This window comes from Olea europaea, chromosome 10 (assembly GCF_002742605.1).
Source record: "Olea europaea var. sylvestris chromosome 10, O_europaea_v1, whole genome shotgun sequence".
Taxonomy (NCBI): domain Eukaryota; kingdom Viridiplantae; phylum Streptophyta; class Magnoliopsida; order Lamiales; family Oleaceae; genus Olea; species Olea europaea.
The window spans coordinates 19,455,793-19,527,881 of record NC_036246.1 but is presented as its reverse complement, the minus strand read 5'-3'; the positions used below and the strand labels follow the sequence as shown (position 1 = coordinate 19,527,881).

Below are 72,089 nucleotides of genomic sequence, written 5' to 3'. Positions count from 1 at the left end.
TATCAAATAATAGGCAATTAATAAAATTAAGATGTGAAAAATTAAAACTTGAGAGCAGATATTTTACTATAGTAAAAAAGAATTAGTAGATCCAGATACAGTTGAGAGAATATTTGGAAAAATAATAGATAAAAAGGAAGATAGAATATGCAAATTAACCTATGAGTTAGAAATAAGAAAAAAAATTAAGATGTTGATAAGTGAATATATGGAAGAATTAAAGTTATTAATAAAAATGTTAATAAATGATGTACAAGATTTAAGAAATGAAGTAAAAGAAACAAGAAACGATATAAATATATTAAAAATTGAAATTAAAGAATTAAAAGAAAATAATAAAAATAAAGATAAAAAAAACTTATAGAAAAAGAAATGACTTGAATAGGAAAGAAACATATAGAAAAAAAGAATATAGTAATAGAAATAGGAAGTATGGATGATGATTTTAGAAATAATATATTACCAAAAATCTTAGAAGAGAAAAAATAATCTAGAAAAAATAATTAGGAAAATTAAAAATAGAAAAAAAAGAAGAAGATAAAAATGAATGAAGAATTAGATTTGCTAATAGAAAATTTTGATCAATTAAACTTAAAAGATATAAGTGAATACCAAGTTTTAATGAATACTGAAGGAGGGCCTAATCCAGCAGGAACCTCTAAATAGGAATTACATGATACAGATGAAAGTTATGCACCTATAATAATAAATCATATAGACAATTCTATGATAAAGTAAGAGATAGACAACCACCTAAAGGAAATAAATATAAAGATATGTTTGAATTAAATGATAATTATGATAAACCAACTAATCATGGAGGAACAAAACTAGATTTAGATTTTAAAATAGATACTAAAAAAGCCTTATTAATTTGGGCAGATTCAATGATATTATTCTTTTTATATAATAAAGATGACACATGGAAAATATTGAAAGAAGAATAAATTTCTTAATAGCATCCTTTGAAGGAGATGTTAGAAATTGGTGGGAAGGAATAAGCAATGATACAAAAACATTAATAAAAAGAAATGCAAAAACAGAATTAATCAAGTCAGATAGACAACGTATAGAAAAATTAGTAAAATATATTTCAGATGAATTTTTAGGAGAAAATTGGATAAGAAATGCTGAAGGGGAATCAATAAGAGAAAAAGATGATTCTAGAATAAAATTAATAAATTTAACAATATGTGATATGTGTAAAATTAAAGAATATACTTGTAAATTTAAAAATTACTATTATGTTCAATTTTATAGTAGTGAAAATCAAGAAGTATATCAAGACATGTACTATAATAAGTTACCAGGTTCATGGAGAATATATTTTAAAATAGAATTTGAAAAATATGTTAGAGATAATATTTGAATTCCTAGAACTTTAGATTCAAGAATAAATTTTTTATTCGAAAGACTTACATATATATGTCAACAAAGACAATTAATGAAAAAATCAGGAAAATTAACTAAAATATGTTGTGAAGATATGGAAATCCCTGTACAATGAGGATATAATCATCAAAGAAGAATTAATAAAAGAAAGTATAAAAATAAAAAGTTTAAGAATTTTAGGAATTTTAATAAAAAAAACATATAAAACTTAGAAAAAGATATTACAAAAGAAAAAATAATCCATATAATCAACAGAAGAATAAAAAGAAAAATAGAAGCGAATGTAAATGTTGGAATTGTGGAGAAATGGATCATATAAGCCCAAGCCCTGATTGTAATAAAAAGAAAGTTAGAATATTACAAAAAAAACTATTTAGAAATAAAAGATGAATTAAGTAAAATACCAGATACTGAAGAATACTATAACCAAGAAGTTTATATAAGTGAAATAGAGGATAAATCAGGATTTGAATAGAGAAATTGAAGAAATAGAAAGTAATAACATAAATATACAAGAATATGAAGGAATAGAAGGATATGGATGAAGAGTCACTTTTGATAACAACAAATTTAGAAAACTGCAAAAATTATCTTTAGACTTAAAAATAGGAAAATGGGAAGTCTTTGATATAATTTGGAAACGAGAAAGAACAGCAATAAATGAATATCACAAAATAGAAAAAAATCGTAGATATAAGAACAACTTATGGGCAATATAAATTAAATCTTTTAACAAAAAATACAGTTGAAGAACTATTAACAAATATTAGTAAAAAACAAAGTGAAAAAAATCCAATATGTTTATTTAGTATAAATACAAATAATGTTTAAATCACTATTTAGAGAAGGAATGGATTCACCCTTAACTATAACTTTATATGATGGAAGAATAATAAATTTAAAAGATAGTCATTTAGGAACAATAGAAGGAAATTTAGCATATGAAAAAATTATGTTTAAGTGTTATCCAAAATATTGTGTATCATTAAAAGATGGAGATTTTAATGAAATTTTAGGACTACATTTTAAACTTCATAGACATGATATCATGCAACCAGGTGATCAAATTATGACTATAGGATATAGAGCTTTATATACATTTACTAATTCTAATTATAGGAATATTTATTCCAATAAACCATATATTGAAGTTCATAAAGAATGTAAGAATATTAGTAAAATAATAGAATCAAATAAACAAATAAGTTTAATTCCAGAAGAATATGAATTTAGTATAACAAAAAATAAAACTGAAATAACAGAATTAAATGAAGGAGAATGTTCTGATAATATTATATTTAAAGATGGAAAATTAATTAAAAGATCAAAAAGTTTTAAAATACCTAATAAAAACCAGTTAGAAGAAATCAACAAAATAAAAGAACTCAAACTATATAGGAATGCTGGAAATATGAAAATATAAGGAGAATATTATAATGAAAGATAAAATATAAATGAACAAAATATATTAATAGATACCGGAGCTAATGAATGTTATATAGCTTCGATTAGGAATAAAGGTTTAATAACTCATAAAACTGAGTCATATAAATATGTAAATTTTAATGGACAAGTACATATTACAGATTTAGAAGTGAAGGTACCAATAAAAATAGGAGGAATAGATCTTTTAGTATCATGTTACATAGAGAAGAGTATGGATATAAATCCTCATATACTTTTAGGAATGAGTTTTCTAAATAAATTAGAAAATTATAGTATAAAAAGAGAAGGATTATATATTGTTCATAATGGACAAACTACATTATGTAAAAAGAATTAGATGAATAATCAGATAAGTTTTCCATTAGCTATGTATATACAAATTACTATTGTAGAAACAAATATAATAACTTGTGCTTTAATAGATACAGGAAATTATATAACAATATTTAAAAGTTTTTTAATAAAATCATGGAATAATAATAGTAATATAAAAATAACTGAAATTACGGAAGAAAGCACTCAAATAAATAATAGTGCTGATAAAGTTAATAGAATTATTGGAAGTAAACAAGTGACAATAAATAAAATTTATAAATATGATAAATTAGAAGTGATATATTATTAGGAAATGACTTCATACAATAATTTTAATAACATAAATAAAATAATTATATGATAATGCTACAAACGCCTTGTGGATACTTATTAAAAATTCCTAGAAAATTTAAACCTCATAGAGTTCAACCAGCCCAGCTTGGTGATAAATGGGAGAAAAAACCAATTATATATAATGAAATAAAAAATAAAAAAATATTATATAAAAAGATTCTACAAACAGGAATAGAAATAAATATAGAAAAAATTATTGAACAACTAGAAAAGGTTTATGGAAAAAATTCATTATTATTTTGAAAAGCACATCACCCAAAAGCCAAAATAGAATTAACAGAAAATGTTATAATAAAAGTTAGATCAATGATGTATACTATAGAAGATACACTATAATTTAAAAATCAGATAAAAGAATTGTTAGAAGAAAAGTTTATTAGACCTAGTAATGGACCTCATAGCAGTCCAGCTTTTATGGTTATGAAACATTCTGGACAAATTAGAGAAAAATCAAGATGATCATAAATTATAAAGAATTAAACAAATATACTAAATTTGATTGTTACTTTATACCTAATAAAGAAGTATTAATAAATCTTGCAAGAGGAAAATAATATTATTCTAAATTTGATTGTAAATCAGGATTTTAGCAAATAAAAATAGAAGAATATAGTATACAATATACTGCATTTAGCACACCTCAGGAAAAGTATGAATGGTTAGTTATGTCATTTGGTTTAAAAAATGCACCACAAATATATCAAAAAATGGATAATATATTTAAAAAGTTTAATGATTTTTTAATTATTTATATAGATGATATATTAATATGTTCTAATAGTAAAGAAGAACATAGAAATCATTTAATCCAAATTATTAGAGAATATAAAAAAGAAGGAATTATACTATTTAAAAAGAAATATATAATAGAAAAACAAGATATAGACTTTCTTGGATTATCAATAGATAAAAGAGGGATAAAATTACAGACTTATATATCCAAAAATATAGAAAGTTTTCCAGATAAATTAGAATCCAAAAAACAAATACAAAAAAAATTTATAATGTTTAAACTATGCAAAAGGAGTTATTTAAAATCTTTCTAAAAAAAAAAGACATAAAATCCAAGTTTTACTTAGAAAAACAAATACTAAAGAATGGAATGAAGAACATACAGAAATAGTTAAATCATTAAAAGAAGAATGCAAAAATTTACGAAAACTAAGATTACCAGATGAAAAAGATAATTTGATTGTTAATACTGATGCCCCAGATAAATATTGGGCAGCAATATTAATAACAGATATAAATGAAATTTGTAGATATTCAAGTGGAACTTTTAACCAAGCAAAAATAAATTATACTTCTCATGAAAAAAAATTATTAGCAATTATTAGAGGAATAAAAAAAAGTTCTCATTATTTTTATTATCCAAGAAATTTATTATTGAAACTGATAATTTTCAAGTTGCAGGATTTGTCAGGAATAAATTATCATTGGAACCTCAATACAGAAAGCTCCATAGATGGCAAGCTTATTTACCATTTTATAATTTTGATATAATCCATATTAAAGGAGTTAATAATTTTCTTGCAGATTTTCTCTGCAGAAACATAGAATTTGTTGATGGATAAAGTCAAGGTCATGGAATTATACCAATCTATCCTACATATACAAAAAATGACAGATTTTCTTAAAGAAGAATCCGAAGATATAAATTCTGAAGCAACCCAGATCTCAAAAATGTTCAACTCAAATATAAAAATATTGTTGAATATCACTACTAAGCATCATAAATATGCCATAAAACTCAAAAATCAAGTTGATGCTATTGCAGCACAACTAAAATATATATTGTCTGAGATAGATATACCAAAGAGCTCAGAAATGAGTTTTTCAAACCAATACCAAACAGGGACAACTGGAAGCAGCAGTGCACCCAGACGTGACAACATACCAACTAATAATAAAGGAGATATCATTTCAACCAAAAACGTTTTGATACATAGAGATAAAAGAGATACCAAAACAATCAGCATCATAGACCAAGAAGATAAAATCCCTTTAGATCCAAAAGAAGAAAAATACGCCAAAATAGTGAAAATTGCTTATGAAATAAAACTGATTGATTCATATTTCATTTCTCCGGAAAATAATTTTTATCTCAGAATAACAGCCATGGAAGGAGGTGACCCTTTATTTATAAAAATTATGGCAAACTATGGATTCATGGATTTAATATATCCAGGAAAAGATTTGATTGAAATTTCGAAGTTTGATGACATATTCATTAAAGAAGTATCCAGATTCGCCAAAGGAAGGAAAATATATTTGAAATTCTATTCAATAAGTCCAGAATATGATGGAGTTGTTTATTATCCAGTTGCACACATAATCTCAATTGGATATGTTGTAGCCAATTTCTAAATTGATGTTACAAAAAATAATAGAAAAGTTTTGATATTAACAAAATCATGGACCAGACATAGAAAAACACTTCGAATTAAAGTCATTTACAATATTTCCAAAAATTTGTTTGATAAAAAATTTTCATACTTGTGCCAATACAAAAATTGGATGTTGGTATTCAATGGAGGATATAGAAAATCAGAAATTTTAAAAGAGTGTATTACAAGATTCGATATACATTAATTTCCAGGGTGTCCTACCACTATAAAAGAATCCTGCCAGTTAAGGGAGTGCCCCAATTGCATATGAAGAAATGAAGGAAAAGGACAATAATAGAGCACCTTTGACAAAGGTGTATGGAGAACAATAATACAGCTGCATGTGAGGACATTGAAGATAAAAAGTAATAATAGAAAAAGATGCTCTTTGGATAAAAAGTGGAAGCAACATGTGAAGATGTAGGCCCAAGAAGGAAAATAATAGAGAGACAAGTGTGTCTTGCTGATGTACTCAATATGTAATAGAGTCTCATAAACTTGTATAAATAGAGACATTGTCATAGAGAAAGATCATCTTATCTTGAAATCTTGAGTTGTAAGCAATAGTTACTCAAAAAATCAGTTTTTCTGAAAATCTCTTTGTATCAAATAGAAGTCTTGTATAGATTCTGATAAAAATAAAATTCCAATATTTTGATATGAACATGAGTTTTTAAATCTTTATTCCCATAGATTCTTGAAAGATCTAATAAAAAGTTTTATTCTTATTTTGGCAAAAAGAAAGTTTTTCTTTAACGGAAATCTAGAATTTTATTCTTTAGAAGATGATACAGTGAGAGCAAATGGCCGAAATAGTAACAATTCCATGAAGGTAGAAGGTCGTTGAAGGAAGCAGTTTACAGATTCAAAGCTCAAAAGTCACTCGGGTCTAAGAATAAAAGTCCGGATCAAACTTAAAGTAAAACTATTAAACTTTTACTAAAATTAGAATGAATCTTTTTAAGATCTTAAAGAATCATAGGGATTAATTGATGATTATGAATAAATGCCAAGATATACAATTGAAGGATTAGATAATCTATTACAAAAAATGTTAGAAAAGATAAAAAAAATATTATCTATCAATTAGAAAATATAAATTTACCATTTGAAGAATATAGCATTTTAATTAGAAAATATGAAATATACGTTGCAGATTATTCTTATTTATTAGATCATAGAATGGATTTATATTCAATTATTCAAAGTAGAAGATAAAATGTTTAAAAGGTCCGATATATGTTGTAATATAGAAAGAATCATTAAGGGTAATATAAACCTTTCAACAAAAACGAATAGTGATAGGCCAAATAGAAAAATCTCCCATTGTATTCCACATTAAAATATTACAAAAGTTAGTGCTTGTTTATATTATGGAACACCTTTTAAGGTCATTTTAATGAATCCCCGTTTATGAGTGTACCAATATTAAGTATTTTAGTAGTAGTTTTTAAAGCACTCCAATCTATGCTTGAGAATTTTTCACTCATTGGTCCTGAAAGTTTTTTAAAAAAATAAGTATATATCTCGAGCCGAGTCGAGCTAGCTTGAGAGCTGAAACTCGAGGCTCGAGTTTGGCTTGTGTAAAATCATGTAAGCTTTTTTCGAGCCTGAACCGAGCCTAAGTTTTGCTTGGCCAAAAAATCTAGGCTCGACTCGAGCCTTACCAAACCAAGTAGGCTCTTTTTTTTAATTCGTGACAATTCTAACAATTTAAAAAAAAATTATGCAATTTATACGAATTATAAATTAAATAAAAGTTACAATCCTCCTCCTTTTTTCGTGCTTGGGACTTGCTACAATCAACGTAGACGGAGTTAAAATCGAACACGAATAAAATATTTCTTGTACAATTTTTTTGAAGCAAATAAATTTAAATATTACATATATTTTTTAAATTAACCTATTTAAAAAAAACAATATCCTTATGCTTGAATTTGCAACAAATCTTCGGCCATTATACTGCCAACTTGTTCTTGAAAACATAATTCCTACATTTTCAGTCATTCAAGCATATTAAAACCTCCAATATATCTTCTTTTAGTCTTTATCGTTCGTCTGATAAAACTCCACAGCTTAAACTAAATGCAGCCTCCAAAGCCATTGTAGACACCAGAAGTGTTGATAAATCACGTGCAATTTTTGATACAATTGGATATTACCTTTCATTACACTTCCATCATAATAGAAGACTAAATTCTTGTAATTCTTTTGGTTGTTACACACTACGAAAGTCTAGCACATATACATAACTAACTCAGAAGGAATTTCAAGATTTGTACCACTAACATTTATCGCTCTAGATATTGATGAACTAAAACTAAATGAAAAAATACTTATATTGGTGTCCAAATAATTCCATCTATCATCTAAAGTTGTTGAAATATTTCTTGGAAAATAACTTTAGGAAGTAGAGATGTCCTGGCCTCCTTTTTCAGCATAATAGTTATCCATTTTACAAATTGTAGATTCTATATGCACATGTAATAATTTCAAATTCATGAAATTTGAAATCCCCTTTATAATAATTTTTGTGCCAGTTATATTAAATCGAGGATCTATCACCAAAACTAAAAGAAATAAAGAGAGTAACTCTTCCTAATATTTGCAAAATTTTAACTCCATAAAGTAGACTAAATCAACAAAAATTGGTAAATTCCTATATTTATGAAATATTTGAGAAATGTCGAAAAGTTTTGTAAAACAAATGAAGATGTAGAGTAATAAACACCACTAAATTCCTTTGTGGCATTGAAAAAATGTTTTAATAATTTCTTCACACAGAATGCAATAGATCATTCACAATCTTCCAAATAATGTTCGGATCCATATGTATTCCTACCATTATAATATATTGAAATAATTTTCACACAAGTGTAGCATAAGATATGTAGAATTCCATCTGTGTCATCAATGGCAAATGATTTTTCTTGTAAGCCATACTCTGTACATAAACTTTAGATGCTTGTTTTTCTTACTAGTGACGTAGTAATAAAATTTATTGCGAGTCAAATTTTATCTTAAGACAATTTTATATGTTTTAATCCATCTTTTGCAATCAAATTGATAATGTGGCATACATAATGTTGATAAAAATAAATTTCTAAATGCAAGGTTAAGATCATTAATAAATTTATCGATAATACGTTTCTTCACACTAGCATTATTAAAAGTAAAATTTCGAATAATTTCTTGTATACCATATTCTTATATAATATCTTTTAGAATCTTGTATATATTAGTGGCATTATGAGGGTATTCTACACATCTAAATGCAATAATCATTTTATATAAAAGCCATAGGTGATCAATGTAATGAGCCGTAGTAACAAATTAACCTTTTTTATTACCACCAGTCCATAAATTAGAAGTAAACGATATAACACTATTAAAAAAATTCTGTTGTTCAATAGCAACTTGTTTTCTTTGTTATATAATTTTATAGTATTGGAGCGAAGAATATTTCTACAATAAGAAGTATACTTGGGTTGGAGATAATTCTGCACAAGTCGGACAAAGTGTATTGAGTCTATTATTGTAAGTGGCATCTCTGCTACAGCCACGTATGCAGTCATTCTTTCACGAATATTTTCTATGTATATATAAAGGTGGAAAGAGTGGAACCATAACTGCCAAAAACTATTTCAGGTCTAGACTGATTGGTTTAGTTTTGCAACACTTTAATATTTGCTTATTCAAATGCGTTTTGCTTGAATAGGACTTCCAACTAAGTTCTTTACTACAATAATTGCAACATGCTTTCCAAATATCAACTACATTTTGAACACAAACTTTTTTATGTGTCATATGTTGCCAACAATTTGAGAATTGTTTTTTTGACCTTTTAGGCCTCTTGATTACTTCTTCCTCTTCGATATCCTCCAAATCAATTGAAACATTTTGAGATGCATTTAGCCAGTTGGAGTACTCGAACTGCCATAAATTGATTAATCTCATAACTAGTAAAACCCATATATATTCCATGGTTATTATAACATAAGATGTTGAATATTGGAGTAAAAAATTGAATATTAGAGCTAAAGAGTTGGAGATTGAAGTTGAAACTAAGATACTACAAGTTGAAACTGATTGAAAGAAAATTGATATAAAACGTAAAAAATTAACACATATTTATAGGCAAAAAAGTATAACCATTTCAACAAAATTTGAAATTTCATTTGCCTCCGCCATAATTGTTGCTTTAACCTGTTAAGGTAGTTTTAAATTTAATTTTTTTAACGTTGCTTATTGCCATTTACTTTTTAAGGTTTGGGGCAAAATTGCCTGAGACACGGCTCAACTCGGGCTCAAGCTAACATCCTAAAATGGGCTCGACTTGAGCCTCAGCTCTGACCTACAAGCTGAGCCGGTTTAGACTTTTCCTAGATCGAGCCACTATAGCTCTAGGCGGCAAGCTAAATTTACACTCCTATATGTCCCTTACTGATTTTTTCATTTTATAGTTTGTTGTATGAAAGTTTTTTTTACTCATAAGTGATATTTTACTTATATGTAACATATGATTTATTATTTAACTTAAAAGATTAAATAAATTTAAATATTTAATTAAAACTTTAAGTTAGTTTTTTTTTATTTATAAGTCAATTTTACAATTATAATTTAATTTTGTACTTTTAAATAATTTTTAAGTAAAACTTTTTACTTATAAGTAATGTTTATATTTTATAAATGAACTTTTACCTTATAAGTAGTATTTTTATTTTATAAACAAATTCTTTACTTAAAAGTGACTTTTTATCTTATATTACTTATAAGTAATTTTTTCATTATGATGCAATATTTTTGCTTATAAATAATTTTTTTAGCTAATATATTTTTATTTACAAGTTAGTGTTGAACAAAATATGTCGGTTTGAAATAATTATTTTGTAGATGGTAAAATTAGAACAGAATATGAGAAATAATCAAAACTTGCTAATTTGTTTAGTTGAGAGAATTGGTTAAAATTACCTGATAGCTTTTTTTGGTGATTTTTAAGCCGTCCAAAATTAATGTCCAAAAAAAAAACTAACACCGCTATTCCAACTCCTCATAAATGGTATTATCTAGACCCTTAGGGTTAATATTTTAATACTACTAGTTAACATACACCATTTCTAACCTATGGCTCCCCGGGGTTTCGTGGCCTTGACCACGACCCAAGCACATCATAAAGATCGCATTGGAAGTGCTAGAGCCGTACTCTTTGCACATTTGCATCGTCACGAGGAGTTAAGGAGCTTTAAATTTCAATTGAACTACTTTGCCAGAGTTTTTTTGACATAATGGTTGACATCCTCTCACAAAGTAGGGGCCCCCGCGTGAATAAAAATGTCCAAAAAAGAAGTGGGCCCCTCCCAATGTGAGTATCGATTAGTGATTATATCAAAAACATTCGTTCACCATAGTATTATTGATAAAGTTTTGGTAATGACATGGAAGATAGGTGGTTCAATGAGTTTACTTTCGTGTAGCAGCAACAATGTAGAGCCTGACGTCAGCATGGCTAGAGGTGTGATAAGTCTTAAAAGTTTCGGCCGTGCTGGCCATCCAGAGATGCCATATGGTGCCCCTTTATCCTAAAAGTTTCGAAATTGGAACCTTGTTCGATGACATAATGGGTAGGTGACTTGGTGAGTTGGTATTGTAAGTGCTATACCCTAGATCCAATTGACTTTGAACATAAACACCTTTTAATATATAATTAATGCGATTTATGGCAGATCTATTAATTAATTAATTAATATTCAATTGAATTAAATAATGGAATCCGTGGATTCAAATATTAGTAATTTGTTAATTACAAGAAGTTGTGATTGTAAGATACAAATTACATATGATTAAATCTTAAATCATTCATGGTCGTAAGTAATGACGAGATATGGATATCATTATTACGAATAGACCATCACGTGTGGCATTTCTTACTTGTGAAGTAAGTAGCTGATCTCACAAGCTAAAGTGTGGTGACACTTGAATGAATACGTGTATGTTTTGTTATTGAACAAAATATTGGAGACTCGTCGAGAAATTCCACATAGATAACTATTCAAGTGTCAGTAGTTAATCTCTAATGTTCGGTAGTGAATTAGTCCTTTGACTTTAGGTCGTCATAGTGCCTTATATGAGGACAGTCATGCTTTAACGGTGCTGGATATTGCTCCGACAAGGGCCGCTAATACGGCATCATTCAGGTATGTCAATAAATTGTATGAAGGTTGTGAATGACAAATAGATGATTCATCACTCTTAGACAGTAAGAGATTATGATATGCATTTCATTCGATTAAATCGATAGCAAAATCCTTGGGCAAGGTATACTCAAAAGTCGAAAAGGAGTTTCGACTTATATTGACTTAATAGTGGTATGAAAAATATGATCGATAATCGAGATTGACACACTTTCATATCTCTTAATTGTTCGGATCACATTGACGAAGAGATTATAGTTTCACGGTAAACGAACGAGTTTGATTTTGTCATACCACAGGACATTTTCTATCACGTATATTTCCCTGACACATTACTAAATGTTAATTTGAGATGGCGAGTGTGAATTGGTGATAAATTAAAAGAGTGTTTTAATTGATCAATTTTGATTAAATCAAAATAATATTTCACGTCGTTAGGTATCGTGATAGGGAACCTGATAGGTCGCACACAAAAGAAGAACTAGAAGATTGTGATTTGTCAATTAATTAATTTAATAAGCCTCGGATAAATTAATTAATTGGGTTGCTTATTAATAAGCCCAAATTAATTAATTAGATTAATTAATTCACGGATCGGATTTAATTAAATGGATTAATTAAATATTGAATCGAATCAGGCCAAGCCCGTGTGGGCTTATATAAATATGACTAGGGTTTTCAAAATCTATATAGAATTTTATTATTCTTGCTAGTACAAGTGGAGAAAATCATAATCCGACAATATTGTTCTCTGTGTGGATCATCATTGGAGGTTAGACAATTAGACAGCTGCGGATGGCGAATCAAGATTGTTGGAACGAAAGAATAACAAAGGAGTTTGCAGATATCGTAAAATGTACATTTTCTATCACTTTTTCTATCTAAACATAAAAAGATCTTTGGTGAGAATTGAAAATTATTTTATTTTTCGCTGCGTACGATAAGTAGATTCCCAACAGTGGTATGAGAGCCTACTTTGTGTTTGTTATGAATTGATTTGCATGATTGAGTAATCAAATGTTGATTGTACATATTTTTCTTATTTCTAGCAATTGGAAAATTTGATTTTTGAATTAATTTAAAAAAAATAATAAATTAAGATAGATTTGGAAGCAACAGCCAGCACCAACTAGGAAAGGGGGGCGATGCGGGGCGGCGACGGATTTAGCAACGCCTGCCACAGCTTCAGCAGCAACATGCGATGCCACTACAACAACAGCGGCATCACTATTGTTGATGTGGCAGGAGCTGCCCGGTGTGACAGCTCCTGACGTAGGTTGTCTATGCGGCGCCGGAGTCGCCAAGATAAGTGAAGGAAAAAAAGTTTTAATTTTAGGGTTTCAGTTGGTGAATGGATACGGTGATTCGACTGCAATTTAGAAAATTGTATGCCCCTTGGTGCAATTATGAAAAAGGGGTCAAGTTTGCAATTTTACAAAAAGGGCCTATCATGCAATTAAGTTAATTGAAGGACTACCTTTTTAATTTTAAACTTGGTCAAATCTGCAATTTTCAAAATTGTTTTGAATTTATATTTTGAAAGGATTTTAAAATTATATCTTTAATGGGTTTAACCTATAATTTTAGTTTTGACCCAAATTAAAAATGACTACTTTTTATTTTTTTCGTTAAAATTGAATTTTAACTTAAATATTAAACTTTGACGCTAAATTGAATTTTATTTTATTTAGGAGTTTTGTCCTAAAGTAAAATGTTAATTCAATTTACATGAGTATTAGACTCTAATTTACTATTTAATTAAAAATTGATTTTAATTAAATGATTCACCCTAATGTGTTCTTGTAGTTAGAATTGGATTCTAATTGTTCATTTAATTAAAATTTGATTTTAATTGTCTCGCCCTAAAATTTTATTTAAAATTAGAGTTAGACTCTAATTTGGTGTTTAATTAAAATTTAATTTTCATTTAACAGATTCGCACTAAAATCTTGGAATTAGAGTTAGACTCTAATTTTATCATTTAATTAAAATTTGATTTTGATTAAATTCAACCGCCTTGACTTTTGAAATTGGAGTTGGACTCTAATTTGATATTTAATTAAAATTTGATTTTAATTAAATAGTCTCGCCCTATAATTGTGGAATTAGAGTTGGACTCTAATTTGGTATTTAATTAAAATTTGATTTTAATTAAATATGCCTGCTAATTAAATTAATTGATTAATATGATTAATTAATTATTTAATTGTTCCGATCCATTTGTCTAAAACAATTTAGACGATCTTAATTGCTAGAAACATGAACGTGTTTGCATATAATATTAGATATTATATAGGAATACATTTATGGGATGAATGTATTATTAGTGGATGATCATGGACTTGGGATGTATTGAATGGTTGATTTTATTATTGTCGTTTTGTGGGCCAACGAGCTCTTAATTATTTTGGACTTTATCTTTTGTTGAATACACTCAAGGAGATAAATTTTAGAGCCATGCTAAGCTAACACATAAGATATGTGAAGACAATGAGTTGTCAGCTTAATAATCTGGGAATTGTATGGAGATACAATTGATAATAGTATCTATCCAAATGTTTCATTAAGACTTGTTGAGTACAATCAAAATCTTAATATAACAAACGGGTTATTAAACCCATTGGGAGTCAAGTATGGACTCCATAAATTTATATGAGAGAGTTATAAATTTGAGTTAAACAGTGGGAGCATAATTAATTTAATAAAAGTCCATGTTAAATTAATTGATACATTTTATATATTATTTCTTTTCTTTTCGTCATTTATATTTATTGAATCGTGAGTAACCATATGTATTTGGGTGGTATACTGGATGCTAATAGCCAAACCAAATTAAATCTTCCTGACTGGCACCGCAATTTGAAAATTGTTCTCAAGCATGAAAAAAGTTGGTTGTGCTTGAATAGTCCTTTTTAGAGACACATGCTGATGACTCGTTATGGAAAAGGTGGCTGCTATAATAAACACAGTGAATGCAATAGTGCTACAACATATGTGATACTTACAGCTATGTCACCTGAGTTATAAAAGCAACATGAGAGTATAGATGTTAACACATGATTCTTCATTGCAAAGAGTTGTATGATAATAATCATGTGTGGAAGCATATGAGACTTCCAAGAAACTATATCAATGCAAAATGACAGAGTAATCTTCAGTCGATGCTCAGACACTGAAGATGATTAATATTGAGAAATGTCTCAATTGAGTTCAATCATAAATCATGAACTAAGGAGTGACTTGGTTCTGCAATCTCTGTCAGAGAAAGCTATTCACAACTAATTATGAATTTAACGTGAATAAGTTCGAATGCACACTCATTAAGTTGTTTAATATGCTTAAGACTGTTAAGCCCAATATCAAAGTTAGTAGTGGGCAAGCCATTAATTCCTCTAAGGATATTAAGAGGAAGTATAAAGGGGCTTTGGAAAAGCATCTAATAGGGTTAAGACCTTCAAAGCGAAGGACAATACCAGATCTAATGACCCTTACTTTCATTATAGAATAAAAGGTCATTGGAAGAAATATTGCAAGGCTTACGTCTACTTCATGAGTTTCTTAGGTATTTGATACCAGATATGGATTTTATATTTATACAAATATGGAGAAACTAAATAGAAGTAGACCACTGTAAGAGGGAGAAGTTAACCTACAAAGGTTGCTGCATTGCCTGTAGGAGCATACTTCTTATCGTTGGCCTTTGACTTAGTATTGGAATTAGAGAAATGATGCTTTGTATCCACTATAACTAAAACATTAAAATGAATTTCATGTTTAGACATGAACTATTTTAATCTTAAGGACAATTGTTGTTCCTGCTTATCTTGATTAAGATTTTAATGGTTATGGCAAGCTACAAAAATAACATTTATATTCTAAATACTAGGCATTATGTAATGAGTATAGAAGTTAAAAGACATAAAAGTAATAATCTGAATAATACCTAAATCTGGCATTGCAGATTTGGTCATGTAAATGAAATGCAATTCCAAAATTACATAGAGACATATACGTGGAGTCAATTGATTTTGAATCATTTGACAAGTACAATTCATACCTGCATGACACAATGACCAAATCTTCTTTTACTTGAAAAGGAGAAAGGTCTGCATAATTACTGGTCTAATGCATACTAATTCATATGGACTCATGTCAATTAATGTCAGATGGGGTTTCTCTTATTTCATCAATGATCATGTATACTTAATGAAATTCAAGCATGAAACTCTTGAAATGTTCAAGGGATTCAAACTAGAAGTAGAGAAACAAATGGGTAAAGATATCCTCATATCAAGATTCAATCAAGCTGGAATATTTTAAAGATGAAATTTTAGATTATCTAAAAGAGAATGAAATTCTCTAGCAGTGGATTCCTCAACATACGCTGCAACATAATGGTGTATCTGAAAAGAAGAATCGTAAACTATTAGATATAATGCGATTAATAACAAGCCATGCAAACCTCCTAAAATCATTTTGGGATCATGCATTGATTGCAGTGTGCTACACATTAAATCATGTCCCATCTAAATTGGTTAACAGAACTCCATATGAGCTATGGAAAGGTAATAGTCCTAATTTATATCATATGAAAGTTTGGGACTGTGACGCTTATTTGAAGCGCATTAAATCGGATAAGTTTGAAACTAAATCCGATAAATACATATTTGTGGGATATCCAAAACAAAGATTTGGATATAAATTCTATTAACCCCTTGAGAAGAAAATTTTCGTCTCACAACTTATCGTCCTCTTAGAGAAAATGTTTACTCTATGAGAGTACGGTGAGAGCAAAATAGAACTTGAAAGAGCTCAAGAGTCCACAGATATAGTTAACCAAGTAGATGAATCTGAGTTTGATCCAATATCTGATGTGGAATATACTCTTGATCAGGAAGTAAAGACTCCTAAGGACATGTCAGCCCTGTGTGAATCTAGTAGGATCATTCGACCTTCAAGAATGTGCGAATCCATAATTACTAATCAGGCATTGCTGATCCGGGATGATGAACCTACTAATTGCACAAAAACAAAGTCAAGTGTTAACTTAAAAGAGATAGCAAAATGCCATGAAACACGAAATGAACTTGACGTGTGTGAACAAGGCTTGGACTTTGGTTGACCCTCCTAACGAGATAAAACCCATAGGTTGTAAATGGTTTATAAAGAAAAGGTCGACGTGGATGGAAATATTTGTACATACAAAGCAAGGCTAGTAGCAAAAGGTTAAGTGTTGACCTTGACAAAACCTTTCACCTGTAGCCATGCTGAAGTTCATTCGAATTTTGATTGCAATAGTTGCATACCGTGACTATGGGTTAAAACAAGTCTCTTAATGCTAAAATCTTCGATTTGATGGAAAAATCAAAATGTTTGATTTTATCAAATATGAAAACAAATTTTGTGTTTACAAGAAGATAGTGGGAGCATTGTCGAATTCCTAATATTATAGGAAACAACATCTATATATTTCAATCGTTGAAATAAAGGTTATTAAATGATTTATTCATGAACGATATGGGAGAAGCAACTTGATCTATAGAGATAGATCTAGAAGATTGCTTAACTTATTCCAATCTACATAAATGAAATTTTGAGAAGATTTTATATGGAGAAACTGATTTACTCTTAAGCGATGTGTTGGAAAGGTTCCAAACGTGAAACAACCTTTGGTTCAATAGTAGAACCTAATACATGATTGCTTCAGAAGCAACAAGAAGTTGCAATATGGATCAAGATGTTCATTAATGAATGTGGAGTAGTTCCTAACATTGTTGATCACATGTCATTGTATTGAGAAACAATGAAGCCATCGCACAAGCGAAGAAACTAAGGTCTTATAACGATCCAAACATGTATCAATGCAGTATAATCTCATCAGATAGATAATATATAGAATGACATAAAGAGAATGACGACTTTCCATAATTAATAATATTGCAGATCCATTAACAAAGAGTTGTCGCAGTATAAACATGATCGTCATGTAGAATCTTATGATATTAGATATATAAGTGATTGGATCTAGTGCAAGTGGGGGGTTTGTAAGTGTTATGCCCTAGTAGGGGTGGCAAATGGGCCTATCGGCTCGTCAGCTCGCCCGTTCGGCTCACGAAAATGAAACTCGTGGGCAGCTCGGGCTCGTAAAAACACGAGCCCGCTCGGCTCGCACAAAAAATGAACTGCTCACCGCGAGCCGCTCGTTTGGAAATGTGACCGTTTCGGTCACTTTTTTGAACGGTCACTGACTTTTTTTCAGTGACCTTTTCAGTCCCTCGTTTAATTTTTTTCTGTTTTTGGCCGTTAACGGTCACTGAATTTTTTCAGTGACCGTTTTGGTCCTTAAATATTTTTTTTTCCTTTTTTTCTATAAATAGTGGCATTTAGTCACAATTTTTTTTTTACAATTCTCTCAAGTTTCTTGTATTGTGTTGACAACTTTCAATTTTTATATACAATTTATACAATATCCAATTCTCATTTCTCAATTCTCCCTATATTTATTGAAATTTCATCCAATTTTCATTTCTCACTACATTTATACAATTATTCTTCTACTAGTTATTACTTATTACAACTAAACAAATGGATCCACGCTCATTTGTCGAAAACTTGTTCGGTGTGGGAGGAAACGAATCGCCTATGACACTGCAAAGTCAATTTCAAAATCAATTTGAAGGTTTAAATGACGTACCCCTACCTGAAAATATTCCAGATTTGGATCTTCATCATCATGTAAGCGGCAATCCAAATTATCCAATTAATTTGGATGATGTTGACGTTCTCGACAACCAACACTACGTCTCGTATGTGAAAGAATATCTGCAGTCAAGGTACGTTGGGGTAAGTCGAAACACTCTTCGTTCTGATACAATACAGTATTTTACTTCAGCAAAACAACAATTAATTATGGATTTGCAAAAATATGGGGGTGTCATATCTTTAACTTCAGATATATGGGAAGGGATTAATAAATGAGCATATATAGCTGCAACTGCACATTATATAGACCCACTTTGGTGCATGCATAAAAAAATTATTGCTTTTAGACTTATTGAGTTTCCTCACAACGCTAATAATATATTTAATGCTATTATTAGTATTGTTAGAGAATATCATTGCAAAGGTAAAATTCATTCATTTACTTTCGATAATGCTAGTGTTAATAAAGTAGTTGTTGAAAAATTGCATAGGGCACTACAACCTGATTTTGGTGGGTATTTGTTTCATATTTATTGTCTATGTCATATTTTGAATTTAATTGTCCAAGATGGTTTAAAATATATAAAAGATGAACTTCAAAATATTAGGAACGCACTAATATATATCACAATCTCTCCAAATAGAAAACAAGCATTTGAGGATTATTGTGCCGAAATAGGAGTGCAAAATGCTAAAACATTTGTTAGCGATGTAGGTCATAGGTGGAACTCTACTTACTTGTTATTAAAGTAATGTGAAAGTTTTGAACATTTAATAACTGACTTTTATAACAATAGATATGTTAGAAGTGATAGCGAGGGTATGTTGACTGAACGTGATTGGTATTTAGCTTTGAACATTAAAATTTTTTTGACATCTTTTTATGAAACCACTAAAATTTTATCGGGCGTTTACTATCCCACCAACTGTATGGTGCTTGAACGTCTTTATATAATTGCAATAACATTTCATAAATACAGAAATGACGCTGATTTTAGTGAAATTATAATTGCTATGGAATTAAAATTTAGAAAATATTGGGAAGATTTGCCTATGTTATTTCCTTTAGCAGGCGTGATGGACCCTTGATATAATTTATCGGGAACTAAATATATAATTGATCAAATTTCAAATGCCTTAACATTTGATACACCTATTACATATAGAAATTTAGAGCAAACATTATGTGAAATGTATGAATTATATGCGAACCGAATGGGTACCAATATTAGTCGGGTACCATCTGCACCTACTCCTTCCACTGAAATTGAAGAAGAAGATGAGAAAATATTTAATTTATTTCAAGGCATTAATTCGTAGAGATTTGATTCATCTGCAATGTGTTCATCTACTACCACTGCCACGTCATCACCATCTGTATCTCATTCTCATCATACGTCTACGGGCTCAAGCCATAATGTATTGCCTGCTGAATTAATTGATTATTTCAACCAGAATATGCCAACAGATAAAACAATTAAAAAAAGTTTAGATGAAGTAATTGAATTCTAGCGAAGGTATGAACGACATTGGTTAATTATATCCGTGATTGCAAAAGATTTGCTGACACCTCCGGTTAGCACTGTTGCTTCGGAGTCTGCTTTTAGTGCAGGTAAAAGAGTTTTGAGTGAGGTCAGGAGCCAACTGAAAGAAGATATTTTAGAAGCGTTAATGTGCGTTAAGGATTGACAGGACGCTCATTTTCGACTACAAGATAAATATGCCAAAATTGCATGTCATCAAGTAAGTGATATTTGATTTAATTATATTGATGAAACTTTTATTTTCTTATTATTACTTTTAATTTTCTTTAAAAAATTGTGCACGCTACAAAAAATTGTTCGTGTACAATTTTTAACTCCATCTACTAAAAATTTAAGTAGTCGGTCCCAAACTCGGATAAAGGAGGAGGGTTTATATTTTATCTATTTTAAAAATAAAAATAAAAAAATAAAGCTTTCATATTTATTTTTTCTATCTCTTTTAGTTAAAAAAAATTACTTTTTTAATTTTTCAAATTACCTATTTGTTCTCCCAAAAAAAAAAAAAAAAGATGTCTACTCGCGATCCAGGCTCGGCCCACGAGCCCCGAGCTCGCCCTTTTTTCATAATGAGCACGAGCTCGGCTCGGCCCATTGACATCCCTATGCCCTAGGTCCAATTGACTTTGAATATAAACACCTTTTAATAAATAGTTGATGTAATTTATGACAGATCTATTATTTAATTAATTAATATTCAATTGAATTAAATAATGGAATCCGTAGATTCAAATATTATTAATTTGTTAATCACAGTGAGTGGTGATTGTGAGATACAAATTATATAATATTGAATCTTACATCATTCGTGGTCAAAAGTAACGACAAGATACGAATATCCTTATTGCGGATAGACTATCACGTGTGACATTTTCTTACTTGTGAAGTAAGTAACCGATCTCACAAACTAAAGTGTAGTGACACTTGAATGAATACGTGGCGTCGAGAGATTTCACATGGATATCTATCTGAGTGTCAGTGGTTAATATCTAATGTTCGGTAGTGGAATTGGTCCTTTGAGTTGAGGTCGTCATAGTGCCTTATATGAGGATATCATGCTTTGACGGTATTGGATGTTGCTCTGCCAATGGCCACTAATACGACATAGTTCGGGTATGTTAAGAATCATATGAAGGTTGTGAATGACCAATGGAGAATTCGCAACTCTTAGATAGTAAGAGATTATGATCTGCATTTCATTCAATTAAATCAATAGCGAAATCATTGGCCAAGGTGTACTCAAAAGTCGAAAAAGAGCTTTTGACTTATATTGACTTATAGCAGTACGAAAGATATGATGGATAATCGAGATTGACACACTTCCATATCTAGTAATTGATCGGATCATATTGACGAAGGGATTATAGTTTCATGGTAAATGAACGAGTTTGATTTTGTCATACTACGGGACATTTCCCGTCACATATATTTTTCCTGACACATTGCTAGATGTCAATTTGGGACGGCGAGTGTGAATTGGTGATAAATTAAAAGGGTATTTTCATTTATCAATTTTGATTAGATCAAAATAATAGTTTATGTTGTTGGCATCATGATCGGGAACCTGATGGGTCGCAGACAAAAGGAAAACTGGAATATTGTGATTTGTCAATTAATAATTTAACAAGCGTTGGATAAATTTAATTGAGTTGCTTATTTATAGGCCCGAATTTAATTAAATGGGTTAATTAAATATTGGACCGGGTCAGGCCAAGGCCGTTTGAGCTTATATAAATATGACTAGGTTTTTCAAATTCTGTAAAGAATTTTATTATTCTTGCTAGCACAAGAGGAGAAAATCATAATCCTAAAATCTTGTTCTCTGTATGGATCATCATTGGAGATTAGACAATTGGACAGCTGTGGATAGTGAATCAAGATTGTTGGAATGAAAGAATAGCAAAGGAGTTTACAGATCTCGTAAAAGGTACATTTTCTATTATAGTTTCTATCTAAATACAAAGAGATCTTTGGTGAGAATTGAAAATTGCTTTATTTTCCACTATGCACGATAAGTAGATTCCTAACAGGTATTCGTGTGGAAGTATTGGTGTAACACATGGCACCTACATGACTAGAGGTGTGATATATAGTTGGACATATCTATCGCTATGCGACATGGGTGTATGGAGAAGTCACGGACTATCACGAAGGGACACAATTTGGATCGCATGATCTAAAGTGGCGTGATCTAGGCTTAGATTAATCCGGCTAAATGGTGCACCCATTCACTTGAACCACTTGAAAATCTAAAAATAGGGACCACTAATTCCATATTTTCGACACTGAATCAATTGATTTTTAATTCTCCTCTCTTTTAAATCTTTTCCCTTTATTTTGTTAAAATAAAATTCTGTCCATTAGTTTTCCTTCGAGCAAATTCAGATCAAGAACACTATCAACATTTTGGTTCGACCGTCAAGGTCGATATAGTGCAATACTTATTTTGGAAGAAGTATTGCATCTTAGGGGGCAGTCATCTGATAATCCTGTTGGCACTTATACAGGAGACGTAATATGTCTTAAGGATATTTTCTATGGTATACGTTGCTCCATTTTCATTTCTACCTTTTCTTCTGACAAATCATTAATGTTGACAAAAGTGTTTTTACAAAATCCTTTTGGTAGAACACACTGCAAAAGATTTTCAATCTTTAATTCGATCATTCATTCGAATTCTATGTGCTTCCCAGTTGATTGCAGTGGTTTCAAATTCAGACTGGTCGTTTGAGTATAGGGAATTATAAGGGTCTGCTTAGGAATTTTTTCACTCTTTTTTCATCTTTTTCTGGTACTATTGTTTATGAGATGTTGAAAAGATCAGTGTTTGTTAGTTTTCTTGGACATCAATTTTGAATAGGTTTAAAATTATCCAAAAGTGATGTAATGTAATTTTGATCGTTTTTTCAACCCACCAAATTGGTGGGTTCGATCGTTTCTCAAGTTCCGTTCCAATTTTATTCTCTATAAAATAATTATTTTCAACCTACACATGTTCAATAAAAAAAAAAAAAAAAAACTTGTGTAAAATTTTTTTATGGGTAATATTTCTCTTTTTAAATTAAAAATTAACTTATATGTAAAAAGTTACTTAAAAGTAAAATTACACTTATGGGTAAAAAAAAATTCATATAAGAAATTATAAATTGAAAATTTCACAGAGTCGTAAACTTTCAAAACAGCTGAATAATAAACTTTTAAGTATGTGAAGTTTTTTAAAATTGCTATTAAAAGTCACCCAAAATCAATCCCTCATAAATGTCAAAAATCGATATTTTAAAAAATGCTTGTCCCAGAATTCCTAAATAGGCCCTAAGAGTTTCTCAATCAATTTTGATTGGGATGATATTTTCGTTATAATGTTTCTCGATTATTAGAAATGGACTATGCTTGCTGTACACTCTTATGTACAACAAGTTGTACACCCCCTTCATATGAGGGGGCTCTACGATTAACATGGGAACCCCTCATGTGAGAGAGGTGTAAGCTTGTACAATAAAAATTGCGGTACAAGCAGATTTATCCTACCATAAATAACGACAATACGTGATGTCAGTGTCATTCCTTCTTATATTTTCAACAAAAAGTCATATACATACTGTCTTTATATCATAATTTCAACATGAACTTAATGGTTATTTTTTCTACTAGTATTTTTCACCCTCAACAGTAACATTTTGTAACATTCACTTGAATATTAAATTTTTATATATCCTAATAAATTGGTAGTGATTTTTAGCGAATCGGTTACCGCTTTGATGGTATTTTTTCTATTTTAGTAAATCGGCAATGATTTTCACCGTTCCAAACTATTTTGATGGTGCATGTAACTCTAGAATATCTAGGTTAATTATTTTATAGCTAAGTACGAATGATTACTAGGAGGTGAAACTAAAACTTGTCTCGAGCAATGAGTTGATTCCACAATGAATGGCACACGAATTATTTAATTATTGATTAATTTAAATATCCTTTGTAAACAATACTCCCAACATTTGGAATTTCAAAGCTAAAAGTGAAAAATAATACGATAAATATATGCATTGATAATATACCTACCTGCAGCAATTAAGCACGGGAGCACAAACAAGCATGCATGCTTATGAATTTTATGTTAATTACTTTTTATCCTCATTATGTTAATCATTGTTAAATAATCCAGGTCTGCTTTCCAAGGAAAAAAAGAAAACTCAAGATCCGTTTGGTACCCATTTTTTTTCAAAATACATTTTTCTCTCTTTCTTTTCAACCACACATTCTTCATTAAAATAAAATTACACGTAAATTAAAAACTTTTTCTTATTTTTCAACCACACATTTCCCATCAATTTATTATTCCAAAATACATTTTTATATAAAAATGACTACCGAACACCCTCTGAATTTGCTGGCATACTTTACCATGTGTTTTTGTCCATATATTGTACATAATAAGTGCATAATTAAAATATTTCATGCATGCGTGTCCAACTAGTTGTGTACAATGGATAGGGTCCAATTGCTTAACTTGCATACCATCGAGCTCGATTTGATTCACCATGCGAGTTAGCTCGCACTTGTGGGGGCGAATTGAGTGCTTATCGACTCACTTTACTGAAGTGTGGCTCGTCTCGTGAGCCAACGAGTAGCTCACAGGAATATTTTGCTGTTCAGGCCCACAGCTCGATCGAATGCGTTATCAACTTGACTTGTCCCCACTTTCCACCCCATGTCCAAAAAGTTCAAAGTGCATAAAATCGAGTACATTTTTGGTTGTTATAGCGTGCATTGATAGAAGACTAATTAATCAAACTTTATTTGGATATCGTTAACATTTGTATGAATATCTTCCATCACTTGCTTAACACGTTGCTTTGATAAACGATTCTTTTGTGACAAAGTTAACTAATTGTAACTTATCAAAGTTCCATCTTTACCATATTAAAAAACAACATATGTGGAATTCAATATCCCTATAGACATCAAAAGCAATAAAAGTTGATATGGTTTAATAACTCAATTAACTCCAAAATTTTAGAACGTAATTTCCTTAAAAGATGAAAAATCGAAACCCAATTGATCCTAAAACAACTTTTCCATTTATTTGTACATTTAAAAATTAAAATGTAAGAGACATTTTGTAACTTTTATTAGACATGGCTTACGTCATGGTGAAGCATGCCGTGTGGGTTTATCGAGATTCCTCTAAAATAAATGAATGTTCTTTTGATTTCTATATTAAACTCAAATAAACAAAAGTTGTACCCATCACCCATATCAAGGTTTTGAACACACGGTGTAGAATCGAAAACCATGCGTGTCTTCAAATTTATTATAAATTAATTCTCTTTTACATGTTGAGAAGTTCAAACTTTCATCAATATCGTCGAAAAGTAAAAAGTGAATGACATAAAATGCCATTAAAAACATGATTATCGAGTTATAGAAGATTCTCACAATTGAAATGTTAAATCATATTAAAATAAAATTCCCTAAGAATTTTAATAATCTTCGATAACAATGGTAACAATTGTATGGTTATATACTGGAATACATTTTAATCTCACTATAAACTTGTATCTTATTATAGGTAGGTTTCACTTGTGAGAGAAGAAGTAGAAAATGACGACTAGTATAGTAAAATAACGGTAAAAAAATTAATTTTTTGGAATAAAAAATTGCCACCAAACGGGGCTATATCTATATGTTCTATGATTTATTAAGAAAATAAATTTAAACGCCTCATCTCAATCAAATCTGATTTACGAGATCATCTTGGCAACAATTCTAAAAAATATATTTTCTATATATTTAAGATGGATTATAGATATTTTTGGTCTCTAATTTCAGATCGATGAAAACATGGCCAAATCTACATTAGATCGATTCTCATTTTTTTCCCCTTCTTGTTAACAAGTCTTTTTAGGTAGAAAATTATTCGGCAGCTTCCATCCAACTTCAACATCGGCCATGGTTTATGTAAGGAAATGTACAAGTATAATAATGGAGAAAAGATTATTTATTTCCTTTCAATTTTTCCATTGAAACACCAATTTAAGAGCATAACTCAGCCCATGTTTGTTGATCATTATTGAGAAAAAAAAAATGATGTTTTGTATAGTAATTTTTTGGAAAATGTGTGGCTTAAGAGTATGAAAAATTTTGAATTTACGTATATGTGGTTGAAAATAAGTATGAAAATTAGATAGTTTTGTTTTGAAGTGAAACAAACTTGAGCTCAGTCAGTGCTAGAAAATGTTAAAATTTAATTAGTCAATAAAAATAATTAGTAATATATTTGACAGAAATTGATGTCCGAATCGAGTCTAACAACTATGAGTATAATAGAGATGACAAAATGCTCTCGCATCATCTCATCCCACATTGTGGACTTGAACAGAATGAGGATTTTTTGATTAGTCAAATTTTTTTCATCTTGATTAGTCAAAATTTATTCATCTATATGTCGAATTCATGTCTCCAAGCACTACAAATGAAGAGTACCATGAGTATTACTCTCCGACAACCTCATTTTATGGTGTAGCCGGGTTTAGCCCTTCACTTATGGAATATATGGATTTTTCCTCATATACAGAAGTTGAGTTAACAGAATTCGACCAGATAAGTCACAAAGGTGGGCCTTACCTGAATAAAAATTAATCCATTCACCCCCACTGTTTATGACCTATAAAGCTCTGTGAATACAGTCATGTACACCAATCATCACTCGAAATATATTAGTCCCCGTTTGACCCCCATTACCTGAAAATGAAAATGCAAGAACAGTATTTTTTAAAAAAATGAGTGATTGAAAAAGAAGGAAAAGTTTTCTATTTACGTGTAATATAATTTTATGAAAGATTGTGTAATTAAAAATAGAAGAGAGAAAAATATAATGTAACGTAATTGAATTTAATGGGGATCAAACGGGGCTAAGCAACTCTTATTTCAAACTTCAATACATGGAAACTGCCAAAAAAAAATGTAATAATAATAAAAAGTTTCATTCATCCTTCTGGTGTTGTTTTGCAGAGAAAATATAAAAAGGGTTCAGTGTTTTGTCCGTTTGACAGCATATGAATAGAGCTGACAATTCTCTGCTGCGTTTGTCGGGAACTCGGGTCTGAGTTAGTCAAGGCTTTAACGCGGCACAGCACGCGGAGGTGACTCAGTACTTCTCACACGAAACCCCCATCTCCCACCACCGCTACCATCCCTGTCACCTTGCCCTTTTTGCCTGCTTTTTAGCATGACATCCTTTTAGCCCTTGTTCAGGGGTCATTATTGAGGATGGGAAAATTTCATATTTTGAATATTAATTTTTTTAAGATGAGTAATTAGAAAGTTAGAAAAAATATTGAGTTTACGTGTAAAATATTTTATTTAACATAAATTATAGAACTAAAGTTTATAACAAATGAAACTTCTAAGCATCCTTTTTAGGTTGATTTTACGTGACATCACCATACTTTTACTTTATGCAACATCAGACGAAATAACAATATTCGCTGAGAGGTCGTTAAAATCAACATCTACATATATGACAATTGACGTTGACTTAGTCAACTGTAGCGGAGGTCTTCCAAGTGCAAATAGCCAAATAGGTCGCTAAACTTTAATTTGTAGTTGTTGAATTACTTATCTTCCATTTAACAATAGTGAAAATACTTTTTTTGGGATACAATTAGACGATTTAGCATATTTGATAATGTGTCAATTAAAACTAACAAATTTATTACGTCTTCATCTCCATCATCAAATTTTGACGTCAATCTCAGACATCAATTTTGAACGATTTCACGATCTATCAAATAAATAAAAACCTAAGAATTCATTCAATTGTCGAAGGGAAAATGGGAAAAATCTAGTATTTTCTTTTATATCTTTGTTCGAACCCCATTGTCAAAAACAACTTCTTCTTTTTTTAATTAATTTTTAAGCACTCATTTTATCAATAAAATAATTTATACTTAAATTTAAAATTTGTTCCTAATTTATAATCGCATATTCTCGAAAAAAATACTATTAAAAACAAGGGCTAAAATTAGCGCTATGGGATAATCTAAAGTCCATCTAGAGATGAGTCTTGACATAAAGTCATAAATGTATCTCTGTGTGTGTGTGTTTTTTTTTGGTACCATAAGAGAGAGAAGAAATTTGTCCTCTGTGAATCGGTGGGACCAATGTCATTACTGTAACGCCGCTTACTAATTTTTCACAATTATCATGTTTATCTAGATTAATGTCATAATGTTATATTCGTTGTTCAATTAATATAATTATTTTTCGTCGTGACTAACTATATTTTTTATAGTCAAATGTGCCTTGGACGTCCTAAATGATTGACGCGCCTATTGATTTAAGTCTAACATATCATATTTATAATATAATAAAATATCCTTTACTATGTGCTTTTAATTTATCTTTCTTTTGGAGTTGAAAGATTTCTTTCTTAAGCAATATATTTTGGATTTATTAATTTAAAATAATAATTGGGTGACATAATAGGAATTAGCAAATTAATAGAGCCAATATAGGGTTTAAATAAGTTAATATGAATAATAAGGGGCTTCATTAATCAATTTTCCCAAATTAAACCTAATTAGACTTCTTTAGGATGTAAGAGTCAAATGATTTGCCTTATCACTCTTCATTGCAATAGCCAGACTTTCAACCCAACTCAAAAATCCTTGTCCACTGCTTCCACCCTGGAGTCTTGAGTTTTTACGCCTAGTGTTAAGGTAATAGGATTTATGCCCCCCGGGCACTTCTCCACTGGCAAAGGACGGGCTCTTTCAATGCTGGTAGATCAGAGGTCCTGAGTTCGAATCATGTGGCTCTTAAAAGGCAAGGATTTATTCTTGGAAGGCAAGAGAAATCTTGGAAGGCAAGGATTATTCTTGGAAGGCAAGATGCAACTTGGATTGGCTTGCTAGACACTTTGGCAGATCAAGTTGGAGAGGGCTCGGACCCTGACTAGTTGGAGGTACATCCCGCGATTAACTAGACTGTGTGAAGAGGGGACGGATCACAGACCCAAAGATTAGTCAAGAATTGGACACCTTGTAAAAAAAAAGAAAAAAAAAAAAAGAAAGAAAAGGTAATAGGATTTACTGTAAATTTCAAGGACATCATTTGTTTAATCCAAATTCATGCACACATCCAGCCGTGAATATAAAATTGTATGTTACAATTTTATATCATTTGTTACAATTACCCTTTAAATAGCTGCTAAATTTGAGGGCGTTACAATTACCCTTTAAATAGCTGCTATCCCATCTACACCTTCTGCATTCCTCTCTGAGAAAACCAGTACACCTTTAAACCTCCTTTACTTGTATTACAATCCAGAATATCTTCTGTCATATTCACCCAAAATATCATACTTGTTACGTTATTCTCCTCCTCCTTGCTACTTTAAGGCGCAGACAAAACGGGTCTACCTTTGTGGATGCTGGGATTCGGGGCGGAGCGCTTGCGGGCTGACATGAATCGTTTGCTCGCATTACTCTTCCACCAGGTTTTAATTCTTTGCAACAATATCTAGTTATTCACAATGAATAGCGTCATTCTTATCATTTACTGTCATAAAAATGTATATATATGTTTACTTATTACGTAATTTATAGGTGAATTTTGTGTTTGGTTTGATTAATTACAGGGAGTGTTGGATGAGCAATTTTTACAGCTCCAGCAGCTTCAAGATGAGTCCTCTCCGAACTTTGTTTCTGAGGTTGTTAACATATACTTCCACGAATCTGAGAAGCTGTTGAGGAATCTCAGAGGATTGCTGTATTTCCCCTCTCTCTCTCTCTCTCTCTCTCTCAAACACACACAAAAGCAAAAACATTTATCATTATTATTATTATTTTTTTCCCTTTTTTTGCAAATAATCACTTTTCTGAGGAGGGCTCAACTTGAACTCCAACATGCAGGTGGGAAGTAGAATATATGAGCTAAAAACTACGTTTCATCTGTCTCAGTTATATCTCGTCATATTGGCTTCTTGGTGACATTCGAACTCGTTGCTTGAAGTAGACTTTAAAATTTCATTACTGTATACTAAAATGCAGAAGTCCTTCGTTGTATTTCACACACATACATGTATATAGGCAAAAAGTTAAACTTTCACACACATATATACGCGCATGCTAAGCACGGGAACAGTCTGAAACTTTTTTACTTGGAAAAGAGTTACTTTTGAACATTCGAATCACTCATGCACCGAGGCACGTACACTTTTATGTGGTTAAAGTGATTAGTGAATAATTTAATTTGATTAGATGGGTTTTGATTTTTATGTTAATGGTGGAAAAACAGGCTGGATAGAGAGTTCTCGGACTTCAAGAAAATGGGAAGTCATTTAAATCAGTTTATGGGTAGCAGTTCAAGCATTGGTGCCCAAAGAGTCCGAAACGTTTGCGTCGCCTTTCGCGCTGCTTCCGAGCAAAGTAACAGAGCCGGGTACGTTCAATCTCTCTCTCTCTCTCTTTATGCACGAAGACACTTTTAAGTCAAGGAAAAAACCCTCAAGATATTCCTAAATTTCACTCTATTTTAGGTGTATGAGAGCCTTGGAGCTGCTAGAATGTGAGTACTGCTACCTTAAGAACAAACTGCATGAACTGTTTCAGGTAATGAATATATCTGAGTTTTCAAATTTTAGACTTTTTAGGCAGTAATTAATATAATGATTACTGTACAGATTGAGCAGCAGAGAATCCTAGCAGCTGCAGTGAGATACCCGCCAGTTCAGCACCCCATAAACAACCCGTAGCCCCATTTTTGCCTGTAAATTGCAGAGCAGGATCCAGTTTATCCGGAAGGGGAAGCGAAGTAAAAAGTACTGATGGTGACTGATTTTTCACCTGATTAGACATATGCCTTTATAAATGGTTTTGTTTGCATTTTGGGTTTTTTTGATGCAAATGAATGCTACAGTCACAATTGAAGAAGGCTGCAGTTTTTGGGTTTCCAAGTCTTGTAGGGATTCAGCTTTAGATGGTTTAGCTTAGCTTATTTCTTTTCTTTGTCGAACTGCCACTTCTGATGAAACCAAAAAAGCAGCATGTAAAAACTCTCAGCCTTCGATCAAATCTAATGTGTAAGCCGGGGAAGGCACTCTATTTTATGAATCAATGAAAAGCAGTCAGATCAGTTCAAGGTTATGGATACTGAATTTATATTTTCACTAACTTGTAGCAAGATTGATTCAAGTAAAAGTCATTTGCGTTATGAGTAATGCTATTCAGTATTATTAGTGTTAAGTAACACTTTAAGTGGTAATTGTATAATATTAAATGATATATTCACTTAAATGTAATGTCACTTGATTTATTTAATTAAATCTATCAAATCTTATCACCTAGATTGGTACTAGATAACATTATTTTGGCGTTATTAATGATAAAAAACTACAATGTCTGTTCAAATGTTACTAAAGAACTAATCATCCATTCTTATGCTAATGGATTTCAGAGTGTATCGTGTCTTGTATTTCTTTCGCCTTTGGGAGATTCCGCTGAACTAAATAACTTGTCCATTCATGGAGTTGGTAGGACATTGCAGAATTTTAGTAACTGATTACAATATACCAATATTTATTAGTCCAACTACCTAGTATCTTTATTAGAAAGAAAGGATAATTTTAAGTGTACATAACTTTGTTTACCAAATGGTTTATCTACTCTCACAAGCACGTGGATCCCACGTGAATAAAATAATCACATGTGCCCTATTGTGAGTGTATGTAAAGCATTGGTAAAATAAATTAGATACATCTAGTATAGTCCTAGAAAGAAAACGTGAAATTGCAAATACCCTGGTTATCTAAAAAACGTGTGTCAGAATCCTATATGGCAATGTTATTGATACAAAGGTTACATATAGAAAGCATAGTACTAATGGTTGAAACTATGTCCGTAGCATAAGAGAAGAAATTATAGTCGAGACCGTAGTTTTGTAAAATGCGATGAGCAGATGTGATAAGTGTATTTTATACAATAATTCGGAACTTAAAATAGCGAATTTTGACAGTTCTGTTAACACAATATATCCAAAATTATTTTATTTTATATTATAAAGATAAATTCAATGGTTGAACGAGTAATTGAAATAAAGAAGTGAAAATTGGTGAAAAAAGGTCAAATCCAAAGTATGAGGACTAAATGCTACATTTCAATAGTTGATTTGGACCATGAAAATGAGATTAAAGACGTTACAGGTTCAATTGGATGCAATGAAAAGTTAAAAGACCGAAATTATAAGAGAAAATGACTCTTAAAACAAGCAAGAATTGAATTTGGGGACCAAAACGTAAAGTTTGAAAGATTGTACAATCGAGCGACCGCCCAACTTACAAAATAAAAAACAGTGACTTTAAACTGAGCTTGGGTGAATGCCCAATTTACTATTGGGCGACAGCCCAAACCAAAATCTAATACCCCAGCCAATTTTTCTTTTCATTCCAAATTTTACATGGAAATCACTTTTTTGTACGAATTTTGACTTAATTTCACCTCTATAAATAAATACATAAGCAGCCAATAAAAAAAAAAAAAAAAAAACTCTCAAACACCTCTCATATACATCTCTTTCTCCAATCCTCATCAATTATTATCATCAAAGGAGGAAAATTCATAGTTTTTGTGAGAGAATTGAAAGATGCTTACAAGAATTCAATCAAGTGAAGATTCAAACTTAGTTTTTGGGCAAAGAAGAGATGACACAAGTGGAGATTCATAAAAAAACCACTGAAGAGATTCAAGATTTCAAAATTCATCTTCATCTTCATCTTCTCAATTTATCAAAATTTGGATTATGTCATTTCACTTAAATATGATTTCTTGTAATTTCAATATGTAAGGCTAGTTTAATACATAGTTAGGATGAGATGAACTCTTGTTATGATATTTTGAGTTTTTAATTAATTATTTTGACTTTGATTTGGTTTTATTTGTGGATGTTTATTATCGTTTTTTTCAATTGTTCGATCACCAATTGATTTATTAGTGAATTTTATAATTATCGGGGAGAGATAATAGGGTTTAAGCACAATATAAAAATATTGTGATGTGAACCTGTGTAGGCAAACGCTTCCAAATGCATGATCAAGATTGAAAATCGATCCAAAAAAGCCAAAGCAAAGTTTTGGATTAAACTCAATAAATTTGGAACCAAGCAACTCGAATCGCCGACGATATGTGGACCTCTTAATTACGCAAAAATATGTGAATCTCACCCGATTGATTTGAACGCCACAAGATTTAAATCTTGATAAGTTCGTAGATTGTCCAATTAAAGAATACATAAAGAAAGCAATAAAAGTCTCCCAATAATAATAATGCCAAAAGTTGCAATACAATGAATAATAATGAGTATTTATACTAAAACCCCAAGATATGGTAAAAACATGCATAATCTCCAAAATATGCTAAAATTATGGAAAGAAATAAATTCTATTAAAAAAAGAAAAATTCGCGAAATTTTGAAAAATCCTCCCCGAAATAGACCGATGTGGTCGCATGGTTCAATTCCATGTGGCCGTATGGAACAACCAAGTTCAACCGATTGACGCCCTGCCCCTATATGTGCGATCGCCAAAGATGGAGAACTATGCGGTCTCATAGTTCTTCACTTCGACTCCGTTTTCGTCCACTTTTAGTATATTGATCCAAGCTTCTTTGACATTTGATCCCAACATGAAACTTGCTCCATTTTGAATCTCAAACATGGTTTCATCAACGGTTTTCCTGATAAGCATCCCAAAGCCTCTTTTACTCGCTTCGCCCTTGATCACGTCATCGGTCCACTATCAATGGATCTTCCCCCGGACTTGACATTGGACTTGACTTCCACGCTTGAGTGTCCTAGTTCACACCATCCCCTCCCTCTTCTAAAGGATTCGTCCTTGAATCTCAAAGAGAGAAAGATCAGATGCATTAAAAGTTGCTGAAACGTTATACTCACCTGGAAGATCTAATTTGTATGCATTGTCATTGATCTTCTCAAGCACTTGAAATGGTCCATCTCCCCGTGGCGGCAACTTTGATTTTCTCTGTTTTGGGAATCGTTCTTTCTTGAAGTGCACCCAAACCCAATCTCTTGGTTCGAAGGTAACAATCTTCTTGCCCTTGTTTGCTTGCTCGGCATAATGCTTGCTCTTCTTCTCAATTTGTTCCCGTACCTTTTCATGGAGTGACTACACCAACTTGCCCTTCCTCTTCCCATCCAAGCTACCTCATTCAGTCACAGGCAAATGTATTAAATTCATAGGTGTTATTAGATTAAAACCATAAACAATCTCAAATGGAGAAAACGACGTAGTGGAATGTGTGGCCCTATTATTTGCAAACTCTATGAAAAGTAAACTTTCTTTCCAATTTTCAAGTTTTTATTAACCACAGTGCGCAATAGTTGTGTCATGGTCCTATACACTACTTCAGTTTGACCATCTGTTTGTCAGTGACAACTTGAAGAAAATATTAATTTCGTGCCTAACTTATTCTCCAAGACCCTCCAAAAGTGACTAAGAAATTTGACATCCCTATCTGACAAAATACTCTTAGGTACTTCATGCAAGCGCATAACTTCTTTAAAGAACAAGTCTGCAATGTTAGTGGCATCATCGGTTTTGTGACATAGAATGAAATGGGCCATTTTACTAAACCTATCCACCACTACAAAAATTGAATCCCATCCCTTTTTAGTCCTAGGTAAACTTAACACAAAATTCATAGAAATGTCTACCCAAAGTTCACTAGGCACTGGCAAAGGTATGTAAAGTCCATGAGGTAAGATCCTAAATTTAGCCTTTTTACAAGTTATGCATCGACCGCAAATCCCTTCCACATCAACTTTCATTTTAGGCCAATGAAAGTGTTCAGTTAATGTTTCTAAAGTCTTTGCTACTCCAAAGTGACCCATTAGTCCTCCACTATGTACTTCTCTAACCAACAACTCACGCATAGAACAATTAGGAACACATAATTTGTTTTTCCTAAACAAGTACCCTTCATGCTTAAAGAACTTATCTACAGCCCCCTTATAACATGAATTGTAAATGTTGGAAAAATCAAGATCGTTATCATACATGCCTTTAACGTACTCAAAGCCAAGTAATTTTGCACTTAAAGTAGTTAGAAGCACATACCTTCGTGACAATGCATCTGCCACCACATTTTCCTTACCTTGTTTGTAACGGATGACATATGGAAAAGTTTCTATGAATTCCATCTAGCGTGTGAGTTTGTTCAATTTACCTTGACCCCGCAGATGCTTTAATGATTCATGGTCAGTGCGAATTACGAACTCCTTTGGCCATTGGTAATACTGTCATGTCTCAAAGGTTCGAACAAGTGAATATAGCTCCTTATCATATGTAGGATAGTTGAGAGCTGCACTACTTTGCTTTTCACTAAAGTAGGCTATCGGACTTTTATCCTGCATTAAGACTACTCAAATACCTATTCCTGATGCATCACACTCAATCTCAAAATTTTTGTCAAAGTTTGAAAGTGCTAAAATCGGTACTTTACACAAACAATCTTTGATGATGTTGAATGCATGTTCTTGTTCTACCCCCCATTGAAACCCCACATTTTTTTTGACAATTTTAGTTAGTGGGGTGGTAATCGAAATAAAGTCCCTAACAAAATGCCTATAAAAACTAGCCAATCCATGAAAACTTCTAACTTCAGTTATGTTTTTAGGTGTTACCCAATCCTTGATAACCTTTATTTTCTCTTCATCTACCTCTACACCATTAGCACTAACTACAAAGCCTATAAATACAACCCTATCCATACAAAATGTGTACTTTTTAAAATTGATATAAAGTTGTTCTTTCCTCAAAATCACAAACACACACTTCAAGTGTTCTACATGCTCATCAAGATTGTTGTTACAAATTAAAATGTCATCAAAATAAATTACAACAAATTTTCCAATGAAAGCACGCAAAACATAGTTCACCAGTCGCATAAAAGTGTTTGGTGCATTTGTGAGTCGAAACGGCATGACTAACCATTCATACAACCCATATGTAGTTTTAAAAGCTGTCTTCCATTTATCACTCTCCCTTATGCGAATTTGATGATATCCACTCTTAAGATTAATATTGCTAAATATGCATGCACCATATAACTCATCTAACATGTTATCTAGCCTAGGAATCGGGTGACGATATTTTGCCATGATGTTGTTGATGGCTTTGCAATCCACGTACATTCTCCAAGTTCCATCTTTCTTTGACACCAGTAGTACAGATATGGTACATGGACTCATGCTTTCCCTGGTATAACCCTTGCCCATCAATTAATCCACTTGTCTTTGAATCTCGTTTGTCTCCTCTGGATTATTTCGATAAGCTGGTCGATTAGGAATGATAGACCTAGGTATGAAAATCAATTTGGTGCTCAATTCCCCTAATGGGTGGTAACCCACTAGGTACGTCCTCCGAAAATACATCTTCAAATTCCTGTAACAAAGAAATAGTCAAACTAGGGAGGGATGTGTTAGGCTCCTCAAAGTTGAGGAGTGACTACTTGTAAACCAATAGTATCATTTGTTGTCTCTCTATTATTGCCCATTTTAATTCACTCCCTCTCACAAAGAAATTTTGTTTCGACTTTTCTCTCCTCACAGAAGACTCACTTTCTTTTCTCTCATGTGGTGCCACTCTCTTCTCCTTTCTATTGGTCATCTCACTATTTTCTCTCTTTTTTTCTAACTCCCTTACTCTTGATTCTTCTTCATTTTTCAGTTGAATTTGATCCTCATATACTTGTGCCGGTGTTAATGGCACAAGAGTGACAGACCTCCCATCTTCCACAAAACTATACTTATACTTATACCAATCATGCATTGCCTTCCTATCGTATTTTCATAGTCTTCCTAACAAGATACGCCCCGTATGTATAGGTATAACATCACACATCACCTCATCTTAATATTTACCAATGGAAAAATTAATTAACACCCTTTTTTGTCACCTTGATTTCCCCACATTCATTTAACCATTGTAATTTATAGGGCCGAGGATGCTTTAGTAATGTTAAACCCAATTTTTCCACCATATTACTACTAGCCACGTTAGTACAACTTCCTCCATTAATTATTACACTACATACCTTGCCCTTGAAGTGACACCTTGTGTGGAATAAGTTTTCTCGTTGCTGTTCCAAGTCATTCGCCTTGATTTGAGCACTGAGAGCTTGCCTCATGACCAGCAACTTACCACCAACCGCATACTCTATGGAACCTTCTTCATCAGCATCCTCCAATTTTGGCATGTCGGCATAATCACCTTTACTTTCAGTTTCCACTCCCCCGTTATCCCACAGAATTATTGTTTTCTTGTTTGGGCATTGAGAAGCAATGTGACCCATTCCTAAGTAACCAAAACATTTGATATCCTTGTTTCTTGATGGCTATGATTCCCCCTTTGATATAGCTTTGCTAGCACCCTCTTCCTTGCCTCTTGGTACCTCAGTTCTCCCTCTTGCAACAGTTCCATCTCCTTTGTTATTTTCTTACTTCAGTTTCCAAGAAGAATTAGAACCCAAAGATCCAGACTTGTATCTTGCTGTCCCTTTTCACTTCAACTGCCTCTCTACCTTTATGGCCACATGTAGCATATCTTCAATTTCCACATAGTGCTGTAATTCCACTACATTTACGATGTCGCTGTTCAACCTACTAAAAATCGAGCCATTGTGGCTTCCCTATCCTCCTCCACATTTGCCCTAATCATTAGCATTTCCATCTCCTTATGGTAATCTTCCACACTCCTAGAGCCTTGGCATTAATTTTGCAATTTTTTATGAAGCTCCCAGTATTAGTGATTAGGTACAAATCTCTTCCGCATTATAGTTTTCAATTCCTCCCATGTGTTGATAGGGCGCTCCCTACTTCTCTGCCTCATAATCATCACTTGATCCGACCAAATAATGGCAAAATCGGTGAACTCAAGGACTGCAATTTTCACCTTTCTCCCTTGAGTAATTGTGACAATCGAAGATCAATTTAATTTCCTTCTCCCACTCCAAATATGCCTCTGGATCACTCCTCCCCTCGAATGAAGGAATGATCATTTTAATGTTCCCCAAATTTCCGTCCACCTCGTCTCCATTAAAATTCCTACCTCTCCTTTCTTGTCTAACTCCTCTATTTCCCCCCTTCCAATCTTCGCATCCACAATCGCATCTTCATCTATCCTACCAACTTCAAGAGCACTATGTTCCTCCATCCTACATTCCCGTCTACCTTGTCTCCGTGCATTAGGACCACCCATTCGTACATTAGCAAGAATTGGATTTAGCCTTTCCAACCGCATGTCCAGCCTATCCAATTGATCCCTCACATCTCGAAATATCCTCTGAATCCTCCAGCATAGTAATTCGGTCATCGATCATTCTCGAATTTGATCCTTCCTTGTCCGACATCCTAAGTCTATTTTTTTTGCCTCACAAATTTCACTCGAAATTCACTCAATATGGATTTTTCGCTCGATTGTTCTCACCACTTTGCCTTTTACCACTTGTTGCTTTCACCAAGTACCCAGAAAGAACAATTTGGAACTCAATCAAAATTTTAATCAGTGGAATCCAAACCGATGTGAGCGAGATTATAAGCCCAAAGAATTTAGAATAACTTGATTAACAATTACAAAACAAAGAAACTGACTCAAGAACACAAAATAGAAGAAAAAATTGGCTGGAGAATTGAATTAGACAAAAATAATAAAAAAGGGGCTAATGAAGTCGGTAAATTCCCAAGATCAATAACAATAATGACAATTTTTTTTAAATTTGGATTTTTTTTACTATACGGATGAATAGTATCATACGATGAGCAGTAATTTTTTTTACTCTTGAGATAGAAAAATCAACAACGACGCTAAAGCAACAAACAGAAATTGATTTGGATGCAAATTGAATCCAAAAACAACTTTTGAGATTTTTTTGGATCGACGAATCAAAATTAATTACTGACCCGAAGAACACCAAGAACAAAAAAAAAAAAGGAGAAAAGATAACTAACTCAACAAGAATTTAAAATGGATATAACCTTGGATTGGAGCCTAAGTTCTGATACCAAGTGATGTGAACCCGTATAGGTAAACGCTACCAAACCCACGATCAAGATAAAAAATTGACCCAAGAAAGCCAAAACAAGGTTTTGGATTAAACTAAATAAATTTGGAACCAAGCAACCCGAATCGTCGATGATGTGCAGACCTCTTGATTATGTAAAAATATGTGAATCTCACCCGATTGCTTTGAACGCCATAAGATTTAAATCTTGATAAGTTCGTAGATTGTCCAATTGAAGAACATAGGAAGAACGCATTAAAAGCCCCTCAATAATAATAATGCCAAAAGTTACAATACAATGAATAATAATGAGTATTTATACTAAAACCCTAAGATATGGTAAAAACGTGCATAATTTCCAAAATATGCTAAAATTATGGAAAGAAATAAATTCTATCAAAAAAAGGAAAATTCATGAAATTTGGAGAAATCCTCCTTGAAATAGACCTATGCGGTCGCATGGTTCAATTCCATGCGGCCGTATAGAACAACCATGTTCAGTCAATTGACACCTTTCCCCTATCTATGCAAACGCAAGAGGTGGAGAACTATGCGGTCCCATGGTTATTCACTTCGGCTCCATTTTCGTCCATTTTTAACACATTATCCAAACTTCTTCGGCTTTCGATCCCAACATGAAAACTTGCTCCATTTTGAATCCCGAACATGATTTCATCAACGGTTGCCTTGACGAGCAATCCCAATGCCTCTTTTACTCGCTTCACCCTCGATCACGTCATCGGTCCACTATCGACTATAATGGATCTTTCCCCGGGCTTGACATTCGACTTGACTTCAACGCTTGCGTGTACTGGATCACATCACATTGTAAGGTTTGATAGAGAGTAGACAGATGCATCTATACTTTACATGGTTTCAATAGGTATTTTAGTACTTGTTAATGTATTTATCATGTTTATATCTTTCATCGAGAGATAGAAGGGTCACATGAGGGGAATATATTTGACCGCTATCGATGGAGGCTTTCAATTAAATTATGAACATTGACCAATATGAATGATTTCAAATTGTCGATTTAATTGTTATACTAAAAATGAAATAACAATGGGGATTCGACGTCTTAGTAATACGTTCACATTTTTGAAAAAACCAATTAAATCGCTTTCTAATTTAATTGATAATTTAGATATTAGTATAGAAAAGTCAAAATCTATTGCTATTCGATTAAGCCCTGTTTGAGCCCTATTCATTTGAAAAAATACATTCTTAAATAGTATTTTGACATCAATTCAACTACACATTTTTCAATAAATAATATTACACGTAAATTCAAAACTTTTTCTTATTTTTTAATAACACACTTTTTATCAATACACTATTCAAAAATGCATTCTCGTAAAAAGAATGGGGCTCAAACTAAGGGTAAGGTTGCTATTAATATGAACTTGATCAAATACAGAGTTCTCATGGGTTTGATACTCTATTTACTACTTTATTACTTGTTCACGGTCTCGTCCACTTATCAAAAATCAAACGAACAAGATATAACTTGAGAAATCTTGTCCCAGAAGCATGGGAAGAAAAAGGATGTAACCCAAACACAAGCACTTAATTATCAATTGGCCACTCAAAGGAATTAACCTAAGGGATAAGATATGCAACATAGCTCACCACCCAAATAAAATAGAAAGAATCTAACAAGGGATAAAAGGCTAGGAAAACTCATCACTCTCTGAAACCCACAAGAGATATGGTCGCTGAAATCACGCAAACATACTAAATCATTGACAAATAATAATGTAGCGAATAAATAATATCGTTTTGTAAGTGTTATGCCCTAAATCCAATCGATTTAGGTTGTAAATAATTTTAATATGTTTAATGTATTTATTTTTGGCAAGATCTATTATTTTTTAAATTAATATTCTGATGAATAATGTTAAATAATAGAGTCCAAAGATTCAAGTTTTCAATAATTTGTTAATCACAAGGAGTTGTGATTGTGAGATACAAATTACATATGATTGGATTTTAAATAATCTATGGTCGTAAGTAATAACGAGATACATAAATCGTTATTACGGATAGGTCATCATGTGTGACATTTCTTACTTGTAAAGTAAGTAGCTGATCTCACAAGCTAAAGCGTGGTAATATTTAAATGAACGCGTGGATATTTTGCTATAGAGACCCGTAAAGAAATTCCACGTGAATAACTATCTAAATGTCAGTGGTTAATCTCTAACGTTTGATAGTGAAATTTGTCCTTTGAGTTGAGGTTGTCATAGTGCCTTGTATGAGAACGGTCATGCTTTGACGGTGTTGGATGTTGCTCTACCAATGGTCGCTAATACAACATCGTTCGGTATGTTAAGAATTATATGAAGGTTGTGAATGACCAATAGATGATTCGTCACTCTTAGATAGTAAGAGATTATGATCTGCATTTCATTTAATTAAGTCGATAACGAAATCCTTAGCCAATATATACTCAAAAGTCGAAAATGAGTTTTTGACTTATATAGACTTAATAGTAGAATGAAAGATATAATCGATGATCGAGATCAACACATTTTCATGTCTCGTAATTGATCGGATCATATTGACGAAATGATTATAGATTCATGATAAACAAATAAGTTTGGTGTTGTCATACCACGTGACATTTTTCGTCACATGTATTGCCCCAACACATTGTTAGATATCAATCTGGGACAGCAAGTATGAATTGGTGATAAATTAAAAGGGTGTTTTAATTTATCAATTTTAATTATATCAAAATAATATTTTATGTTGTTAGATATCGTGATCGGGAACCTGATGTGTTGCACACAAAAAGAGAATTGGAAGATTGTAATTTGTTAATTAATTAATCTAATAAGTGTTGGATAAATTAATTAAATGGTTTACTTATTTATAGGCACGAATTAATTAATTGAATTAATTAATTCACGGTCGAATTTAATTAAATGGGTTAATTAAATATTGGATCGGATCAGGCTAAGCTCGTTTGAGCTTATATAAATATATGGCTAGAGTTTTCAATTTGTAGAGATTCTAATAATTCTTGCTAGCACAAGAGAGAAAAATCCTGGTGGTTACAATCTGTTCTCTGTGTGGAATTCTATTGAAGGTTGGATAATTGGATAGTTGAGGGTGGCAGATCAAAGCTGGTAGAACAAGGGAAAAGCAAAAGAGCTTATAGATCTCAAAAAGGTATAACTTTTATCACAATTCTTATCTAAATACAAAAATGATTCCAAGTGAGAATTGAAATTTGTTTTTAATTCCGCTGTGCATAATAAGTAAATTCTCAACATGTCTCCAAAAGAAATCTTCTTTATCTGAAAAGACAGGAAGACCCCTAGAATTTATAAACTTTAAATTGAATTAAACTAATAAGTTATCGAATTTGAATATAAATGTAACATGATATATTTAATTTCTTTATTTATTTTTAAGTAATCTACTAATTATCTAAGAATGTTTCAACTAAAATGTGAAGTATGTGTTGAAATTTCAAATTCACCCATTGTTATCCTATTTTCAATTATTGACCTTTATAATTCAATGAATCTGTTATTCTTGATAATAAATAATTCACTTTTATTTAACAATCTCTTGAAGAGTAACTTACACATATTTTAAGCATGACTTGGTCATATTTTTATTTCGAATTTATATGCAAAGTAATACATCATATCTTACCATTATCCATATGATTGCACACGCATATATATTATTCCTAATAATTATTTGTCATGTGTTGAAATTGTAGTGTTCTAAATATATTATGATCCTCCCAAAAATATAACAACTAATTACTCTATTGGTGGAAAGTAATTATATAATTTAACAAAGCATACAAGATCAATTAAGAACATAAATTAACTAAACTAATTGGTCTTTTATTAAAGTTAATCAACAAAAGATTTCATCTTTATTTCAATACAAGAAACTCTAGCATAGCATGTTTTTTTAATGATATTACAAGAAAAATAATGAGAAAACATCATTCGGAATATATATATATATATATAAAATACGAGAACTACATCAAAGCAATTTCTTGTTTTTGATTTTCAATTTTGAGTTTTGATTCGTCAAGCTCTTGATGATAGTTGCCTTCACATCCTTACCAGGTTCGTTCTTCTTTGAATTATGGTGAATTGATCTCTCATAATTGATAGATTTCTATATTATCATGTGATATGAAATGCATTTGAGAGGAGTCTTTAATGGCTACCCTTGCTTTGTACTTAAAGAGCCTGAAATTGGGTTGAGAGAGTCTAATTTGATTTCCAAAAGAGTTTTAATCAAATAAGGAAACAGTCACGTCAACTGACTAGTGATTGTGGTGGTATCGTCTTGAATAGTTGATCTCAAGTTCACAAAAATTTGGTATTGTAATGCATGGCTTCTCATCCTGCATTTGCATGGTACTAAATTTGGGACTGCAAATTAGTCCAAAACTTTGCTTCTTTGTCTGATTGAACCCCCCCCCCCCCCGAGTAATTTTCTTCGTTTAGCTTCTAACATCATCCAATTGATCTTTTTTGATCTTCAATCATCAGTCCTTAGTTCGAATTAACTTTAGATATTTACAATTTAATCATTGAACTTTAGAAATCATCATTTTTAGCTGATTTTTGTTTTTTCTTCGAAATTCATGATCAAATCATTGAGTTTTACCTAAAAATAATATATACAAGAGATTAAGTTATAATTTATTAAAAGCACTCATAAATGATTATATTTAAAGGTCTAGATAAACACATAAAATACACTTATCAAACACTTCAAACTTGTGCTTATGTTTGTCCTCATACAAAATAATAACATATCTCAACAAGTAAGAATGCAATAACCGAACGTGTCGTTTGTTTCATGATTGAAATCCTTGTGTCAAATCTATGAATAGCTTCAAAATCACAATACAAAAATTAATTTTTACTTATCCATTATAAAGTTAATGTGGACATGTGAAGAATTAAGTAAAGCATTATAAATACATGTTCCTTCAATTCTCGACCCGCAATAGTCAAATTTATCATTTCTTCACTCGTGAAATACATACTCTCAAAATTGTTCTTTTGTATCCTCTTTGATGTATGATCTAACGTTTAATTTATATAGTAATCATCATCCTATCTAGTTTGAATAAATCTCACTAACTACAAAGTCAATATATCAATGAATTACGATTTTTCTATACCTTTGATTATTCAACCACCAAAACTCAACTAGGCTACTAATCATTTGTCAAAAGTAAATAAATATTTCGGGTTTAATTATGCATCTATTGCCTCATGAATCATGGTAATTTTTTCCTTTTTTAAACCGACATTTAACTTAGGTTTCTCATCTAATTTTCCATCTTATTGGCCAAAGTCAATCTACAAAAGAATTTACACACATGAACTCCCCATTCATCTTAATATCTTCCTATAAATGTTCAATCACCCCCAAACTATACCCAAAATGGTTTAAGGATGTATATATAATCATGTTTGTGTTTAACATTCTCAGTTTAACTATTTCAACCTATTCAAAGCATGGATCAACTTACTGTTTCAAAATTCAAAACTTAGTTCAAGTGTGAAAATAATAGCAAATCTACATAAATAAGTATCAATTAATTCTATAACCTATCCACAATTCGTAAATGAACATATAGTTCCAAATATATATATCATTACTGACGAGGCAACCTAAACTACACGCGCAAGCAAATTAAAAAAGAAAAATAATTCTGAATTTTTAAAAAAAATTATTTTTATTTTTTTACTTTTTTATTCATATATAATAAACCAATAAAATTTCACAACAATCATGCCAAAGTAATAAAAATTCAATATTTTTTCCCACTCCAAACTTAAATTAGAATTTGCCCTCAATATCTCAAAATATTATCCAGTAATATAAAAGGAAAAAAAGTAGAGAAATCGATATTCCCCAGATGTGAGTGCGTCTGCAGTGAAGGTTGATTTCGAGCAAAATTTTTAAGAGCTAGATGGTCAATGTGGCGGCATCCTTTCCTTTGTCCTTTGACGGCTTGTGTGTTTAGGTGTCTTGCTCCTATAAAATGATCAAAATCCATTCATTAGTAATATAATAATATAGAATCATTCATATTAAGCTCAAAAACATCAAAATCAACAAGAAACTGTAGGGACGAGGGTGGACAAAAAATAGAGGGTGCAGATATGGATGCTTCCACATTTTACGGCTGCAAGTAGGGACAAATTTAAGTATACAATTGCAAATTGAGTTGCATATTGAAACTTGTATTCGTGCCAATATAGTGCATGTGTCGTGCCAAAGATATTCTAAATCATGTACTATCCTCAATGATATGTGCGTAAAAATGAAGATGCCTTAATTAACTACTAGCATACAAAAGAGAACAAAGTATCTATATCTTCAAAAGCACAATAAATAAGAGGAAGAAGCTCGACTTTGATGTTGGATTGAAAAGTGAATTTTTAGCATTGCAACGGCTGCCCTTGTAGATGTTTCCTAATCCATCATTCCAAACTTTCAATTTTTCATATTAGTCCTTAATTGCTCCAACCAATCTACCAACTCCTTTTTGCACCGATAATTTCCATAATCATCATTTTCTTCATGATCAATCCTTTTTGCATTCCTTGAGGTAAGTATGTTAATTGGTTGGAATATAGAGGTTGAAAACTTCATTATTTGTTTTCCACCCTTAATATGAACTTACCCTTTCCAAAATGTATGCATATACATCAATTGTCAAAAATAGCATTCCCAAGATTATCGAACTATTTTTATTTCTTCTATATCAAGGATAATGAAATCAACTAGTGTCGCAGAAATCCCTCGATGAATCTTGATTCTGGGCTCAGAAAATAATCAAACTATCATCGGTTTACCTTGACTCGACCCAAAACTTCCATTACATTTTGGACTGCCTCGAGCTCTCTCAAACCCCACAAAGGAGAAGAGATGGTGGTGGTAATGGGAAGAAGATAAAGAAACAATGGTGGACTCACTCCAACAACCACCAACCCGACTGCCCCCTCATCTTTCGGCCATCTCTCTTTCTCAACTCTTCCCTCTTTCAACACACACACGCCCAACATCCAAGAAAATGGCTGCAAGAAGATGGTATATATATATAGGATTAGTTTAGGTCACTACAATTGGGCCAAAGATTCACTAAGTGGGTTACCAATTAACCTAAACTAATGGGCTAATATCCAACTTCATATTAATTACAAAATGGTCCAACTAACCAAAGAACCATCCAATCCCAACCGGAACCATCCGAAAATGTAGGTCATTTTTTAGTCGAGCCAAATCCATGGTGTAAATAAATAATCCGACAACCATTTTAAATTATCGCTCGGATTATTGAGTATCAAAACCCTACAATCTCCACCTTGATGCCCAATAATCTGCAGGCAAACAAAACACAAAGTTTATACTTGCACAATTAAGGTAATCCAGTAAAATTGGTATCACAGGCCTTACCTCGTGTTTCAAACCTGAAACACATATCATACCTGTTCCATGTACTCACAAGGGCTAAGGTCAAGAACACCCATGTGGAAACAAGTATTCACAGTGAATAAATAATCATGCGATGAAGATATTATATAGGATAACATACACAGATCTTTTTAAAATCACGTTTACATAGAACCATAAATTAACACCAAGCTAATCAACACATGGTTAAACACATATGCAACAAATGCATAAATGATTCCTAAAAAGATCTCACCACACTTAACCTATCCCATTCGTATTACTTCCACCTTAAGAACACATATTTTCTCTCATCGCTCACAATGCTCACTAGATGATCACTCAACTCATGTCTAACTGGCAAGTCACAATAGATCCTAAGTTCTTAGGATAATCTTTTATCACCATATCACTTCTACTAACCTACATGGATAATGGGTCTCCACTTTATAGAAGTTATTATAGAAGTGTCTCTCACATTCCATCTAATTAGGATCTCTTTACAGATAAATGATTTTAGACGTTTAATTACATTTCCACTCCTGATCCAAATGTCACACTCCACATCCCCGGTACAAACCACAAAGTACCCCTAAGCATTTATACTCCACCTTACCAAAAGACGTCCTCATTGCTAGTGCATCATAAACTCACTATGGCAAATTAATACCTTTCGGTGACCACAAAGGTTAGGGCTCAATTTAAATAGACCCACACACCCCAAGGTTACTCCAATCACTAATGCTCCAAAAATCCACAAAGGAAAGGGTGAATGTGACACTCATAAAGAGAATCGAATAAAGGATTTGGTTATTTCACTACACTCACAAAGCAGGCTCACAAAGAGAAAGAAGATAACTCTAACATAGTTGCCTCACACAATCTCACAAACTACATAGGCTCGCAAAGATGGAGGAGAAAATGGCTGCTCATCTTTCTTTTCACTACCACACCCTCGCATTACTCACAGAACAAACAGAGTACACGACAAATCTCAACTCCCTATGCATGCAAACACATCACACAAAGTAATAAATCATTCTAATTTAAGCAACTACACACATTAAACATATTGAAAGTGTAACATATCAACGCAACAGAATTAAGCAATTACATACATGCAGAAAGGTTTACACAGAGATGCAATGCAGTAACCAGGCTTACTTTCTCATAAACCTCATTAGGGACACCACTTTGCCCTAAAGTCACATTCGCCTCAAATCTCATCTTATCTTATCTTTTATTATCATTTTTATGGCAGTCTATTTTCAACTATGTCTAATTTTACCACAGTTAAAACACATTTTTTCCCACTTGCCTTAGACTTATGCATGCCATCAATACCAAATGATGACCACAAGCAAAGTATAATTCACATAGAATGATCAAATAAACTTTTCTAAGATCACACGCAATTCTAAGCGTGTAGAAAAATTGACAACAAATTCACAAAGAATTTAAGGCAAATAATTCATAGGTCTAGGAACAGGCAATGATTATCCCTTCACGGTAACCCAAATCTAACGTCACCCTACACAATTACTTTTAATGCAAAAAATAAATAATTAACCTACACATTAATTTTAACTACAATAATAAAAGGCAAAGAATACGATATCGAGTGGACCATGTCTGAAGGTTCGTAAATATCGAGAGACTTGAATTCACCACTTTAGGATTGTCACTATTCATCCTAAAGTCACTAGCAATCGTAGCAACACAAAACAGTATTTGACACCCGAACGTTCAAGGGCAAAATCATCCAACTTTCACTGCATTGCTCAAAACTTAAATCCGACAACACCGTAGGGTCCGACTCATCACCAGAAACATTCTGTCTTTTGGCACCCTCGTCGAAATCCTTCCGACGCAGCCACAAGCTCCTCGCCAGTGTTCCCATGTGCCAGTGCCGGCGCTGGCGACTCCGGCAATGCTCTATCCTTCCGACTTTGTCTCCACCTACATAGTCCATCAGTGGTATCCGCTTTTCCAAAATCTTTTTGGCTTGGTCGAAAAACGCTAAAACATGTCCGATCAGAAAATGCAAAAATCTGGATAGCTTTCTGCTTTAATTTCTAGATCAATTTTGGACCACTTCCAGCCACTTTTTCACCAGATTTTTCACAGATTTCTTGACTACACAAGCTCTGATACCATTTGTTGTGGAAATCCCTCGATAAATCTTAAATTCGGGATCAGAAAATAATTAAACGAACACTGATTTACCTCTGCTCAACCCAAAACTTCCACTGCACTTTGGATTGCCCCGAGCTCTCTCAGACCCCATAGATGGTAGTGGTAATGGGAAGAAGAAGTAATAATGGTGGACTCACTCCAGTAACCACCAAGCCGGCTGCCCCCCTCACCTTTCGGCCGTCTCTTTATCTCTAGGTTCTTCCCTCTCTCAAGACACACACGTCAACCATCCAAGAAAATGACTGCAAGAAGATGGCATATATATATAAGGTTAGTTTAGATCACTCCACTTGGGTTAAAGGTTTACTAAGTGGGCTACCAATTAGCCTAAACTAATGGGCTAATATCCAACTTCATATTAATCACTAAATGGTCCAACTAAGCAAAGAACCATCCAACCTCAACCCTAGCCATCCAAAAGTGTAGTTTGTTTTCGAGTCGAACCAAGTCCATGGTATGATAAATAATCTGACAATTATTTTAAATCATCGCCCAAATTATTGGGTAGCAAAACCTAACAACTAGAAAGATGAAATTTAACACTTTGACGGGCACATCCTCAACTACCCCTAGAGGGTGTTTGATTGATTTTTCATCCAACTGTAAAATTATTGTGGTTTCCTTTTGGCTCTCCCAAACCTAATTTCTCGTAGTCTGAAGATTGTATTAGGTAAATTCTTACCATAAAGTCAATTAAAACATTAATAATATAAGATTTTCCTACAGAGTAAGATAAAGTAAAACTTATTGGATCTTTTAGCTTTGATATATGAAGCTTTCTGAGTTTATCTAAGAATTTTGCAAACTGGTTCTTAAACTTGTTGTTTTTAACATTTCGAAAAACTTTACTAGATGTAAATGTGAATTGACGAAAACGGTTGTGTTAACTTGTGAATTATCTAAATGTTCTTGATTGCCTTAACACTGGATATAAGATGCTTTCTATTTTAAGACTCAACCCTTAAAATTATGCCCCAAAAAACTTTTTAATTTAACATTTTAGAATAAATAGTTAGTTTGACTATCAAATTTAGAGAGATAAACTCACCCTCTATAATCAAACACATTCAAAATAATTTAATTTTAAAGACTAAAAATAATAAAATAATTTAGAGAGAAGCTAGCGAAGACAGAAGATGGGAAAAAACAATAAATATATTCCGACAGTAGTAAAATTGAGTGTTAAATATAAAGAGCATGTTGGAGGACTTATTTTTACTTTATAAATTTATAGATACTCTTTAAATTGTAAAATATACTAAACAGATAATCTCTTAGATATATTCTTTGTACATAGAAAATGTTCGGATTGTCCATAATAGGAGGACAACTGTCCCCTTGTAATGCAGACCTACATGTGCAGCACTGTTCGAAAACGTACCGATATTATTCCCATAATTCAGTTAAAAGTCATCCAAAATTTTTACTTTAGGACTAATTAGGACTTCGACGAGAGAAATTTGAGTTCTCTTTTTCAACTTTGACATTCGATGAGATTTCTTATCATGGACAAGTAGTAAAGAGTAAATAAAAGATCATTCACAAAAAAACTGCATATTTAATTAGATATAGATTATTACTAACTTTAACTGATATAACACAATTTTTTTGGATATTGGTAATCATAAATCCAAGGGCGGATCCAGAAAATTATGTTGAGGGGGGCTAAAATTTAAAATATATATGCAAATTTTTTTATAAAGTATACAACATAAAATTTCATTACGATATTACCCACTGAAGTTGTGCCCGTTAAGCTTTAACTGCATAAAACTTGTCGATAATAGAATCTACATCTATTTTCTCGGCAAATTCTCGTTCAATGTAGAGCATCATACAATCGGCAAAAAACTCATCCTCCATTCTATTATGAATTGCTGTCTTTACATGTTTCACTGCTGAAAAAGCTCGCTCAGTAGTTGCTATAGATACAGGTAGTGTTAGGACAAGACGAATCAATTTAGTGAGAACAATGTAATTCTCTGACCTTCTACTTGCAACTAGAAGCTTGCATAATTCAGAAAGTGAAGACACTTGAAATCGAGGATCACAAACCTCAAAGAATGAAGCTCTTGTTGTGAAAAATCACAAGGATAGAACTTCTCTGCAAGCTTGAAAATATCGTCCCCATTGAATGATTCAAAAGAATTTCGAGGATCCAAAGCAACAGTGAGAGAAAGGAGTTCTACTGATAGTTCATTAAATCTTGTATTTAACTCCATCATTTGGAAATCTATGGCTTCATTAAAAACATTAAAGTGGTAATGACCCTCAAGCGTAACTTCTTCACGAGGACGATAAATCTTATAAAACGAGTTTAGGTCGGGTATATCAGCATCATTTCTTAAACATAAAGTTTTCACCGCATTAAGAAATTCTTCCCAACCATCTTCTCTAAATTCTTGAAGGAGACCTTTTGTGGTGGAGACAAATTTGATAGCCGTAGGGATGTCTTGAGATCTTTTTGGAAGAGCTTGACAAAGTATGTCATTGAATCCCAAAATTTTATGCTTTAAATGCAATGAGAATACAAATTCAAAGCTTTTAATAGTTTCATAAACACCATGAGCCTCAGCACGAGATCTTCCATTTAGAGAATGAACTATAAGATACTCAAGTACCTTGCAAGTTGCAGCATACATATCTATCAAACTCTTTATTGATTCATAATGTGAACTCCAACGAGTAGAGCCTGATTTTCACAAATTACCAATTTGATTGATCCTGCTTCCAGATTGTCGTTCTCCACTAGCCAACATATCCTCAAGCTCTCTTCTTTGAGCAGTTTGTAATGCATTAATGTGCTTAGGAGAAGAAGTAATAAAATTAACAATATTGTCCAAATGAGAAAAGAATTTCCAAATACAAATCACATCCTTGGCTGCAGAAACCAATGTCAGTTGTAGTCGGTGGGTAGAACAATGGATATAGTAAGCATATGGACATTCATTAAGAAATAATGCTTGAAGTCCGTTCCAAGTACCACACATATTGCTAGCACCATCATAGCCTTAGCTTCTAATTTTTTTAACCTGAAGGTCATGACGAACAAGAACATCACATATCTCATTTTTTAGATTCGATGATGTAGTGTCACTCACGCTTTTGATCGCAAAGAAACGTTCTATTATAATACCATCATTGTTCACAAATCACAAGATAATGGCCATTTTGTTCTCTTTTAGATTCGTCTTGCGCTTCATCAATGAGAATAGAAAAATAATTTTCTCCAAGCTCCTCACGAATCATCTGTTGCACTCTATTAGCCATAATGTACAAAATTTCTTTCTGAACATTTGGACTAGTGTAAGTAGCATTTTGAGGAGCTTTATCCAATACAACTTCTCCAATTTCTATATTCATTTTTGCAAAACCTTTCACCAGTTCAATAAAATTTCCACGGTACAACGATGATGAAGATTTGTCATGACCTCTGAAAGCACAACCTTGAAGTGCTAGCCACTTTACACTTGAACTTGTAGTCTTCAGACGTAGTCGATTTTTTAGAACTTCCTCTCTTGTTATAGCATTCATCACTTTATCAATATGTCCCGATGGTCTCATTAAATCTTCAACTCTTCTTACACACATATTATGAAACGATGAAGGTGTTGAACCCATGTGAGTAAGAAATGCACATTTGTCTCCTTGGTTAACCCTCTTCCAATTGTTAAATCCATCTATGACCAATGCCGAACTATTAGATAAATTAGCATCATTTGAAAACAAAAAACAGTAAAAACAATATGCTTTATTTGTTGAAGGTGAATACTCCAACCACCGAAACTGATTGGACCATTTTTTTTTAAATCGATGATTTTGATTTCCAAATATTGACTTCTGATAATTCAACAAAACTGGTTGATAAGGCCCTGCTCGTAGATAAGCCCGTCTAATCTCATCTTGTAAATTGATAGGATGTTCACTAATATGCTTCCTTTTTTCCAGGGTCCCTTTCAATCAAAATAAGTGGTTGTAAACCAAGTTGTGGAGACAAATTAGGCTCAAATTGAGGAGATAAAATTGGAGGATGATGAACTGAAGTATCCTCTTCAACTATAATAGGTTCAGAATGCGTACTTGTGGTAGATTCACCAACCTTTTTAAAGAAGGAGAACAATGTTTTCCGCTTTTTAAAGAAGAAGAACGAGATGACTGACAATGTTCCATTTGTAACTGTAGAGCTAGTCACTGAAATAAACAAATGAAGTCATATTCAATTATATTTAAAAAAAATAAAACATGAAAACCATAAAATCATACTAACAAAACTATTGTTATAAACCTGATCAAAATTGATAACAGAAATAATCTAACCGGCTAACTCATTAGATATGAATCTCACAATTACAATTACACCCGAGATATTGGATTTCTAATAAAATATAATCTTGGCCCGCATAGTATTAGTATTCCTGTATATGATTTTACACTTTTATTTTGTCGTGTTCGGTGTTCCCAGCCAAAATCAAGTTCTTTGCAACTCGTTCTCCATGGTCTAAGGTCACATTAATAGCACGTTGACTTGCAGCACATGAATACATAATTTAGTCAGACGAGTTTTGCATTAGAAAAGTACACAACAAACATAGTCCCAATCATGTCAAGGCCTTGTATATAAAGCTGGAGTTCACATCTCAATTAAATTTCGTCTAAGACACATAACACCAAGTGCTGCACGATTCCTATGATCTATCATTTTCATTTTCTCGATTGGAATCATTACTTTCAGTTTGAGTAGGATCCCAAGCAGATTTCTTAAATCCTGGGAGAACTTTGAGACATATCATAGCCATTTGCTCCAGCCTCTTTTGCCTAAGAAGATAGAACCAAGTTCTCACCACCATGGCCACAGTCATGTCAATTGTCACAGATCATTCCTTCCAAACTTCCAGCATTGCCAACAAATATTGTACAATTCATATCAAGGGTCTAGTTTTACTAATTGGTCTTCCCCTATTCAAAAACACAAATAAGAAAATATAGCTTCTGAAAGCAGGAAAAAAGGGAAATATAGCAATCTAGTATTGCCATATCACTGATAATGTGATGTACAAATACTTCATCTTATAGACTCATTGGAGTACAAAATAATGACTTTCTTCTAGGAACAAAGATAAATGCAACCAGAAAATTCAAAATTTTAACATAAGAATTCTATTTATAGAACACGTGAAGGTGAGTCTAAAACATAGGATTTGAAGAAATTAATCATGCAGATTTTTGTATGCTTGTTTGCCTAGTGACATAACGCAACAAGCAGACTAACATTAATCAATATTTTACAGTACCTCCTTCTTGTAAGTCATTAATTCCAGTTCCACTATATTTACAAGCAGGGTGAGCTATAGGCAATGTGTCACCTGCATCAACACCCTTCATTAGACTCCCTTTCATTTCCATAATGCTCCAAATCAACATTTTCAAAATCATCATTTTCTTTCAATGAAGATAAAGTGATGAATTGTGATGAATAGGAAACAAAAATACCTCAAACGTGGTTGCCGCTAATGACCAGTACCGTTTTCTTTCTAGAATTTTACTTGCAAAGGCTTCAGCATCAGGCTTTGGCGTTTCTAGAACCAACGGGAGCATGAGAATGGATATTTCAGATTTGAGATTCTAAAAGAGGCGGATCAGATGTATAACTATTGGGTTACTGCCTATTGGGTTGAGGTTTGAACTTTTTAAGGGAATGGCATTATGGCAAATGGGTTTGACGTTTTAGAGTTAAATTGTGTGTGGGTTAATTTTAAAAATTGGACTAAAAATTCATCCATTTAAGTGGGCTAATTTTTACTTTGGGCCGAGCTATAATTTTTTTCCCACAAAATTTACACATAAAAATGGTATCTGGACCAGAGCTGCACTGGGTTGTAGCCCAGTACAACTCCCCTTTAAATCCGCCCCTGCATAAATCAAATATGAACACTGGATATATTTAAATGAATCCCTTCGGTTAAAAATCAAAATGCTATAAAAGGATCTTTATAGTTAGGTTTATAGCTAATATGGCTTTTAACATTGGATTGTTTTGAAATGGTTATTGATGCATTTGAATGGATCTTCACTTAGGTTTAAATTCTAATTCCTCTAATGAAGGTTTAGTACTTAATATATTTGTAGATGTACATCTTGTAGGTGACAGGGATGATAGAAAATCAAATACTACTTATGTAATACCCCGACCTTCATATTACACATTTGGCCAATATGATTCATGCCTTTCATGCTAATTACAATGCCATTTACATCAATTATCCTCATTGCTTTCTTTTAAAATGATGCATTCGAAATTTTGAGGTTTTAGTCTTCGACCTCTCAACCTAGGTAGAGAATCTTACATTGAGTTATGATGGAAAATTTAGGTTAATCTAGATGTTAGATTGATGTGTTATACGATTGTGATCTTGAAAGTTTTGGAATCATTATCGGTAAAGTTTCTTGCTTTTAATTCGGTTAATCATGGTCACCATAAACCCAAACTAAGTCTTTAACATATTTGGGACATGAGGCATGTAGTGACATGGTCACAATACAATAATATAAGGTTTATGCGACGTTATAAATATTGAGGTGAAAATTGTTGAAGTTGGTAGAGAATCGGGCACCAATCAGGTAGGGAATCGAATGAATAGTTAAGGAATTAACTCTACAAATTATTTTAGAATCATATGGAATTAGATTGTATACACACTAAGATAGGTCAGATACACTTGATTTTCTACTGCAGTGATGGTTGTAAAATCTGATTTTTAATACAAAAACATCTTATGCTTGGAAACACCTAGCCAATTTCTTCATTCCTAAGTATTATGCACGACTCAAGCTCCTTAAGTACTTGATATCTATCTCCTATATAAGATATCAACTCCTTCAACTCATCTCCAATTGATTCCAAGTGAAAAAGAATGGAAAAGAGCCAAAGAAAAATAGAAAACAGAAAGCTGGAATAGGAAGTCTAGGTAACTGAGTTAGTTCAATATTTTGAGGTTATTCTTTAGTGTTTTTAAGGGTTTTTAACCTCTTGAACCACTGGACTTGATTGAGATCATTTTGAGGCGTTTTGATGATTTAATTATGACAAAACAGGGTAATTAGTAGCAAGAACTTGAGTTAACTCAATATGGACAGATTAATAGTTGCTGGATTTTAGTAATACAACTTTGAATCTTATTTTATACATTGAAGGGAACGTAAATGTATCACTTTCAATGTTCTCATATAAGGTTTATAGGTATGGAAATAAGTTTTAATAGGTTAAAAACTGACTTGTAAAATGATAAGTAAAACAAACCAAAGACAGTCACACTAAGCTACCTGATTCAATGTGCTATAAAAAGGACATAACTTGAGGTTGAAAATCCCGTTCTTATGATGAATTCATGACATAGTTATATTCATATATATGTTATATAAGTGTGGTAAAAGATTGGGAATGAATGGATGTAGTTAAGGGTGTGAAAAGATAGATGAAATGGGACATGGCAACAACTAAAAATAAAAAAAACAGATTCTGTTCAATTCGGTAGTTTACATAACTTAAACCTTTACATGTCCACTAATCATCTCCAAGGCTTGAAAAATTAATTTTAATAAGTGTTAGGTCGTTAGAGACAATTAGATGACAGTGACATTCATGATTAGACTTGGAAAAATAATGGAATTTATGGGATTGTTTTGGAGAACAATCAGTAACTTGAAGTAATAATATTATCTGAACTATTTTGGCATTAATGTTCACAATAAGGAGTGGTGCATGTTAGGGTTATCGAATTGAGGATCGTGTTTAATAGTAGATGGTAATACATATTATCTTCTGACGTTAGGTGAAAAGAGGACTTAACCTACATCCCATGGAAAGATCACACTCAAAGGCAAAGAGGCAAGTAAAAATTCATTCGCAACTATGATGAAGAATATAGTATTTTTGATATACTAATATTAAAATATTTGTATAACTTTGATTAGGAGCTCATTTTACATCATATGATGGTTATGATCATTAAATACACTGAAAGCTGCATGACATTAGTGCTTATTCTTCGAATGTTAGTTACATAGCATTGTCTAGCGACTGTCTGGTCTCCACACACGACACGCAATGCCATTACTAGTAGGAAACTTCATAGAAATGTGGAATGTTGATACAATAGCCTGAATCATATTGAGCAATGATCTTCCCAAGATGGCATTATAGGTCACCGAAGCAAGAAATACTTAGAAAGATGTGATCTCTATCACCTGTTTCTGATCAGAACCTAAAGTTTGAGGAAGCTCAACGACTCTTCCGGGATGATGACACTAACACCAAATCCCTGAAGAGGAGTTTTGATTGCCTTTAACTGTTCAGCCAAAATTCCCATCTTAGTAAAGGCCTCACAAGAGAGTACCTCGAAGTTAGTTACAATCGCTGAAATGACCAAGGTATCATTATGAGGAAACGATAGACTTTTTTAAATTCTTTGTCCTGAAAGTAATGTCCTCGAGGTTATCATGTGTTGTTTTTGAATCCAAGGTATATTATCAGGCATATTGTTTTCGTCCACTGTTCGAATCTCTTAATGATGCTATGCCCCCGATAATAATATTAATGGTTCCTGCTATAGGTAGACCACTGCCTTTGGCCTCAGGAGCTTTTGCCTCGTCATGATCATTCCTAAAGTGTTTATCATGACCAATATAAGAATTCAAGACTACTCTTTTAAAAAGGGCCTCAATCTCCCTCTGCAAGGCCTTGCAATTCTCCATAGTGTGTCTATGATTCTGATGAACGCCACAATACTTGCTCTTGCCTCTGCTGTCAAGAGAGACCTTCACCTTGCAATTCTCCGTAATATGTCCATGATTCCGATGAAAGTTACAATACTTGCTCTTGTCTTGGCTATCAAGAGGGACCTTCATCCTTGAAGCCCACATCAGTTTCCTCTATATCCTTGATCTCTATCGAGATGTTGGTCTTGGAAGTGTTGATCAGGTGAATGATGTCTGTGGTATTTCCCGCCTCTTCATATTTCGAGGAATTTCTTATTGAGGACTCGAATATGTTGCCTTTATGCTCGGCCCTTTCATAGGTCAGGCCAATTTTCCTCGGATTCAATGTTTTCTCCATATTAATGTATATTTCACCTCGGGTTAGGAGCTTGGTCACTTACTTTGTAGATTCTTTGAAATGATATTTTGAATGTCTCACTCTTTATGGCATATGCTAGAGCAGAAACAACTATTGTAACATGTAGGTTGGGTATTTGGAGACTTTCTTTATTGAACCTCATCATAAAAATCACGTATAGTCACATTTTGCCCTTGGCAAAGCTACATAAAGAAGTTATCATTTTCCGAATGCATTTATTATTTGCGAAGTAGGCAAAGGACTTATTGGTTAAATATGAGAATGAGATTATGGAATTGGACTCTAAGGTCAAGAACTAATCCTTGATAGCATTCGTTAAAGTTTGCAGAAAAGTCTTACACATTACTTGGTCTAGTGTAGCTTGCAAATTCATGAAGTTAGTATACACATTAAGATGGTTATTTGGGTTGGTTGTCCCATCATACTCTTCCATACGAGGATACTTGAATCTATTCGATAATAGGTTCAACAATGTCTCGAAAATGAATGGAGTAAAACATGTTCAACCCTTAATATTTCGAAACAAGCCATCCATAATCATTTTTTTTAATGATCTTCGCAAGTTCACTAAACTCCATGGTTACTGATCTTGATGGCAAGGCCTTATGGTGTACATCCGAGGTCCTGGCTCCAACAACATTGAGAACAAGGTGTGAAGCCCAAGCCAAGCTCAAGCATTGACCATAAAACCCTTTTAATGTGCTGGTGTAGGTGATGGATGTGAATTTCTTTGACTTAGCAGTTGAATTAATGTGACAACCTATTAATAGAGCTCTTCAAAGGCTCAAGTAGTAATAACTGTTGGCAGGGGATCTAATATTTCAAATGATTCTTCTTGAAGAACAAGGGGATCTTCAGAATGAGTAGGGTTTGGGATGGATCAGCTTGTTAGAGGAAGATTGAAACGTGTGTTGACCATGACTTTTGGTAGTATTTTCCATAGACGGCCCCTATGATGCTACAAAAAGATCATACCTATTGATTTTCGAACTTAACTAAGAATGAGCGGGAACAAGATCTTTTGGTACTTGAAACAAAGGCGTTGAGATGTGTACTCGTCACCCCTCCGATGCTTAAGTGAGAGAATTATGATTGAGATTATAGACTGATAATTATGTAAAAGCATGCCTGAATAATGAATTGAAGGTCTACATTTATAGAGGTAGGTACTCATAGTAGTACTAAATTAGTTGGATATCCTTATCTCAAAGAGTCCTACTTGATAGGGGTGTTGGACTTGTGCTAGCATTGCGGACCAATCATAACTTGATGGTAACATATTTAAGATAGAGTCCTGCTAAGCATAGGAGACTTGGATTGCGGTATTTAGATAGGGTTAGGATCCTAGGGACTTAGGAATCTTTTAGCTTAAGTAAAATGGTCTTGAGTGGGTTTGATCGAACGAAAGGCTCGAAGACATCAAGTCTACATCTAGCTCACATAACCTGAGGACATATCCCAAGGATGGTCAACGTAAGTCATAATCATGCAATATCTAATGCTTGAGCATATGCTGTACCCGAGGACCATGTCATATCCCGAGCATGGTGGCAATGGAATGGAATCATGAAAAAGGTCCTTTCAAATCCTTGGGATTGGAAGGGTCAGGACCTACGAACATTGACCATATCACGGAATATTCAAACTTTTCTGTGCTTTAAACTAGTTATGTTTTTCCAAAAAAAAAAAAATAATAATAATAAAAATAATAAATCATAAAACTAATCAATTTAATGAATGAAGAACAATTTATAATGTAATGTGATGTAAGATTTAAGATTCAAAACTACTAAGTTATAAGATAAAAACATTCAATATATTGTAGATGCTAACATCAAATTGAAAGATGAATCCACTATAATGTCAACGTTGATATTTCAATGGTTAAGAAGTAGTATACTTATATCTTTTTTTAGTGCAATTTTCACTTCATCATATCAAGAAATCCTACGAAATAGTTTTTTTTTTTTGTTAATAAATCTATTATCCATTGTGTAATCACTAGATTCACGGGTAGCTTTTTCAACAAGACAACCATCAAAATTTAGCATTATATGTGCATTAAATGCATACAAAAAGGTAATTACAAGGGTAAATTGGACTTTTTGCACAGAAAATGACATTTTTGCAACATTTTGAAAAAGTGACAAGTTTTTTTTTTTTTTGTCTATTTTCATTTGAGTGAAGTCTTTCCAAAATCTTTTTAAAATCAGTTGTTGACTTTGACTTTCATAAAAATTTAAGTCCGACCAAATAGGGGCTTAATGTTGTTACTTCGTACAATTCTATGGCATATAATGTTCTCATGAGGACACAAGGGTGGCATGTGTATAGTCAAAATGATGGCACTACAAGTTGAGAATAAGTTTATCATAATTATCTAGCAAAGGCGAAGCTATATTTATCAAACTTCCTTAAAATTTCACATAGGCAAAATCGACTGAATGGAAAATATAGTACCACAATCGAAATGACCCGACCCAAAGGTTAATTGGGCAATTTGAAGCAACCAAAATATTTTAGTGTTGCTCATGGTCCAACTCACTTGCTTGGATGGCCAACATAAGAAAATCACACTTTGCAGCCCATTTATCTATTGATTGGGCCTTACTTGGCCCATTGCTTACCCTATCGTGACTTACCTTATGTGACCTCAAAAGTTAAATATATTAGGTCTTCTTTCCTTCTCTAGTAAGAAAAATCGTGCGCCCAGGGGCGGAGCCAGAAAAAGTTGTTAAGGTGGGCTGAAGTTCAATTTTTTTTCAATGAACTCATATCATACTTGCTTCCAGAAATAATGGAAACTGTGGGTGTAGGTAAGGGTTTTGAATTAGGTTAGGTGGGTTTGGGTCCTTTGGGATGCAACAGGTTCGAGGGAGATAAATTTGTATATGGGCTATACAAATATTGGATTTAAACTTGATCCATTTAAGTTGGGCTAAAGCGCGTAAATATTGAATAGGGTAGCTAGTGGTTTAACATTAAATTTGGGCCGAGCTACAATTTTTTTTGACAAAATTTACAAGCATAGTTTCTTTATGGACCGAGGCTGCACTGGGCTAAAGCCCAGTACAGCTACCCCCTACATCCGCCCTGCGTGCGCCTCTCTTTCTTTTGTGAGAACTCTTGGCCTTCTGCTTCTCTGCTTTTCTGCCCATCTCTATCCCTCTTCATCTCAACCTTTGTGGTAATTGATATTTTGTTATTAAAAAAAGGTTAAACCATAACCTTAAGGGTCCCACACCACCCCTGTCCTGGAGTATCGTGAAGGAGGTAAATCGTAGGTTATACTTCCAAGGGTACAGGGTGGAAGGCTGCTTGTACACGTGCACTTACCCAAGAGCCAAATCCATATTTCAGGATTCGAACCCTTGACGCAGCAGCCTCAAGCAAAGCTGGATTTCTCCACCCCCCTTTTACCACTTGGATATGTGCCCTGGGGGCAATTGATATTTTGTTATTGCTTACCTTTGTGGTCTCCTATGAGGATAATCTCTTGGCAACCGTAAATAGGAAGAACTAGGCATTGTCTTGGGTCATTTTTGTTATGGTTGTGGTAAAACTGGAAGAAGAAATTGAGCTTGACAAACATCTTGGTGTTCAATCTTTTCTTCACATATGGAATCAGAGCGTGGATGGTGAAATTTGGCCAAAAGTTGAGAGAAAGGGCCGATTTTTCTTTGCAGCCGGATCTGAAATCTTCTAATTCTAGCCAAATGTGACCTTTGTTGGACAAATGGAGGTTGGACCCATAACTAGCAAACTAAGGAGCCTCCGTTGGTGGGGCGCGTGTGGGGTTTCTGACGAGCTCTTTTTGGGCAGGATACTTATTTTAATCTCCTAAAAGTACTAATGTCATTTGTTTAGTGTTTTAGGTTACGCTGAAAAACTTGGATGATTTTGTCCTTGGATATCAATTTGCTTTTGTGGCTAATTGGCGTTGGTAAATTTGCTAAATCTTTAGGACGGATAGTGGTGGCTCTAAAGCAGCAAATTTGCATATCTCGACTTTAGGAACTCAAATAGGTCTATTTTGGTAAATTTACTTAATCGTGCCCCTTTCTTTCTTTTGTGAGAACTCTCGACCTTTTGCTTCTTCTCTCTTCTGCCTGTCTTTGTCCCTTTTCATCTCTACCTTTGTGATAGTTAATACTGTGTTATTGCCTACTGTTGTGGTCCCTATGTGGATATTCTCTTGACAACTGTAAGTGGGAAGAACTAAGCATTGTCTTGGGTCGTTTTTTGTTTTGGTTGTGGTGAAATTGGAAGAAGAAACTAAGCCTGACAAATACCTTGGTGGTCAATCCTTTCTTCACACAAATGATTGAACTAAAGATGATTGAATTATTAACTAGCCAAAAGTAACACAAAGCACGAAAGGTAAACGGGTGTCTCCCGCAAGAGAAGAGTTCAAACATTTTGTTGACCATATAGCAGTATAGAGATGCTCCATGTGGCGAAAGAAATTATAAGAACATGTGAGAAAAGTAATTTAGCCCCCGTTTGACTCCCTTTAAAACAAACTAATTTATTTTTCATACTCATTTTCAACTATAAATTTACATAATAAAATATTAAGCACAACATTTTTTGACTTTCTAACCACACATTATCTGAAAAATTACTACTTAAAACATTATTTTTACTAAAATAATGACCATCAAACAGGGGCTAAGAGAATCTTGTGAAAGTAAAAAAGAAAAAAAAACATTATATATACTTTTCATTTATTTTGTCCCTTAACAATGTCAAATATACTACTAAAACTTTGCTCCATCTTTGTTAAAAGTAGGGATGACAAAAAAATCCGCCCTGTCCCTGCCCCGCCCCGAAGGGGGCAAAAAATCTTGCCTTGAATGTGTTGATAGGGCGGGGCAAGGTGAGGATGCCCCGCCCCGTGAAGTAAAAAAATAATAAAAAAAAATTAAAAATAATTTTATTTCTAGACAATTCACCCGTTAAAAATTCATTTTATATTTGTATTTTATTCTCTGATAATAACATAACTTGAAACTTTGAAAATGTAAAATAAAAAAATTAAATTAAATGAGGCAACAAATTGCCCTGTCCCCACCCCATCTAAGGTGGGACGGGGCGGGGTGCAGGGGAAATGGGACGGTGTGGAGTGGAAGCGCCCCGCCCCGCCCCGTCCAAACCCGTCCCGTTGCCATCACTAGTTAGAAGGTGCGTGGAGCTCAAAAATCAAATCTCAATATTATAAAGTCCATTGTTAAAACATTAGAAAAGACGAAAATACAGTTAGATTGATTTCTTTTCACTAGTATACGAATCCAAATGAATTTTTAACCATCATTTAAAAAATAAAATGAACAAATCTTATGAGATTCCTAAAAAATTCTTCAATTTCTTCCGGACTTCACGTTTGCACGTGAATGCTAAGTTACTCACCATTACATTACTGAAAGAAAGATTTTATTGACGTGATTTACATTATATAAAGTTTATACATAATCGTTTCAAAAGTTCGGTAGGAAGAAAAAACCAGGTAATCCAAACTAGGATATCAACTTTAATCACGGATAGAAGAAATTGACCTTGATTTTTAAATTTATATTATTTGAAGTTTATCTTCACTAGATAAAGACCAAATTTCTGGTTCTTTCCTAACCCAACAACTCACCATTTCGTTCTTTCTCAGAGTTGTAGAAGGATCCATAGGTGGTGGCACTAGTGACGAAAGACGCTGCTCTTTTCTTGCTATCTTCGTACTTTCCGGCCAGAGAATCAAATAGTATTCCAGCACCAATGCCAACAACCAGGTCGATTGTGTAATGACCTCGCGTACTCAACAATCTTATCACTTGTAAAACATTTAGAATGTCAAATGTGTAAGACAATTCCCATCTTTTCATTCGTTTCATATCTAGAGATGCAATAATCGATGCAGCCACATGTCCCGAATAAAACAAGAAAAATGAAACATTTCCAACCGGAAAATCCGCACCCGAACCCAAGAATCCCTGTCAAGAAACAAGCAAAACAAACAAAAATTTCGTTTCAGCTTTCATCACATTGTAGCTGTTATGAACAATTAGATCTTTCAATCCTATTCCATTTCTCAATTCTTTTTGTTTCTTCAAACCTATTTAATGTGACGTATCTGCAGATAAAACTATAATATAATTAGCATTAATTATCGAAGCATGGGAAGGTGTAACAGTGGCCATAAAAATATTTTTATTATCATTAATTATTGGAATTTTGCTATTTATGAACAACCCATTTGTCCTAAAGATGTCGGATTTTTTAGGACAATTTCAATTTCCCAAGAAATCTGTTAGGTGTTAACAACTGCCAACCCCAGTTAAGAAACAAACCGGACAAAAAATTTCACTTAATTTTTCTTTTCTTTTTTCTTTTATTACTGTAGAAAGTCAATTTTTGCTTGTTAGAAAGAAAAACTTCATGTAGTCAATTATTCTAAAGCAAATTTATGGAAATTAACTTTAAATCAGTCATCCATATAACAGTGGTTACTACGATCGAAAATGAAATATACACTTGAAATAGATGTAACGTGTCTTATTTGTGCATTTTGGTTGCCAATTTGCTAATTCAGCCTATTTCTCATTGAGATTCATAATCCTCATATCTCGAGCCTTAAACATTTTACTAATTACCCTAGACGTTGTATGTTAAATGTTTTTATTCCTTTCCGTCTTTAAACACACCAATTTCATATTTTAAAATATCGAATTGGGATATAAAGATCTTATGCGACGAACTTAACCTCGGGCAATGGTAGCTGTGTGACATATCCAAGTATTCCCCTACATGTGAACATGAACAAAGCTGAGATCGTCGCCCTCGGTCGACCCTCCATTAGCCATGTCCATAGTATGTACGTCGTTTGTATTCCTACGAAAACCTACTCGATCCACAAAACTCAAACAAATTATATATACATGATTCCCCAAAAAGAACCATCTTGAAAAATAAATCAATTTTTATAAAATAAAAATGCAGGTATGAAAAGTAAAAACTTTAAATGCTAGTGATCATGCCCATATCAAAATCTAACATGCTTTGACTTTTAATAAATGCCATTAATTACTCACCGAATAAGTAGAAGAAAATGTAGGCTTGCATGTTAAAATCAAAGTTAGATCCAAAAACAAGAAGTTAAATTCACATTGCTTGTTACGGAGTCGTAGGCATACGTGTATTCTATCGGCTGAGTCTAATAATACTAGAGTATGTTTGTTAAAGATTTTTCTCGTTTATAAGTTGATCATTCGTGATTATTTTTAGGAACATATGATCTAAGATCTACAGATTTTATCATCCGCAACTTATAATCTACAAAGAATTTTACCAAACATAAACTAAGATGAGTATGTTTACACATATACCGTATTAAGGCCAGCCAGAATCGTGTTGAGAGTGGGTCGAGATTCAAGTAACCGGTGGAGGTTTTTGGTGACAATAAACCCGAGATCAAACGGCGGCGCGGTGGGCGGGACCATGCGGAGAGTGTACTCGACAGCCATGAAGAACAGCAACGAGGCGGCAAAGACGCAGGGTACGGGGTGGTGCACCACCACACCACATATGTCACCGGTCCTCCATTTCAAGAAATGTGCATTACCAAGGCAAGAACAAAAGTTTTTAGCAGAGGAATATAATGATTTCTTCAAATCTGAAGAATCTTTGTGCTTTGTGACGACGCCGTTAGGAGAATGACTCTTTATGGACGGTGGTTTTGGCTTATTTTTAAGAGCGGGCCGGTGGCGGGTGGTGGGTCTGTTCATCGGTGATGGTGGTGGTGCAAAATACCAGCATGGAGAATGGTGCATATAAGGGGTGTGGGAGAGATTTGAAAAGACGGAGTTTACGAGGAGACGGTGGTGGGGTACGTGGATTGAATGTTGTGGTCGGCGGAATGGAAAATGTTGGGTAGGTGACGGGGGGATCCTAACTATAATTAAGGTTTTCAACCCTTAAATTTTGATGGTTTGGTCCTACCTACCTACTTTATGGTTAAATTTCTTGTTTTTAAATTTTGAACTTTTAATTGGATAATTAAACTCTGATTTGGCTACGTTTTAATGAAATTTTGGGCAAAATGTGTTTTTAAATGTTTTTTTTTTTTTTTTTTTTTTTAAGTGTGTAGTTAAAAATTGAGCACAAACATTGGCTCATGTAAGTTCAAGGAGTTCCTAATTTTACCACTTTATCATCAATTGTAACCAATTTGATAAAAATTGCGTAGTTGAAAGTCAAGGAATAATTGCAGTAGCAGTTCCAAACTTTTCAACTTTTTGCATACTTTATCTTAACCTTCACTTTATACTACTCATAATTTCAAACTGATGATGCCAAAAATTGTACCTGTGATTTTTCGAGATTGAGGGTCGAGAATGAGCACGAACAAGGTCTTTTAATACTTGAAACAAAGGCAACGAGGTGTGTGCTCGTCACCCCTTCGATACTTAAATCAGACATGGAATTGTGCAAAAATATATCCTGTAATTATATCGTAAAAGCGTACCTCAATAATGAACATTGGTCCAGTATTTATAGATGTTAGTGGTTGAGTTGTAAAAGAATTCAACAACTTACAATCCTTATCTTGTACAGTGATTGAGTTATATCACAATTATCTTTAGGAGTTTGACTTGAATTGTAATATGTTTAAGGGAAAATTGCAGCCGAGGTACCAAAACCTTTCGTTTATTAGCAGACTTTTCCCAAATCTTTCGTTTGTGCCAACCACAGTCCCAAACCTTTCAAAAATATGCATCGGGGGTCCAAATGGATGGAAACCGTCCGTTTGACCGTTAGTTGACCAATAAAATTGAATTTTGACCAATTTTTTGACCAACTTAAAAGGATAGAAAGGTAAATTTGACCAACTTAAAAAAATCATCTTCTTCCTCATCTCACCCCCATGCCCACCCAACCTAAACTAACCTGCAGAAGATGGAACCCCACCCCACCCAAAACCACTGCCCAAATCAGCCACCCAAAACTAGTAACGGCGACACCAACTCCCGCCGACCAATTAGAGAGGGGGGGAGGGGGGGAGAATAGCTGATTTCTAATTTCAGATGCTTTCTACTTTCTCTATGAAGGGTTTCACTTCTGCGGGTGTAGGTTGTCATCTCTTCCCTAAATTAGTAAATGTTAAACTGTTAAAGATGTCTATTTATGTAAAAAACTAAATAATTCTTCTGACTTCCTCTTTCTTTTCTATATATATATAGATATTCTATCTCTCCCTCTCTCTCTTGGCTGTGATTTCCATTTTCTTGGTTGTGGTTTCAGATTCTGCGTTGTACTTGAAAATATACTTCGCTCCTTTTTTCCTTATTTTTTTTATCAAAGACCAATGTTATTTCTTATGCCTCGGTCTCTGTTTATTTTTTTTAATACTGATGAAATGTACGTATGATATTTTATTCGCAGTGAGTGTACTGTGAAAATGGTAAGACGAGATTCAGATCAAGAAGATTGATAACTCGATGTTGGTGTCGCCGTTGCTGGTTCAAAGTGGGGAGTGGCATAAGAAGTATGGGGTTTGATGATGTTGTTGAGAGAGAGGCAATTCCATCTTTTGTAGGTTAGTTTAGGTTGGATGTGGGTGGGTGTCGGGGGAGGGGGGGTGAGATGAGGAAGAAGATGATTTTTAATTTTTATTTCTTCTCTCTTTTTTATTTTATTTTGTTTTATTTTTATTTCTAGTTTTTAAAATTATTTTGTGTATATAATAGCCAATTTACTATTTTACCCATTTTAATTTGGTCAAAATCAGTCAAAGTCCACCTTCCTTGGTCAACTAACAGTCAAACGGATGGAAATCGTCCATTTGGACCCCAAGTGCATATTTTTGAAAGGTTTGTGACTGTGGGTGGCACAAACGAAAAGTTTGGTACCTCGGCTACAATTTTCCCTATGTTTAATATTTGGACAATGATTGTAACGCTCCGAATTCTAATAACCCGAAACGTTACGAAACATGAATATACCTAGAAATAAACAGATTTAATAGCGAGAAATTCTGTAAAAGATTGAATAACATTTAATCAAAAGATAAATTTAAATATGTGGAACGTTTGAAAACATATTCATCCAAAAATTATTAGAACAGTTAAAACTAATTGAAAATTTATAATGTACTCACAATTGGGTCAAAAATGAATAACCCATTATTAGTTCTAGTGTTTTTGAAAATTAAAATACTTCATGACGAGGATCCGTTGGTCCAATAGCAAATCCATCCACCGCCGCCCAGCATACTAATTATTACCTGAAAATTGTAAATAAGGGGATGAGTATAACGAATTATACTCAATGAGATACTTGCTACTCCACATTCAAGTCAAACATAAAATTACAAATAAATTATCTTACCAACATAACATGAGAATTATCACACATGACAAATGATAATTCTAGCAAGCGCTGCAAAATAACGTGAAGGCTAAATTGTACCTTAAAATGTATCATGATTTCTTCCGAAGGAGCCTGAATTGAAGTAATTAAATTCATAATAACGTATTTGAAAAGATGTGAAAAAACCACTAATAGCACTGAGTATCTCACCTTTTGAAGATGAAAGTGGAAAATAAAATTGCAGAAATGTGATTGTGATTCCAAAGCCTTAAAAAATCTAAATAATATAGAGGACTATTTTAAAGAGGGAGAGGTAATGGATGTGTAGTGGAATGTGGTTTTAGTGCTCTATTTATACTGTTGAAGTCGGGTAATCACATGGGGGAAGAGGAATTTCAGCCATATTTAAATTCGTATTTCATGCAATCTTCTGAGAAATTGATTCATAATTCCCGATTGATATAGTATGACTGGACATTAATTATTGGTTTTCTGCCAATTTCTATATCAATTAAAATTACAACAAGGAAATTATAGGCATTACACTGCATGACTTTTACACGTGGACGGAGAAAACAAATCTGCCTCCTATTTGCATAATTTACTCTAATACAAGCATCTTAAATTGTCAATCTCCTAATGGCCGAAAATTATAAAATGTATGCTTATTAATTAAATTAGAATTTCAGTCCAATCTTCCCAAAATTTGTTCCAATTAGGGGACACAATGATTGCTAATTATATGGACACGTGAAAGTTGTAATGAAATGCATGGGTTACTCATGTACTAAAGTCTAACATCAAATATTTCAAATTCCTTTGATTTGCATTTAACTAAATTTGTAAGCAGGAATTACGTTTTAATTGATTACCTCTTAATTAAAAATGTATAATTATTAATACTTAACATAAAGACTTTGTTTAACCAAAACTTAAAATTCTAATTTATTTAGCTAAAACCAATGGTGGTAGTCAACTGGCGAAAAATCTAATCCTTTAAAACTCTCATAACCATAATATTCTTTAGACGGCTAAAACTCGGGTTTAACTTGACCAAATTAAATTTTTCTTGAGTCCATAATTCACCATTTATTATGAGCTTCAAAATGAACCCAATATTGGTAGAGTAATTCTAACTCCTTCANNNNCCCTCCTTAAAATAATTTCGTCCTCGAAATTTACCTTAGATTAGTTGAAAAGTTCGGGATACTTGATTTTCATCTCATCTTCCTTTTCCCAAGTTGCTTCTTCCACTCCATGGTTACGCCATAGGGCCTTGATTAAGGGAATATCCCTATTTCTCAGTACATGAACCTTTCTTTCTAGTATCCTCAATGGCATTTCTTCATAGGTCAATCATGTTGTACATCTAAATTTTGATGGTTGATCACATGATTAGGATTCTGTAAGTATTTTCGCAACATTGATACGTGAAAAACATTATGCACTGCTGAAAGTTCTGGTGGCAGTGCCAGTCTATATGCCACATCTCCGATTCTTTCTAACACATCGAATGGTCCAATGAATCTTGGTCTCAATTTTCATTTCTTTCCAAATCTAAGTACTCCCTTCATTGGAGCTACTTTCAGAAATACATTGTCACGAACTTGGAACTTGAGATCTTTTCTTCTTCTATCGGCATAGCTTTTCTGTCTGTCTTGAGCAACCTTAATTCTGTCTCGAATCTTTTCCACGGCCTGTACGGTTCGATCTATGATCTCAGGTCCAAGAATCCTCCTTTCTCCAATCTCATCCCAGTAGATAGGTGATCTACACTTCCTACCATATAGTGCCTCGTAAGGTGCCATGCCTATAGTTGCTTGAAAGCTATTGTTATAGGCAAATTCTACTAAAGGCAAGTGTGATTCCCAGCTACCACCAAGATCTAGTACACAAGCTCTTAACATATCTTCAAGTATCTGAATTGTCCTTTCGGATTGTCCATCAGTCTGTGGGTGATATGCAGTACTAAATTTCAGTTTTGTTCCCATAGCATTTTGTAGGCTTTTCCAAAATTTTGACGTGAATCTCGAGTCTCTATCTGAAATAATAGAAACAGGAACCCCGTGTAACCTGACTATTTCATTGACATAAACCTGTGCATATTGCTCCATGGTAAATGTCATCTTAACTGGAAGAAAATGGGCTGACTTTGTAAGAAAAATCCTATTTCTCTTTTCATATTTCTCCACCAAAACGTATTTCGAAGGTCTCGATACATTTTTATACTTCCTGGATGTGCTGTATAAGCGGTAGAGTGTGCTTCTTCAAGAATTTCTTTCCTTAATCCCTTATCTTTAGGAACACATATTCCGCCTTTATACATAAGTATCTTATCATCAGTTATCGCAAATCCCTCTTGCTTATCTGTCCCAATTCCAGCCATGATTTTACACAAAAATGGGTCATCCTTTTGAGCTTCTCTAATCCGTTCTCTAAGAGTTGGTTGAACTATTAGAGCCGCAACAATGGCTGACTTCTGTACCGAAGGTGTAACCACCTCTAGCCTCAAATTTTCAAATTCCTTAGCTAACTCTTTTTGAGTAGTTGGAAATGTCAACTTTCCAGCTGTCTTTCTACTCAGAGCATCAGCAACTACGTTACCTTTACCTGGGTGGTAAAGAATGGTGCAGTCATAGTCTTTAACCAACTCTAGCCATCTCCTTTGTCTTATGTTTAGCTCCTTTTCAGTAAAGAAGTACTTGAGACTTTTGTGATCGGTGTATATCTCACATTTACCGCCATATAGATAGTGAAGCCATATTTTTAGTGCGTGAACTACTGCTGCGAGTTAAGTCATGAGTTGGGTAACTCTGCTCATATGGTTTCAACTGTCTAGAGGCATAGGCAATGAACTTTCCATGTTTCATTAACACACATCCCAGACCTTGTTTAGAAGCATCGCTGTTTATAACAAAACCTTCGGAACCATCTGGTATTGTTAATACTGGTGCTGAAACCAATCTTTGCTTCAATTCTTGAAAACTGCTTTCACACTTATCTGACCATTGAAACTTTGCTCCCTTTCTAGTTAATTGTGTCAGTGGTCCAGCTATCTTAGAAAATCCCTCAATAAATCTCCGGTAATAGCCAGCTAGACCCAAGAAACTACGAACTTCGCCTACAGTGGTCGGTCTAGACCAATTTGTTATAGCTTCAACTTTAGCTGGGTCTACCTCAATTCCTTGCGCAGTAACCACATGACCAAGAAAGTCAATACAATCTAGCTAGAATTCACATTTTTTGAATTTGGCGTACAACTTCTCTTTTCGAAGCGTATTTAATACCACTCTCAATTGCTCTTCATGTTGTTGCTTATCCTTTGAGTATACCAATATATCGTCGATGAAGACTATAACGAATCGATCTAGGTATTGATGAAAAACACGATTCATTAAGTCCATAAACACAGCTGGTGCATTGGTTAACCCAAATGGCATCACTGTGAACTCATGGTGCCCGTACCGCGTTCTAAAAGCTATTTTTGGGATGTCACAATCCTTTATCTTAAGTTGGTGATAACCTGATCTCAAATCTATTTT

The 72,089-nt window shown here is 33.0% G+C and overlaps 3 protein-coding genes across 3 annotated transcripts; 1 reads left to right on the top strand and 2 right to left on the bottom strand.

Annotated features, from left to right (window-relative positions):
- The first annotated feature begins 29,594 nt into the window (after positions 1–29,594).
- On the top strand, positions 29,595–31,464 carry LOC111402669 (pseudo histidine-containing phosphotransfer protein 6-like). Its single transcript, XM_023031034.1, has 5 exons — positions 29,595–29,827; positions 29,969–30,099; positions 30,628–30,771; positions 30,869–30,941; positions 31,013–31,464. Exons 1-5 carry the CDS (start codon positions 29,759–29,761, stop codon positions 31,082–31,084), a joined length of 489 nt encoding a protein of 162 aa, XP_022886802.1. The 5' UTR covers positions 29,595–29,758; the 3' UTR covers positions 31,085–31,464.
- A 19,346-nt stretch (positions 31,465–50,810) lies between these two features.
- Positions 50,811–52,048, bottom strand: LOC111400380. The gene is made up of 3 exons (XM_023027796.1): positions 51,769–52,048; positions 51,114–51,702; positions 50,811–51,048 (listed from the first exon to the last, which is right to left on the bottom strand). Exons 1-3 carry the CDS (start codon positions 52,046–52,048, stop codon positions 50,811–50,813), a joined length of 1,107 nt encoding a protein of 368 aa, XP_022883564.1.
- Positions 52,049–63,602: 11,554 nt separating this feature from the next.
- On the bottom strand, positions 63,603–66,090 carry LOC111401441 (phosphatidylcholine:diacylglycerol cholinephosphotransferase 1-like). The gene is made up of 3 exons (XM_023029175.1): positions 65,565–66,090; positions 64,943–65,080; positions 63,603–64,172 (listed from the first exon to the last, which is right to left on the bottom strand). The coding sequence occupies exons 1-3, from the start codon at positions 66,006–66,008 to the stop codon at positions 63,816–63,818; spliced, it is 939 nt and encodes a 312-aa protein (XP_022884943.1). The 5' UTR covers positions 66,009–66,090; the 3' UTR covers positions 63,603–63,815.
- Positions 66,091–72,089: the final 5,999 nt, after the last annotated feature.

Excerpts from the sequence above, each read along its gene's own strand:
- LOC111402669 (XM_023031034.1), top strand. The coding sequence starts at position 29,759 with ATGCTGGGATTCGGGGCGGAGCGCTTGCGGGCTGACATGAATCGTTTG. Across the intron at positions 29,828-29,968 it reads TCGCATTACTCTTCCACCAG|GGAGTGTTGGATGAGCAATT; the intron begins GTTTTAATTCTT and ends GATTAATTACAG. Across the intron at positions 30,100-30,627 it reads AGGAATCTCAGAGGATTGCT|GCTGGATAGAGAGTTCTCGG; the intron begins GTATTTCCCCTC and ends GTGGAAAAACAG.
- LOC111400380 (XM_023027796.1), bottom strand. The coding sequence starts at position 52,048 with ATGTGTGGTACTTGGAACGGACTTCAAGCATTATTTCTTAATGAATGT. Across the intron at positions 51,703-51,768 it reads AAGCAGGATCAATCAAATTG|ATATGTATGCTGCAACTTGC; the intron begins GTAATTTGTGAA and ends AGAGTTTGATAG. Across the intron at positions 51,049-51,113 it reads CAAGAGCTTCATTCTTTGAG|AAGGTCAGAGAATTACATTG; the intron begins GTTTGTGATCCT and ends AGTTGCAAGTAG.
- LOC111401441 (XM_023029175.1), bottom strand. The coding sequence starts at position 66,008 with ATGCACCATTCTCCATGCTGGTATTTTGCACCACCACCATCACCGATG. Across the intron at positions 65,081-65,564 it reads TTCTGGCTGGCCTTAATACG|GTTTTCGTAGGAATACAAAC; the intron begins GTATATGTGTAA and ends TGGATCGAGTAG. Across the intron at positions 64,173-64,942 it reads CACAGCTACCATTGCCCGAG|GGATTCTTGGGTTCGGGTGC; the intron begins GTTAAGTTCGTC and ends GTTTCTTGACAG.